The sequence below is a fragment of the Gossypium hirsutum genome, chromosome A06 (assembly GCF_007990345.1).
Source record: "Gossypium hirsutum isolate 1008001.06 chromosome A06, Gossypium_hirsutum_v2.1, whole genome shotgun sequence".
In the NCBI taxonomy this organism is placed as follows: domain Eukaryota; kingdom Viridiplantae; phylum Streptophyta; class Magnoliopsida; order Malvales; family Malvaceae; genus Gossypium; species Gossypium hirsutum.
The window spans coordinates 926168-995751 of NC_053429.1; the positions used below are offsets into that span (position 1 = coordinate 926168).

General features: G+C 31.3%; 8 protein-coding genes, 1 long non-coding RNA gene and 2 other non-coding genes across 23 annotated transcripts in view; 3 read left to right on the top strand and 8 right to left on the bottom strand.

Annotated features, from left to right (window-relative positions):
* Nucleotides 1-2666: 2666 nt before the first annotated feature.
* On the top strand, nucleotides 2667-8144 carry LOC107938913 (probable LRR receptor-like serine/threonine-protein kinase At2g16250). 2 transcript variants are annotated; one of them, XM_016872165.2, is made up of 5 exons: nucleotides 2667-3256; nucleotides 3378-5353; nucleotides 5441-5569; nucleotides 6280-6308; nucleotides 7206-8144. In XM_016872165.2, exons 2-5 carry the CDS (start codon nucleotides 3414-3416, stop codon nucleotides 7805-7807), a joined length of 2700 nt encoding a protein of 899 aa, XP_016727654.1. In that variant the 5' UTR covers nucleotides 2667-3256; nucleotides 3378-3413; the 3' UTR covers nucleotides 7808-8144. The 2 variants fall into 2 exon arrangements, with proteins under 2 accessions (XP_016727654.1, XP_016727655.1); XM_016872166.2 differs by having other exon boundaries at nucleotides 2677-3256; nucleotides 3375-5353.
* Nucleotides 8145-9036: 892 nt separating this feature from the next.
* On the bottom strand, nucleotides 9037-15221 carry LOC107938930 (5'-nucleotidase domain-containing protein 4). Of its 3 annotated transcripts, XM_016872196.2 has the most exons (19): nucleotides 14691-14730; nucleotides 14398-14484; nucleotides 14153-14235; nucleotides 13595-13914; nucleotides 13420-13497; nucleotides 13075-13295; nucleotides 12621-12713; nucleotides 12357-12440; nucleotides 11957-12073; nucleotides 11722-11827; nucleotides 11563-11625; nucleotides 11410-11463; nucleotides 11162-11219; nucleotides 10793-10869; nucleotides 10470-10540; nucleotides 10326-10386; nucleotides 10164-10223; nucleotides 9655-9717; nucleotides 9037-9397 (listed from the first exon to the last, which is right to left on the bottom strand). In XM_016872196.2, the coding sequence occupies exons 3-19, from the start codon at nucleotides 14166-14168 to the stop codon at nucleotides 9275-9277; spliced, it is 1665 nt and encodes a 554-aa protein (XP_016727685.1). In that variant the 5' UTR covers nucleotides 14169-14235; nucleotides 14398-14484; nucleotides 14691-14730; the 3' UTR covers nucleotides 9037-9274. The 3 variants fall into 3 exon arrangements, with proteins under 3 accessions (XP_016727685.1, XP_016727686.1, XP_016727684.1); XM_016872197.2 differs by lacking the exon at nucleotides 14153-14235 and having other exon boundaries at nucleotides 14691-14713; XM_016872195.2 differs by lacking the exons at nucleotides 14153-14235; nucleotides 14398-14484 and having other exon boundaries at nucleotides 14691-15221.
* A 10263-nt stretch (nucleotides 15222-25484) lies between these two features.
* Nucleotides 25485-30846, top strand: LOC107938922 (DUF21 domain-containing protein At1g47330). 2 transcript variants are annotated; one of them, XM_016872182.2, is made up of 12 exons: nucleotides 25485-25940; nucleotides 26918-26994; nucleotides 27082-27165; nucleotides 27407-27520; nucleotides 27673-27759; nucleotides 27910-28049; nucleotides 28146-28233; nucleotides 28966-29039; nucleotides 29220-29380; nucleotides 29476-29735; nucleotides 29839-29885; nucleotides 30487-30846. In XM_016872182.2, exons 1-12 carry the CDS (start codon nucleotides 25763-25765, stop codon nucleotides 30641-30643), a joined length of 1467 nt encoding a protein of 488 aa, XP_016727671.1. In that variant the 5' UTR covers nucleotides 25485-25762; the 3' UTR covers nucleotides 30644-30846. The 2 variants fall into 2 exon arrangements, with proteins under 2 accessions (XP_016727671.1, XP_016727672.1); XM_016872183.2 differs by having other exon boundaries at nucleotides 25491-25940; nucleotides 29476-29687.
* A 1429-nt stretch (nucleotides 30847-32275) lies between these two features.
* LOC107938923 (probable phosphopantothenoylcysteine decarboxylase) lies at nucleotides 32276-34699 on the bottom strand. The gene is made up of 3 exons (XM_016872184.2): nucleotides 34416-34699; nucleotides 32828-33175; nucleotides 32276-32753 (listed from the first exon to the last, which is right to left on the bottom strand). The coding sequence occupies exons 2-3, from the start codon at nucleotides 33170-33172 to the stop codon at nucleotides 32508-32510; spliced, it is 591 nt and encodes a 196-aa protein (XP_016727673.1). The 5' UTR covers nucleotides 33173-33175; nucleotides 34416-34699; the 3' UTR covers nucleotides 32276-32507.
* Nucleotides 34700-35867: 1168 nt separating this feature from the next.
* Nucleotides 35868-46884, bottom strand: LOC107938921 (phosphatidylinositol transfer protein 3). Of its 8 annotated transcripts, XM_041114757.1 has the most exons (8): nucleotides 40086-40489; nucleotides 38957-39021; nucleotides 38747-38814; nucleotides 37994-38099; nucleotides 37567-37743; nucleotides 37372-37470; nucleotides 37048-37293; nucleotides 35868-36309 (listed from the first exon to the last, which is right to left on the bottom strand). In XM_041114757.1, the coding sequence occupies exons 4-8, from the start codon at nucleotides 38057-38059 to the stop codon at nucleotides 36010-36012; spliced, it is 888 nt and encodes a 295-aa protein (XP_040970691.1). In that variant the 5' UTR covers nucleotides 38060-38099; nucleotides 38747-38814; nucleotides 38957-39021; nucleotides 40086-40489; the 3' UTR covers nucleotides 35868-36009. The 8 variants fall into 8 exon arrangements, with proteins under 8 accessions (XP_040970691.1, XP_040970690.1, XP_016727667.1 ...); XM_041114756.1 differs by lacking the exons at nucleotides 38747-38814; nucleotides 40086-40489 and adding an exon at nucleotides 46748-46858; XM_016872178.2 differs by lacking the exon at nucleotides 38747-38814 and having other exon boundaries at nucleotides 40086-40477.
* LOC107938925 (muscle M-line assembly protein unc-89) lies at nucleotides 46592-56453 on the top strand. Its single transcript, XM_016872187.2, has 5 exons — nucleotides 46592-46870; nucleotides 47474-47535; nucleotides 47627-49975; nucleotides 50051-50159; nucleotides 55642-56453. The coding sequence occupies exons 1-5, from the start codon at nucleotides 46762-46764 to the stop codon at nucleotides 56268-56270; spliced, it is 3258 nt and encodes a 1085-aa protein (XP_016727676.2). The 5' UTR covers nucleotides 46592-46761; the 3' UTR covers nucleotides 56271-56453.
* Nucleotides 56454-59678: 3225 nt separating this feature from the next.
* LOC107938918 (uncharacterized) lies at nucleotides 59679-62479 on the bottom strand. Its single transcript, XM_016872174.2, has 3 exons — nucleotides 62082-62479; nucleotides 60563-60778; nucleotides 59679-59987 (listed from the first exon to the last, which is right to left on the bottom strand). The coding sequence occupies exons 1-3, from the start codon at nucleotides 62358-62360 to the stop codon at nucleotides 59904-59906; spliced, it is 579 nt and encodes a 192-aa protein (XP_016727663.1). The 5' UTR covers nucleotides 62361-62479; the 3' UTR covers nucleotides 59679-59903.
* Nucleotides 62480-63953: 1474 nt separating this feature from the next.
* LOC107938890 (uncharacterized) lies at nucleotides 63954-66687 on the bottom strand. The gene is made up of 2 exons (XR_001695001.2): nucleotides 64526-66687; nucleotides 63954-64423 (listed from the first exon to the last, which is right to left on the bottom strand). It is a non-coding gene; the product is annotated as an uncharacterized lncRNA (long non-coding RNA).
* LOC121231296 (small nucleolar RNA R16) lies at nucleotides 65735-65823 on the bottom strand. The gene has a single exon (XR_005929358.1). It is a non-coding gene; the product is annotated as a small nucleolar RNA R16 (small nucleolar RNA).
* Nucleotides 65945-66032, bottom strand: LOC121231294 (small nucleolar RNA R16). The gene has a single exon (XR_005929356.1). It is a non-coding gene; the product is annotated as a small nucleolar RNA R16 (small nucleolar RNA).
* Nucleotides 66688-68066: 1379 nt separating the features above from the next.
* Nucleotides 68067-69584, bottom strand: part of LOC107938892 (uncharacterized) — a 5449-nt gene continuing 3931 nt past the window's right edge. For both annotated transcript variants that reach the window (XM_041114760.1, XM_041114759.1), the window contains 3 exons: nucleotides 69157-69536; nucleotides 68769-68867; nucleotides 68067-68510 (listed from right to left, as the gene is read on the bottom strand). In XM_041114760.1, coding sequence (XP_040970694.1) covers nucleotides 68328-68510; nucleotides 68769-68867; nucleotides 69157-69536 — 662 coding nt within the window. In that variant the 3' untranslated portion in view covers nucleotides 68067-68327. The remainder of the gene's footprint in view (nucleotides 68511-68768; nucleotides 68868-69156; nucleotides 69537-69584) is intronic.

Consider the following 69584-nt stretch of genomic DNA (forward strand, 5'->3'; position numbering starts at 1 on the left):
TAATTAGGTGATATATAATTATGGATTTCACATCATTATAAATAAAATTTAATAATTTTAATTTTAATTTTAATTTTTTATGATATGCAATAATTTTGTTTACTAAATAAAATATACTAATGATTGGTTTTTTTTAAAATAAATAACACACACGAAAATCTTTTAATCCCGATTGTAAAATTTAAAAAATCCACCATAAATAATAATAATAATAATAATATTATTATTATTATTATTGTATTGAAAAGTACTTTGGATTATACCTTTGACCATAAAAACTTGATCGTTGACTCCTAATAGTTGCTTCATCTTTACAAATTGTTCCATGTATAATAAAATTCCAAATTTGCTTCGTTTAAGTAATACGAATTTAAGTTTATAAAGATGGATTAATTGCATATGCATCCCAAAATTGTAAGCTAATTTTTAAATTAGTCTATAAACTTCAAAATGTTTCAATTTAATAATTAAATTAAGGCTTAAATGAAAAATAGGTACTTAAACTATCCAACTTTTCAAATTTAGATACCTAAAGTTTTGTTTCGTTACTACTTTAGGTATCAACCTTTAATTTCGGTTAAAAAAATCTCTGAATTAATCAAATTATGACATGTGATATTTTTAGTTAAATGGCTACTAGGTGATTTTTTTTTTAATTTCAAAATATCATACTAAAAAATTTAAGATGAAATTCATACTAACAAATTTAAGATAAAATTTTTAATAATGTTAACAATTGGACTTGAAATTTAAAATATGAAAAGTAGAGGGATTAAATGATTGGAATGCTTAATTCACGATTTGGTACCTAAAGTACACACAACTTTTTAATTTAGTACCTAAAGTATGTGTCCGTTATATTTTTTAGTCCATTTTCTTTCAAGTGTTAAAAAAAATTATTACAGCCAATCACAAATCACCACGTGGCATATATATGTAAAAAATAAATATTTTATTTTATTAAATGTATATACACATTAAAAAATATAAAAATAGAAATAAATATATAAAAAATTCAGAAAAATATATATAATCTAGAAAAAAATATAATTTATAAAAAATATAAAAAGAAAACTTACAAAGAAAACGATAATTGAAAAAATTTAGTTGAAATTAATAATATGATTAAAAAAATAAAAAGTTTTTAAAATATTTTTTAAAATTATAAAATATATAATTCTAAAAATTCTAAAAAGGTACTTAAATTTCAATTTTTTTTTGCAATTACTTGAAATTTAAAATTTTTAAATTTTTATAACATTTTCAATTTTTGATATATTATTTTGAATTTTTAAAATTTATAATATGATAATTTTAATATTTTAATATTATAATTTTTTAAATTTAAATTTAATATTTTTATTTTAAATAAACCTAATTGCAATGTGACATTTTTCCTTGGCCAAAACATGCCATGCGGTGCTTTTTATTGGCCAAAGTTGTTTAATTGCTTTTTTAACATCTGATAAAAAATAACCTAAAATAAAAGAAATTGATACTTTTAAGTACCAATTTGAGACAATAAATTTAAGTGCCAAAATAAAAAGTATACTTTAAGGACTAAATCATAAATTAAACCTTATTAAAAATAAAATTACAATAATTACAAAGAGTACTAATACTTATAACAAATTTTAACATATAGTTACAAATCCAAACTGACAACTTGGCATGGGAACAGAGAGAGTGGGCCAAAAGAAAGCAATTCCATTGATAGTTCTTTTTCCGAGAAAAATAAATAAGAAGATTTTAGGTCAAATTGTGATTTTAGTCCCTCTATTATATTTAAATTATAAATTTAATCTCTACACTTTAACTTGATACAATTTAATTTTATAATGTATTTACGAAGTCCAACTCCAAAATAATTAAACACTAAATAACTATTCCGCTTAAAATCCCAAAATTGATTTTTTTTCTCTTGCACGATCTAGTTCATTATGTTTACGTAAACGTTTCTGCATTGAAAGGGTTCTTTTTCCGTAAAAATTCATGTCATCATTGTAAATTATTTAAATAAACTAATGACATTATAAAAGCAAAAATCAAATTATACTAAATTAATGATAAAGTCTAAATCCCAAAATTGAGTAAAATTAAGGGACTAAAATCATTAATTTGACCAAAACTTTATCATTTCTCTTATATTCTCAAATCAAAGATTTAATTTTTATACTTTAAATTTGCATGATTATGCTTTCAAAATTTTTGGTGTATTTTTAAGAAAAGATATCCACCCTAACATTTTAATTGAAGTAGTTAACTATTAATGACATTATAAAATGGTTTAAATGTAAAATTGGTCTCAAATTTTATCACTTTTTTCATTTATGTATTTACATTTTTTTATTAAAAATAGTATTTAAACTATTATACCACAACATGATATCAGCCAATAAAAACGTGACATGTTATTAAACTTCATACACTTTTTTGAGTAAAACGAGATGAAGTTTATAATTTAGCTACCACTTTGACCAAAAAAAAAAGTAAAGTGAGAAAAAGACTAGCTTAAAGAATAGTTTTTGTTGTCTTTAGAGGACAAAATTACATTGAATTGAAGAATAAAAAAATCCAAATTTGATAATAATATAGGGACCAAAAACAGAAATTAACCAAAAACTTCACTACTCAATCTCATATCATTTCCCAAGCTTTTACTATTTGATTGATTACAAGCCGCAATGATATGAAACGAAAGCATTCATTGTTTTTTCTTTTTCATAAATCATAATCACAAATTTTGTTGTTTACCTCAGCGGCCATTCACGACTAAAATCAAAACACCTTTTTTTCCCAGTTTTTCCAAGTCAATGGAAACAAAAATCATAAAAATCCATCCACCATTGAAGCTAAAATCTGGTTCACAAACAAAAAAACCCCATTGCTTTGCTTTTCTTTGCTGAGTTTTAAGTAAATTAGGCGTATAATTAAGTGAAAAGGGTGTTAAAGAATCTTTTCTACAGTTCATTGGAAGACCATTTTTTTTTTCATTAAATAGCTTCGGTGGATGGTGAAATGAAACCCTTTTTTTTTTTAACTCATTAATGGCTTATGACCCCCATTCTCTTAAAAGCTCGTGCCATCATTCATTTATTCTTCTTTTTTAAAAAATTTTCTCGAGAAACAAACAACAACTCTTTGTTAGCCATTTTAGTTAGCTTAGCTTAATCTTGAAGATTACCCCTTTTTAGCTATTTTTCATTGGTTAAATTATTAAATTTTTTTTTTGAAGAATTCAAGCTCGTGATCGAAGGTATGAATTTTACGAAGAAACAAAAAATTTCCCATTTCTTTATTTTTATTGGATTATTTAATGGTAATGAACAAGATAAGAAACTAATCTTTTTTTGTTTTTATTTTTTTAATTGAAGAAGATGACACAGAGCTTCATGAGGATTTAATTTACATCAATGGGAGCTCAAAGAAATGTGTTACCAATCTTATTTTTAGCTCTAATCTCGTTCTTGACTCAGTCCGTGTTAACTCAGCCAGTTACAATAAACTCACAAACCGAACGGCGAGCATTACTCGACCTCCGTTCATCGTTGGGTCTCCGAGGCAAAGACTGGCCGATCAAAACCGACCCTTGCACCACCTGGACCGGCATCCGATGTCAAAACGGCACCGTTACGAACATCACCGTTTCCGGTTTAAGAAGAACCAGAATCGGACGATTGTATCCCCGGTTCAACGTCGAATCATTGCTGAATTTGACCCGTTTAATCTCTTTCAACGCTTCCGGGTTCCCTCTTCCCGGTTCAATCCCTGATTTGTTCGGAAACCGGTTGGTTCATCTCGAAGTACTTGATCTCCGATCTTGTAATATCTCTGGTTCAATCCCTAGTTCACTCGGTAACTCGTCCCGACTCAGTTCTTTATATCTTAGTAACAATAACCTTGCTGGTTCAATTCCTTCTGTATTGGGTGAATTGAAGAACTTAAAATCACTTGATCTTTCGATTAATTCACTTACTGGGTCGATTCCATTAAGCTTTGGGTCACTTATAAACATTGAAGAGCTTCAACTTAGTTCAAATTACTTATCTGGGTCAATTCCTCCTAGTTTATCTTCATTAAAAGCTCTTAAAGTCTTAAATGTCTCTGATAATAACCTCTCTGGTTCAATCCCTGTTCAATTTAGTAACCTTTCTAAGTTACTTGAACTTGATCTTAGTAAAAATTCATTGTATGGATCATTACCTGTTGAATTCACCATGTTGAAAAGCTTACAAAAGATGATAATCGAAAACAACGAGCTCGAAGGTCGTTTACCGGTTGATTTGTTTTCGAATCTTGTTGAGTTACAAGTTGTGGATTTGAGTGGGAACAAGCTTGATGGTGATGTTAATGGTAGTTTTTGGTCAATGCCTAATTTGACAGTCTTCGATGTATCGAATAACAACTTTTCGGGTCATTTACCAGCTCCTAGTTCTAACCATAGTGTTGCTCCGGGTGCCGTGTTTAATTTGTCAAACAATCTGTTTTATGGAACTTTGGATTTTTCGCTCAGGATGTTCAAATTCATTGATGTTTCGGGTAACTATTTGCAAGGCATAGTTAATGACGATGAAAGGAATGCTAGTGTTAACATGAATTGCTTCCAACGACCGAACCAGAGGAGTTTGGATGATTGTAGGACCTTTTATAACGAAAGAGGGCTACGTTTTGATAATTCCGGGGCACCACCATCAACTGCTGCAAAATCTAGTTCTGGGAGCCGAAGATGGATATTTATCTTGGCCGGAGTACTTGGTGGACTTGGCTTCATTTTAGTTTTGGTATTGGTGCTAGTGCTGCTCTTGAGACGGTATAATACGGGGCTTACAAATCAAAGACGGAGTACTGATATAGGGCCTGTTCGGGAAAGTGATAGCGCTCCTCAACTTCCTAAAGATCCTACAAATGTATCCGGTTCCGGAGATCCATTCACATACGAGCAATTGCTCCGAGCAACCGGTAATTTTAGTGACACGAATTTTATCAAGCATGGTCACTCGGGTGACTTATTCCGTGGCATCTTAGAAGGTGGTATCCCTGTGGTCATCAAAAAGGTCAATTCGAGCTCTTTCAAGAAAGAATCATATACCACGGAATTGGAATTATTCAGAAAGCTTTCTCATACGAGGTTCATCCCGCTCTTGGGGCACTGCTTGGAGCATGAAACTGATAAGCTTTTGGTCTATAAGTATATGCCGAATGGAGATTTGGCTAATTCGTTTTACAGGGCTATCAACTCGGATGATGATAGTTTAAAGTCCTTGGATTGGATTACGAGGTTGAAAGTAGCTACCGGAGCTGCCGAAGGCCTATGCTACTTACACCATGAATGTAACCCTCCCCTTGTTCACAGGTAAATTTTACAACTTTCACGAGCTTCACAATTCCCTTTTCGTTATAGTATCAATCATTAATTCCGTATTTACTTTTTTGGTTAAAGGGATATTCAAGCAAGCAGTATCCTTCTTGATGATAAATTTGAAGTGAGACTTGGAAGCTTGAGTGAAGTTCATTGCCAAGAAGGGGATACACACCAAAAGGTGCTCATGAGGTTGCTTCAGAAGCCGGGGTAAGTATCATACAAGTTACTCTATTTTACCTTTTTTTCGAGTTAGTATTAGCAGTTTTGAAACAACCGAGTATATCCGGTTTTGCATTCTATTTTTATATTCTAGTCTTCTAGTTTTAACTATACCCAATTTTGCATCTTTCGGTATGCAGTTCCGGCACCCTATTGTTTTCACCAATCTTTTTATCTTATAATGAAAGCACTTGGTACCGTATTGCTATGCTTATTGTAAGCCGGGCCTTATTCAAGCCAATACATTGGAGTCAATACTGGATTGGCTCAAGGTTCATATGTAAGGTTGAATGATATAATCGAACCGTTATTGGCTTGCAGGCCCAGTTAGTTGCCTGGCTCTTGACGAGTACCTTGTTTTTGACTGTTTGTGCTACGTTTGCATTTGCTGGGTTGTTTCCAATACATGTTTTACGGTATCGGTACTGTCAAAACTTGATATCCAAGGAAACTCAGACATGCACGAGGTTAGCCATACTCATAATCCGACTCAGTTAAGTAATGGATAAGAGTTATAAACTTTTAAATAGAGTGATGAAATAGCTCGACACGTGTGTTTCTATTATCCATTAACATCCAATCTCGATGCTCGTAAATGTAAAACAATATGCATACAATCATCAAAGTTGTCAGAATTTGATCTCCGGTATTGTATATTTTGTTCGGAGATTTAATAAATTTCTCTTTGTGATATGCAGGACCTCTGAGCCAGGCCCCTCAGGTTCAGGTACCTAAAATTCTATTTCACGGTTTCTAATATATTTAGTTATGTATACATTGCCATTTGGTTTATGCGGGTGTGCGTATACCCTTTGTTGAGTAAAAGTACCGTGAATGTCCTTTTACTAAGAGTCTAGATTGCACTTTGTCCCCTTTCCTTAAAAAATAGGTAAATTAGTCCTTGTACATTAGATGAAAAAGCCAATTGGTTATTTCTGTTAAAAAATTCATCTATTTCTATTGTTCAAAACTAGCATGGCTAACGGAATAACTAGACAATTACTTGTGGCATACCATGTGTACCCCATTCTAATATACATGGACCAGTTTTTAACATTAAAAATGGATAGAATTTTTGACAGAAGGAGCAGTTTGTTATTTCATCTAATAACATACAATGACTAATTTACTTATTTTTTTAGTAGAGGAGGCAAAGTGCAATCCGACTCCTATTACAATAGCTTACTTTTATCCTCTTTGTTGAAAATGATACGATTTGCATGGGGAACTTTGAGTTATCCCTAAAAACCATAGTTCCGGGCAGAGGCAACCCCAAGGGGGCTGGCAAGGACCTTGGCCCCCTAAAAATAAAAAATTTCAATTTAGTCCCTTTAAAAATAATAAAATTACAAATTAGTTTATAGTAATATTGCACTTTGACCCTCCAGAATTTGAAAAAATTATGTTTAGTCCCTTAAAAAATTATGGAATTATAAATTAATATATGATAAAATTACATTTTGATCACTAAAAAAATTCTATAATTCAATTCTGGCTCCTCCCCCCAATAAATTTTTTTTGTCTTCGCCCTTGGTTTTGGGGTCAGAGATTCCGAAATATAAAACAATACATCATTTCATAGGCTTTTTTCAACATATTCTTATGTTTCTTTTGGAACGGACAGGTTCTGCTTCAGCTACTTGCGCCTACGATGTGTATTGTTTCGGAAAAGTATTACTCGAGCTTATAACAGGGAAACTTGGGATCAGTAAAGTGGAAGATACATCTACGAAGGAATGGCTCGAGCAAACCTTACCATGCATCAGCATATCTGATAAAGAAATGGTGACAAAAATCATGGACCCATCATTGATAGTAGATGAAGATCTATTAGAAGAAGTATGGGCAATGGCAATTATAGCAAGATCATGCCTTAATCCAAAACCATCAAAAAGGCCTTCAATGAAACATATACTTCGAGCATTGGAAAACCCGTTGAAAGTTGTACGAGAAGAGAGTTTTAGCTCCATGAAGCTAAGAACGACTTCATCGAGACGGTCGTGGAATGCAGCATTCTTCGGTAGTTGGAGACAAAGCTCGTCTGAGAACACCAACATTTCGGGTCAACAAAACCGAGAAGGTTTTAGTGGTATAAGGCAATCAAGTAGAGTAGGTTCTCATAGTAGTGGGAATATCGATCACTCGTCTTCAAATAAAAGGTCGTCGAATGAAATTTTCCCTGAGCCAATCGACATACAGGACACAGAGAGGTTAGATGAGAACTAGCCGATTGAGTGTTTGCTATTTGTATCAAAGATTGTTAGTGCCGGTTCAACCTTCGGGTTTGATAGCTGTGTTACGAGGAAACCTTATAGGCTCCGACTAGGCCTAACCAAAGCAGCCGAAGCTGGCTATGATGACAAGACGGGGAAACTATTGCGTGAATTGAGAATTTTTGGATATTTCAAAGCTTGTTTTGTAGTCAAATTTCTCATTACAAGCAGCATTTTTTCAGTGTAATTGTCACTTTCTATATAGAGTGTAAAGTTGCATTAGTACTCTTTGTTGCATTATAAGTACTACCACAACATAATATTAAATTAGGGGAGAGTATTCGATCTAACTGGTTTGATTAAAAAAATCTGAAATTCAAACTCAATCGATCAATCTCATAATTAAATTAATTAATCAACAGACTTGAGTTTTAAGTTGAACTCAATTTTTTCCCTTTTATGTACAATAACTTGTAGCAATTTGTTTAAAGTTTGATCAATGTTGTAAAAATTGGACAAATGATCAAATCAATTAGAGCATTAATTTTGGGTACAATTGTTGTTTAAATATAAATGGGTTGAACTGCAAGTTTTGTCCTAATTTTTATTTTTGGCATAATGATAAATTCAGTTTTCAATATTTATATATTTTATAAATTTAACCCTTATTCTTTTTTAACAAAATTTGACAATTAACATTTAATAGAGTAAAAATCTTTTGACATAAGAATTTTTTTTACCAATTTGTATCTGTTTGTTTTTTATTAAACCAACCAATCCAAACTGATTATAACATTACTTGGTTTGGTTATAAAACTTTTTTTTTAATTTAAGAAAAATATATATCAAAAGTTGATAAAATTGAAAAATTAAATTATGAAGATTTATAATTGATAACCAACTATGATAACCGATTTTTGCTCACCTCCTACGTTAGACAATATCACTAAATCAAAAAGTGATAAATCTTAAAATCGTACATAAACAAAATATTAATTAAACTTTGTTCTAATATACAATTTTATATATGAAATTTTGATTTTATCCAATTCTCAAATTATTAACAAATATAACATCATTTTATATTTATATATTCCATACCACAAATATTTATATTTATCCAATATATAAATCAAAATTAAAGTTTCACATATATATCTAAACCACAATTAAATTTTATGTATCAAACTACACATTGAATCTAATTGTACCAAACCAAAAGAAAAAAACAGAGAATCAAAATTAATTGACAATTTCTCTTGCATATCTCAACATTTAATAGGGTGCAAAATCAAGGATCAAGACAAAGTACAAAAGCATATATATATCTTTTTCAATCAAGTGAGGATTTAAATGAGTAAATTAAATACAGTAAAGGAAGCCATGATTGCATGGACAAGAACATAAAATGAGGACGTTGAGGCTATGTTTTTAAGCCTCCAGATATGGGTTTTTTGAGGTTTTGCTTCTTCTTTTTTTTTCAAAGGGGAAGAATATGAAATTCATGGGGCATGAAATCTTCACTTGGTCTATAATACTTATCTGGGGAATACAAGCTTAAGTTGGAGACTTGGCTAGTGTATAGACAAGCAAATCTTTCGACCTGCATCGTGCAAAAAAAAAATGGAACAACTTCAGTAAATAACGAATAAAACGTTCTACACGGTTTACAACAAACTCCTATAGCTCTGTTACGACCCACTGTATCATGCACATAAGTAGTTATTGTCCTCTTTGGATGACCAACCGGTCTCTCAAGGCTTTGCCACCCAAAGGTGCGAAATGAGAGTATCCAGTCAGCTGATGGGTCGTGATCAAACTCTTATAAGAAGGATGATGGATGGTTCGGTTTAGTCGTACCTGATGGGCAAAGCGAGAGTTTTGATAGCCAGTCTTCATGAGTTGTCCCCAGATCTTATGGAACTATTACGTGAAAAGATAAAATAAGCATTGCAGTGCCTGGATTCAAAGGTTGATCATAGGTAAAAATATCATAGAGGCCCTGCTACTGAAAGTCGAATTGCATTTTGCCCCTTTTAAAATTAATCCTTATATGTAAGATTAAAGAGCAAACTTGTCCATCTGTTAAAAATTCCATTCATTTTTACTATTAAAAACAAACAAATCTCTATACCTCAGACATGTATCTATTTGGTTATTTCGTCAGCCACATCAGTTTTTAACATTAAAGAATGAAATTTTTAACAAAAAAGACTAGTTTGCTCTTTAATCTAATGCATAGGGACTAATTTACCCATTCTTTTTAATAAATAAGGCAAACAACAATCCAACAACTAGTTCAAGAGCCTTCTTGGTATTTTTACCATTGCTCATACTATTAAGCGAATAGAACAAGGGAGTTCCTCCACCTTTTGATGACACTCCCGTTGAGCTTGTTGATGAGCAAGTCGTGCTTGATCCCTTTGAGACTGTTTTAGGGAAAACATTGAACAAAAAAAATCTGAGAAACCTTTAAATCGATATTTCATCAGGCACTACATAAAATAGATCGATGACTTATAGAGCCTAACCTCCAGTTCACCCAAAGCAGAAGTCATTTTCTGTTTTTCATCATCACGAAAACTTTCAAATCTGAACAATAGGAATGCAACTCTTAACAACAACAAAAACCGAGTATTAATAACATTGTTTTGAATGATAGAATAGGCACTTACTTAAGAGACCATTTCAAATGATGAATTTGATCTTCGACAAGATCACGCTCGTTCCTCAACAACCTTAGTTGCTGCATGAAAGCATTAGTATTAATCGCAAGCAAAATAAAATACCAGTGGTAACAAATATGCATCAAAAGAAAAGAAGCGAGCAAAATGTTCATTACTAGAAAATCATTCAAGCTATGGAATTAATTGTTATTACAACAGATTCTTCTCGATGAAATATAAAAATTTACACTATATTATCCAAATAATATAAGATTGAAAGACCATTGCAACCATCTCAATTTAACATCATATAAAAAACATGTAAAACCCACCTTTCGCATATCTCTTAATTCCCAAAGCAATTTGACCTCCCTCTCAAGCTCTGGAACAACAAGCATTGTTCTCCATCCTAATCACAGGTAAATTACAAAATTAAAAGCACAATATTTGCTCATCTTAACAGCAATGAAAATAACGTAACAGTCAATGAAAATAATGATGACAAACATACAGAAAATTAAATGAGGAGTGCATACTACAAAATCTAATTATATTCCATAGACTAGAAGTACTAATTCTCCCATTTAGATACCAAACTTTAAAGGTCAATCTCACAAGATTAAAATAAACAATAATGAACAATTTAAATGCTACAGAAAACAAGGAAAAAGGAGGGGATGAAGAATAAATATAATTCATACCAAGAACCTTCTTGCTCCGCAAAATATCTCCATAGATATGGTCACCAACATAAAGCACCTAAAAGAAGCAAGGAACTAATAGATAATGAAAGACAAACAATGAAACAAGGACCTCCAAGGTGGACTCAGGGACCAAACTATGTTAGAGAATCTACTATGGAATTTAACAAGTGAAAGATTACATGAAAAGACACATATGAAGACCACAACTCTTTTATGATTCACCAGATCAAACAAAGAAGAATCACCTGTGAACTTGACTCTATAGAAAGCAACTTATGAAGATGAGCAACATTGCCACCCTGAAAAGTTCAAATAAATTTTAGTCGTAATCTCATAATATCTAATAATACATTTGATGTAATATGTCAATATCCAGTACTAGATAGTATTCAAAATACCTGAAAGACTCGGCAACTCTTGTTTAATGCCTTAAATAGAACTTCCGGCGATGTACTTCCCACCTTTTATCAAAAAATGTGTTCAAATCACCAAATTACCATATGACATAGACATACTACTGAGTGAATCCAGAATTACGATAGTTTATTTCAACCAACCTGGGGCATAGGAGTTCCATTGTCAGTATTGAGAAGCATTCCAGACTCAGGTTCAACCTCAAAAATGTTGGCACGGTTCTCTTCTTGAAAGAATCCAGGTTTTGCACTGTAAGGATACTTTCATCTTCAATGTCAGAAATCAAAGGATGAAAGCAGAAAACATGTGTTGTAGATATTAATAAAAAGAAAAGAGAAACTATTACTAGTATTATGATGAACTAGGAGGAAACTAAACCTGCCAGTGATGACAACATCAAAATATTGGAGCCAATCAAAATTGCAACTGAGACTACCATCCAATGTACGAGATGCACAGAGAAAGTTCATTACAATATTTGTGTAGTCCCATAAACTGCAAGAGATTTCAATTGTTAACTTATCATTCTAAACAGCCTTAGAAAATGGAAGTCGGATATGGTAATATAAAGAAGCTCTTGTACATACTTTCAATTAAAAAGCAAAAAACTCAAGAATCACCAAGTACAAAACCAAAACCATCTATAGCATGTGTGCCAAAATCTTCCAACATTAGGCAAAATCTCTTCAAAAAAAAAAGGACAAGAAATTTGCATTGAATCCCTTACTACTTTTCATGCATAAACAATGAAGATATGAAATCAGCAAGAGACATATACCTATTTGTCACCAAGAATGTAGAACGGCCAGAATCCCTTAGCATTTTGAACATTGGTACTATAGAGGTATCTTCATTGATATACCTGACAATGATATGGAAAACTAAATAAAAAAAATCTCAAAATGCATTATCAGAGAATGTCCTAACAAATAAAAATCTGCCCCATTTTGCCAGCTTCTCTTGAATTTAAATAGAGATTGACAACCAATCTTAGTCTTAGTTGTAATTTAAAATTATAAAACCAATGTCACTGTTTAATTACCTTTTAGGATCCTTTGCAACCATCTGCTTTAAGGTTCCATCCCTGTGGCACAAATCAACAGCAGCACGAACATCTTTGTACATGTGGGAGTAACTGAAAGCATCATTTATAGTAGGGATTGCTCAATATACAAAACCTGATAAAAGGAATCAGGATTTAAGTACCTAACAGTTCTCACTTTATGTTATAATTGAGTGTCAAACCATGTAGCATTTTTTTTATATTACTGTTTGGCAATTATATAGTAGAATCAAATAAAAATTACAAACGTGTACTGCTTTGTAACTTAATATATCTCGTTAAAAACTACTACTAGCATGTGGTAACTACCTGTTACACTGATGGCAACTTTTCAAACATTGTTTGGATTTTTCTAGAAGAGTAGAAAGAAGCAGTAACACAGAAATTTAAATAGTTATAAAATTCTTGAAGAAGCAGTAGTTAAATTTCTTACTCAGCACCCTCAGGAACTTTTCCAGGATTATTGTCCTTATAGTCAACAAGTTGAGCAAACAAGTAAGCTTCAGCTAGTGAAAAGAGTGTATCAATGAGGGCATAATCTGGCTCATCAAAAGAATCCCGAATGAGCGTATTCCCATAGGTTCCAACTTTATCTTCCTTTGACAACTCTCTGAACCCATGGTATGCTACTTTAACATACTTATGTCGATCCATCTGTTAAAATGACAACCATCACAAGAAACAAACATAGTCAAGCACAGTAGATGACAGAGAGCAACAGACAACTATTATTTCAAGCTGGCTAGAGATAACTGTAGCAGAAAATAAATGTGTCAACCTTCAAGATATTTCCTCTCTTTTTGTCTAGAACCAAGCCTCTAACCATGTACTTCGGATCAAAAGTCCACTCTAGTAACTGCATGAAATTTTATCCCTATCAGCATGCCTCCACATATCACTCAAAATCAACATTATTTCTCAGTTGGATGTAAAAACGCTTAAACCTAACAAACCTCTTGAGGATAGCCCAAATCATACACCAATTTTCTGATTGTGCCTTCATACGCAAGGGACTCAAAAGTCTCAGGTTTATATTGTGCTAAGGTATAATCCATATCAAAGCCAACAGCAAGAATATTCTTCATATTCAGCGACCTGTTGCAGAAAATTTGCTTTCCTATATCAATTTTACATCCTCCTTCAGGAGATGACCATACATGCAGTCCCTCAACACCGTTGCTGCTGGCCATAAGATGAGATTGTGAAGCTTTATCACCTAAAATGGTCCCAGCACTATCGTCCTTTGAGTAGTGAGAGTTCGATTGATTAAACCCTGAATATATTGGCATGGATAAAAGGGGGTTAGCACTAATGGCAAAAAATGATTCAATCAAATTCCCTAATCCATTAACATGTGTCTCATGCCAACAACAATCATCATGTCCCCAAAGAATGAATATTTCCCAAAAGCCACTAGAAGCCCGGTTAATTAAACCAGCAACATATTCACAACAATCATCTTAACATTTTCGATAGATTCATATGAGAATTCAAGTATTAGATATACAAACCAGCGAGATGACTCATACAATCAAATTAGTATGAACCTGAGTGCCTCATTATGCTGATAACACAAAGGTATTATTCGCTTCAGCTGCACCCAAAAAGGACAATACCTTTGCATTATCAACACAATACTCTAACATTAGTCAATTAAAACCGTGAAGAAATTACAAAAAAAAAATCTTTTTAAAATCTAAAAACAGTACAATTTCCTAGAGACAAACAGGCAAGAAAGAAAACCTTGACATCTTACCTCAGAAGTCAAATCAAAAGATCAAACAGCGCACCCACGTTTAAGTTCCAAGCCTAAGAATCTTCCAACATATGCGCCAAGTAACACCTAAAAATTCCAATTCCTCAATCAAAACTAATCCAATTTTCCAACTAAATTAACTTTCAAACTCTATCATTCCCTCCAATTTTACACTTAAAACACCAAAAACGAAAACAATTTCCCAACCACAACAAACCAAACAAAAAACAATCCAAAAAATGAAGATGATAAATGCCACAACGCATACTAAAAGATGAGCTAAGTAGTGTAACCTGCAGTGTGGATAGGTCTAATTTTGGCGGGAAATCCAGTGGAGAATCGAAGTATACGGGAAGAAAAAGGAGCGGGAAATTCAGGGGAGAAGAGGGATAAGCAAAAGGCAACGTTCTTCTTGGGAATTCTCATTGTGGTGGAATTAAATAGGCATTGTTGAGAAATTAAGTGCTAAACTGAAAAGACAAAAAAAAAAAAGAGAATCTGATTCTGATGACGAACAAAAAAATTTATTGGGAATGTGGGAATACAATTTGGTGATTAGATTTGTAGATAAACAACGACGCGAGGAAGAATGGAAGGTGAAAAGACGAGTTAACAATTAAATTGAATTAAATTGTACTCTGTTTGGGGGAAAGGAAAATTAATTTAAAAGGAAAGAAAAGGGGAATATTATTATTCCCATATATGAAATTGGAATCGGAATCGAAACTAGATAATGAATTAATTATCCATTTATTTGGTTAATTGGGAAAAACGTGGAAGAGAACAAAAGGGAGGGAATTCAATTCTTTCTGATCTGAATTTTCTCGCTCTATACTGGTTAAAGGAAAATGAAAATGAAAATGAAAAAGGTATAATATTAGTTTTAGTCCTTATAATATGTTAAAATTTGAGATTTATTTTGGGTAAACTACTACTCAACTATTAGTAAATTTATTTTTTGATCACCCGATTATGAGAAGTTACAAAATTATCACTCAACTTTTCAGTTTTGTCTTTTTTTGTCACCCAACTATCTTTGAAGTTTTGGGTGTCTTCATTTTTACATTAGCTCACTAGTGATACAAAATACAAAATTGAATAATTGAGTGACCAAAAAAAAAGTTTATTAATAATTAGGTGACTAGTAGTGCAGTTAACCCAATTTAATTTTCCTTTTATAATGCTAATGTAGCCGTTAGATCTACTCATAAGTTGAGTTATCTACTAAAGCTCACAGGTTTAGAAATTTAAGAGGGTTTTGATAAAAATATTAGGTTCAAAAAATAAATTTGAGCAACAAAATTAAACCCATTTAAAATATGAATTGAATTTGAGTTTGAATATTTAAAGTCCAAGCCCAGCTCAAAACGTCCTCTAAATTTATAACATATTATATTATACTTGTATATTGTTAATTTTATAACACATAAAATTTAAATTTATAGTAATATATAAAATATAAACATTAAAAAATATTGAGGTGTCTACATATAAAGTTTTAATAAATTAAAAAATATATAAAATTATTAAATACTAAATTAAAAATAATATAGTAAAAACTAAAATATCTAATGAGAATTTCTAAAAATTTAGGGTCAAAGCCCTTAGATCTCATTTACAAAAAAATTATCTTAATGACCAATTTGACGGGGAATTTAGACTTACTAATAACACTATAAAAAAATTTATATCAAATTAAAGGAAAATGACTAAATATCAAACTTCAACATAATTGGAGTACTAAATGCAAAATTAAACCTAAAATAGAAGAGCAAAAATGAAGTGACACGTGCATCAGTACTTTGTTAAGAGGCTGATGAAAACAGTTGTACAATCTTTTGTCGTCTTTTCATTCACCACGAGGATTACGGGATTCTGTGGTGTATTATTTGTGGCTGTTTTCTTGGTCAAATTTTATAGAGGTCCCTGAACTATGTGTTTTTTATTTGATTATTTATAGTCCTTTTACTTTTAAAAATGTATATTTTCAGTAATTCAACATTTTTCCCTGAAATAGTTTAGGGTAAACTATTAGTAGTAGCCCAATTATGATTTTCTTTTCTTCTTGGATACCTAATTATGAAAAGTTACAAAATAGTCACTCAACTATCAATAAATTTCTTTTTTTGTGGTCCAACTATGAAAAGTTGTAAAATGGTCACTCAACTATCTTGAATTTTAAGATGTTTCCATTTTTATGTTAGCCAGTTGGTGACCAAAAAAAGACAATTAAATAATTAGATGACCGTTTTATAACTTTTCATAATTAGGTAATCAAAAAATAAAAAAATCCATAATTGAGCAACCTCTATTGTAATTTACACTAAAAAATGCTAATGTGTATATGCCACATCCAAAATTAATAAATCATATCAAATTATTTGATAGCATTTGTGAAAAAAAGTTGACATTAGTATAAAAAATACACTTTTCGAAAAGCAAAACATTATAAATGATCAAATTAAAATAGAGGTACTAAATCCACAAAAAATGCATAATACAAGAATCTTTTATAAAATTTGAAATTTTCAAGTTAGATTTGGTAGGGTGTGAATGAGAACATCATACAAAATATTCAAGTTTGATTTGAGAATAATCAAATTCGATTCAATCATTCTCGAGTTGAGCTTAAACTCGAATTGCCCGATTATTTATATATTAATATTTTAATATTTATGTACATAATTCGAGGTAAAGTTTTAAACTTGAAGAAGAATGTATAAGTAAATTCCATAATTAGTCACCCAACTTTCATAAGTTTCATTTTGAGTACTGAAAATAAAAAACTGCATTTTAGTCTTTGCCATTATCAATCTTTTTCGTTTTAGTCACCCACGATTAATTTGGGGTTAGAAAATGTTATTTTATACTTATTTTTATTGCCCAACTTTTTATAAGTTTTCATTTTGGTCACTAATTTCCCCTTTTAAAATTAATTTTATTTAAAAAAATTATGGGGAATTGAGTTATTTAGCTGTTGAGATGAAACTTAAGTTTTCACTTTAACTCAATTCCTATTTAAACTCATGTATTTCCATTTTTTCTAAAAATATTAAAATTATTTTAAAAATAAAAAATTAAAATGATAAAATAATTTTTTTTCTTATAAAAACCTAGATAATTCCTTATAAAATCCAAGATTTTTCATTTTACAAGAAAAAACTAAAATTAATTCTAAAAAATAAAGGAAATTAATAATATAAAATGGTTTTCTTATAAAAACTCAAGTATCTATCTATAAAAGCTCATGTAATTCCGTATAAAATCCCAAGCTTTTCCCTTTTATTGGGAAGAACTAAAATTAATTCTAAAAAATAAAAAAATAAAAAATAAAATACAATGAGTGTTCAAAATAAAATTTTACTGAATTAAATAACTAAAATAAACATCGAATTATCAAGGACCAAAATCAAAATAGTTGCTAACAAAAATTGCCTAAAATCAAAAAAGATTTATTTCCGATATTTAAAATAAAAACTTATAAAAGTTGGATTACCAATTACGAAATATACCCTATAATTTATAGTGAATGTTTTTAAGCAGACGAGGCAGTGTTTGTTGGTGGATCATGAAAAAGAGTTGTGCAATCATTTGTTTTTATTTGAAAAGTTTTTATTTTTTTTTTCTGGCTTTGCTTTGCTTTTGGTGATAAGTGATAACATAAATAATTATTTTTTTCCCATTTGAGTTGCAATGTTGATCAAATCCTGTCCACTATTTTTAGATAATATACATTACACACATATATATGTATATTATGTATGTAGTTATTTTTTAAAATTGGTTAAATAGGTGGTTTTTTTCAGATTTAGAGAAAAAGTATGAAAAGTGCGTTCAATTGAGCGTATTTTCTGCATAGTTGGTAGAAAAGTTCTTCTAGCTAGACGAGCTTTTGCTGACATGTTAGAGAAAGTGCGCTTAGCTAAACACATTTTCTTTGGAATTTTCAAAAAACACTTCCAACGAGGCCCTTTTTTTGACATGTCAGCAAAAGTTCGTCCAATTGGACGCGCTTCCACATACTCTCTCTAAAATCGACCTATTTTCCTCAATCTCAAAAAAAAAAATCAATTTGACCAATTAAAATAACAACATATATACACAATTTAGCCTATAATGTATCAATTCAATGTATATATTTGTCTTCACAATAAAATTTTAAATAAATAATAATTGAAAAGAAAAAAAATCTAAATATCATAATATAAAATAAAAATAAAAATTGTATGGAATATTTACGTAAGCATGTATCAACTTGAATCAAATTATAATATACCAAAGTTTATTCTTAAAGTATGAGAATGACCTACCAATCAAAAGGTTTAGGCTGTATTTGATAATTCATTGAAAATTTTAAATTTATTAAAAATTAATATTTTCAGTGTCAATTGAGTCTTAATTCGATTGGTATGGGCATTATTGTCAATGTAAAAAAACATGGGTTCAAGTGCATTAAATGTATTATCCTTTTATTTATGAATTGAAATGGTGTCAAAGAACAGATATAATTATAATAACCTATAATAAGATTATTCAATCAACATTGCTTAAAATGGTAAAATTCAAATATCATTATGTGTAATTTTTTAGATTTTCCATAAAATACAAAATGACAAAAATACCCATATGTTTGTTATCTTATAAAAAGAATGAGTTTTCGATAATTTCTCAACTGAGTTGAAACCTAAACCTAATTAATAGATGACACTAACTTAATAAACTATTTAAATGTCGATTGAGTCTTAGCTCGATTGACATATACATTATTCTCAATACAGGAGAACGGGAGTTTAAATGTGATGAAGCTCATTATCCTCTTATTTATGGTTTGGGGAGAGACTATAAGTACTTATAATAAAATTATTAAAAAAAATTAAATAATAGTGTATATATTATAGTGGTTTTTGATCAACCATCATGAGTAATTGTATTACATTTTGGCATATATGGTCCATAATGTGATTATTATATGATGATGATTAAACAAACAATTTTGCATGTGATAATTGCATATAATTTATTATGATAATTTATTTTTATTTTAATTGTATAATATATTAATCAACATGATCCAATATTCTATAAGAGATAATGTATAAAGAGAATTTGAATAAATTCCTTTCTATATAAATTTTTAATAAATCAATCGTGATTCATGAGGTTACATAAAGGCACTTTAAGAACAAGTTAGGCACAAAAGAGAATTCCCTAATTTTAAATTGAATTTATATTTGATACATTTATAATATATAAAATGATTATATAACAACGAAAATAAAGGTAAGTAATTGATTGAGTCTCAGCTCGATTGATAGCAATATTCTTGTCAGTGCAAGAGGATATAGGTTCGAGTGCACTAATGCGCATTATTCTCCTATTTAAGATTTACGAGGGACTATGATAATAAAGAAAAAAAATCATGTCATTTTTTAAATAATAAATATTAATTTTATTATAATTTTATTTTATTGGTTTTTTAATAGTATAAAGACTAAATTAATTAATTTAACAGTAAAGAGACTAATTTGATCAAACTATATATACTGAACTTATTATGCATATAAGTTTTCAAACCAGTTTGATATCTCTATCATATTGATTTAAAATACTATATATATATCAATGTTTATTAAATTATTCACAGCATTTTATATAAAATAAATAGTTTGAATTTTTATATTTATATTAAATTTTTCATGCATGATTTATATTAATGGAATGTGAAATATGATGGTTGTATCATTAATTAATTGTCGATACACTTTTCTTTTGTCCTCGAGCTACTTGGTGTGCTTTCGATTTTAACTATTGTTTGACACAGTTTTTATTGAAACAACAAACACTAGTTTGGGTCAATTTCAAATTTTGGTAGTTTTGGGTTCGAATTGGTTTTGTTTCCAAACGTACGAGTTTGGGGTTCAATTTTTTGTGTCGAACTATTATGATTTGGATCATTTCAGGTTATTTGTTTAAGCTATTTCGGGTTAATATTATTTTTTATTTGGTTTGTTTCAAGTTTTTATCGTTTAAGTAAATATTAGTTTAGTTGAACGAATTTGAGTTGACTTTGTAAGGTTCAAGAAAGTTGGATTGAATCTAGATTCGAATTGATTCTTGGGTTTGAGTTAGAGTTGACTTAGATTCATATATATTTTTTTAAAATTCACATCCGCCAAGTAACGTAGTGGTAATAGTTTCGACTAAGGCAATAACATTAATAATAGTAGAACGTATAAAGACTAAATCTTCAAATTAAATATTGTACAAAGATGAAAATCATAATTAAACCGAAACATGCCTTATGGATTCAATTCCCACACATATCATATGGTTGATAAGCTCAAATATTATAAGGTCCATATAGGTTTGTTAATTATGATTGAAGTTTAAAATTTGATTTGGTCATAAACAATTGGTCGTTCAACTCGAATTGATTTAAATTCAATTTGATCCAGACTCAAAAATCAGTCGAATTTGAACAAATACTTGAAGTAATCATCACTCAAAATTATTTAAACCATGATGACTTAAATTACGAAACTCAAATCCGAATGATTCGAACCCAAAACAACCTAAACGTGAAATGATCCAGAATAATCCAAACATGAATTTAACCTGAAGTTGAAATGAATTGAATTCGAAGCGGATGATTATTGGAGACCTACATAATATTTTTGACATAATTGCAAAATTCACTTCTAACATGTGAAGGTTTTTTTCACATTGGCTCTTCTTTTCTTTTTCTATTTTAATGTTAAAAAATTCAAATAAGGTAAAAATTATCAGTATTTTATTTTGTGTAACGTGACAATTGACATGTCATCAATGATATGATATTTTGAGTTAAATTTAAAAATTCCAAAAAAACATTGAAAATTATAACAAATAAAAAATCTAAAAATCAAAAAGTTACTAAAACTTTATTAAATAACTATTTATTGTTTGATCTTGGTAACTATTCCAACGTTGGGGTTTGAAATTTTTTTTGTCCAAGCTAGGTTTGAACTTGATAATTATTCTCACATTGAGACCTGAGCTAGGCAACTATTCTTACATTGAAGCTTGAATTTTTTTTTAAGTTAGTCTCTTTTGGGTATTGTTTCCACGTTATGGACAATTATTGAGTTTAAAACTCAACTTAGTCCAAAAAATTTTAAACTCCTATAAAAATAGTTGCTAAATTTAAGTAGTTTATAATGATTTAATCCTATTAAAAAACTATAAATCATAAAAATTAAAATTTATATAAAAATTCAAAAATATTTTGAAAAAAAAAAAGGAGCTAGATTAGGCTAGGCTAGGCAACGCAAGGCAAGGCTAGGCTATTTCTTTATAATTGCTACTCAACTTGGCTGCCACCCTACAACTAGTGTCGAATCCTCCCATCAAAGATGTACATTTATAGGTTGCTTTTTTTAACCCATTTAAAAGCAAATACTGCTACATTTATTTGGTATTTTGATGCCTTAAGTTTTACTTTTATATTATATAAATATATCATGTTCGGATTTATTTTTATTTAAATTTGTAGTGTATTTATTAATTGAGTCTTAGTTTGATTGATATTAGTATTATTGTTAGTGTAAAAGAATGTTGGTTTTACGCTAAAACGCATTATCCTCCTATTTAATGGTTACAAAAGGGTATCGGTAATTTTAATCATTGTATCAAAAAGAATAAAATGACAATAACATATGATGAAATCAATACATGTAAAAGTTAACGTTGTCATTAACTTATTGACGTGAATGTCACATGGCAGTGTATGTAAAACAAAATAAATACATGTATATAAAAAATAATTATGTCACGTTAACAATAAATATATACGAGTTATCATGTGACATCCATGTGAACAAGTAAATGACATTGTTAAGTTTACCATTTAATTCTAACTTATTTGACAAAATATAATAAATTGAAAACTAAATTAAACATAAAAAACTAAAATATTGTTTATATTGTTTAAGAGGTGTCACCTATTTAAAGATCCCATTACAGGACATACAATGCATTACAGGCATATGATCATTATGCTTCAATCGGGTTATTCTATTCCTCCTCTTAGAACGAAAAGAACTTAAATCAAAATATTTAATAGCATCGCGATACATTTATACAAAACTTCTACCCCGGGCACACGCAATGGAGCCATAAACAGTCAAGTGAAATCCAATCCACGAAATAATTTGATCTATAGATAGTATCGTTGTGGTAAAGGTCGTAATGCCAGAGGAATCATTACTGCAAGGCATAGAGGGGGAGGTCATAAGCATCTATACCGTAAAATTAATTTTCGACGAAATATATAAGACATATATGGTAGAATCGTAACCATAGAATACGACCTTAATAGGAATGAATACATTGTCTCATACACTATGGGGATGGTGAGAAAAGATATATTTTACATCCCAGAGAGGCTATAATTGGAGATACCATTGTTTCTGATACAGAAGTTCCTATAAAAAAAGGAAATGCCCTACGTTTGAGTGTGGTTTGAACTATTGATTTATGTAATTGAAAAGAACCAATTAGGCTTACGACAAAACCTAAAAATCAATGACTGATTCAATTTGAGTACCTCTACAAGATAGACCTCAATAGAAAACTGAAGAGTAACGACAGCAAGTGATTGAGTTCAGTAATTCTTCATATAAAATTATTGACTCTAAAGATATAATAATATGGAGAAGACAAAATTGTTTCAAGCATCGACAGAATCAGAAGCGCCCATTGTTTCAAAGAGAGGGGGACGGGTTATTCACATTTCATTTGATGGTCAGAGGCGAATTGAAAGCTAAGCAGAAGAGAGGGGGACGAGTTATTCACATTTGGAGGGAGGGGTAAAGATGTCTATGAAATAAACAGTTAAGATAAAAAAAAAGGAGAAAAAGAAAGGCATAACGATAAAATTAGTCCCTAATGTTTACTCATTTTGGCATTTTGGCCATTATTCTTTTTTGGGGGGTCATTTTGGTTTTCAACATTTAAAATTTAATCAAATTGTTTCTTTTCACAAAAAAATTGATTGAATTGTTAAAATTTTAATGACATTGATATGGCAACTCATGTGGCATTTTATATATACTTCATTGCTAACATAGATAATTTTTTTTAAAATTTTTATGAATTATATGTGGACTACCATACTAGTGACCACATCAATGCTATTAAAATTTTAACATTTCGGTTAATTTTTTTTTGTAAAAAAAAAATAATTTGACTAAAAATGACCCCCTAAAAAATAAGGGCAAAAATGATAAAATCAATAAACGTTAGAAGTTAAATTTATCTTTATACCAGAAAGAAATATCAATCCACCATTGATCCTAAACATAAATTTACCTTTTAACTAATTCAACCAATTTTAACCCTAAAAAATAATAATATATTAAATAATCAATTTAACAAATTTCAAGTCATCAATATAATTTTCTAATTATTAATGTAACTTGATCAAACGATTACAGCTTCCCCCATCCAATCCAACTCACCTACGAGGCAGTAGCATAAGGCTTATCCTTTTGCCAATGGTACCTTATAAAAAATTGGGCTGCATTTAACTCAGAGGAAAGGCATGGTCGCTAAAAGTCCAAAGCTGGATGGGACCACTTCAACTTTATGCAAATTAATAAATATTAGTTACACCCCCACATAAACATGTATATTAACATTTATAAATACGAGATTACGACACTGATAATATAAGTGGAAATATATATATTTATATAAAATAATTAACGTTTTAATTAAAATGAAAAAATTATAAGCTTAAAAATTATATTGTTTTTGATTTAAATTTTATTATATGTATATTTTTTTTCTAAAATTTTTTATGTTTAACCTTTATTTTTATATTTTATAAATAAAAATAATGAATCGGTTTAATTTCTTATTTCTTAATACAAATTTTATATTTTTTTATCAATTTTAGTCCTGCAATTAATATAAATTAGAAAAACAAATTATATATATTAAAATTTAATTCAAGAACCATCTTATTAACATGAGGTGATCTTCAACTACTTTTTTTTATATTTTATAATTAAAAATAATGAATTGATTTAATTTCTTATTTCTTATTATTTTTTACTAATATTAATCCTAAAATTAATATAAAATTTAAAAAATGAGTAATAAAAGTATAAACAAATAAAAAGGACGCGTGGCTTAATTTGAAGAATGGGGCACGAATGGCGGCATGGGGAGGGGCAGAAAATTTTCGTTCAGTTAATATCACATTACAAATGTTATAATATATTTTCTACATTAAAATTTAAAAATAATATAATATAAATTAATAAAATTAATAAAATTAATAATTATTTTTTAATGAAAATTTAAAATTTAAAAATTTGGAAAAAAATATAAAAAATAAAATAACTAAAATAAAGATTAAAAAATTAAATAGTTTGAAAATGGTCAACGACATAAAAATCTCTTTATTTGATCATTTATTATATCCTATCCTTTTCTTTCGGTGGTTGTAAATTTATTAAAAACTATCTCACTTTAAATTTAATATTTAACATTTTTAATAAAAATATTAATTAAAATATTAAATTTTTAAATATTTCAACCCATGGCAATTCATATATATAAAATTTTATAAAATTGTAATAATTATTATAATTTTATGGATTTTAAAATTTTATTTTTTAAATATTTTTATAATTTTTAATTTATTTATTGATATAGTGTATAAGATAAATAATATCATACTAATAAAAAGTAGCATACGTGTGCTATTATGCTGATTAATTATCTAAAAAAAAGATTTGACTCTTTTTAAAAAATAAATGATCAAATTTAATTAAAAAAATAAATGCCAAATGTTAAAAATTAAATTTCACATTATAACATTTTACAATTATTATCTACCTATATATATATTTTTAAGATGGTTGTCTCATCCGGTTCAATTTCTGGTTCAGTTTTTCATAATAGAAAATCAAATTACATCAAATCAATATATAAAGATTAAATCCTCAAATTAAAATAGTACAGGGATTAAAACAATAATTTAACCAAAGTAAAAGACAAAGATTTCTTTTATATTTAATGTGAAAACAAAAATGGAAGTTGCAGAGATACGTATTCAAGTAGTGGCCAGGCTGTAGGTAAGCTGTATATATGTAAGTGCTGGTCGCGTACTGAATTATTTTTTCTATTTTCATCCATTTTTTCAGGTACCCCAAAGCAGTTAACTCTTAAAAAAATCACCCCCTCCCCCCCCCAAAAAAGAAAAATCCAATTCTTGAACTGATTTCATTTGTTTTCTCTGTTATCCGATCAAAATTATCTAAATCCCAAAAATCCTTTTTTTTTTGCTGCTCAATAAGCAGAGTTCGGGGGTGTGAAAATGGCTTCTGATGTGCCTTGTTGTGGTGTTGAATTCTCATTGTATTTGTTGATCATAGTGGGGTTAGTGTGTTTTGCTGGGTTAATGGCTGGTCTAACACTAGGTCTCATGTCTCTGGGTCTTGTAGACCTTGAAGTCCTCATCAAGTCTGGCCGTCCTCAAGATCGTATCCATGCTGGTATCCTTTGTTTCTAAAACCTCTTCTTTTTAGATGAATCATTGATTGGAATTTCCTTGGTTTTTCATTGAGTTAGTAGTTGGTTTCAAGTATATATCATTTATGTTTGAAGAGTTGAACTGAGTTGAATCACTGAGTCTCTTCGCCCTATTACCTAGTATGTTAGGCTGGTTGCTGAGCTCTGATTGCACGGTGTTGTGGATGTAGAAAGGGGAGAGAGGCTGGTTGCTGAACTCTGCTTTGGTTGTTTCTTTTGCTATTTGCTTTTGATTATTCATAGGAAAAAAGAGAGTAATAATTAGTTTCATGGAGAGCTTGATACTGAGTCAACTCGAGGTTTTAGTGATCATTTGAGCTGATCTTTATGTTATCTGGAACTTGGATCGGTCTGGTTTCTAGAAACTAGAACTAGAACGCAATTTGCTACTTCTATAAAATGTCTTTGATTTGTTTAGTAGGAACGAAATATGATTTATTGGAATGTAAACTGTTTTTTTGAACTTATATGTATTGTTTTTGTGTTTATATAAGTACATAGTTCTACATAGATAAATTCTTAAGTTTGTGAATTTTGTGGAACTCAGATCGGTCCGGTATAAACTAGAACTAGAATTGGAACAGAATTCTCTACTTTCATAAAAATGTAATTCATTAGGGGTAGCCTTCTCTGATTTGTTTAGTAGAAACGAAATATGGTTTATTGAGACGTAAACCAGTTTTTTGAACTTATATGTATTGTTTTTGTGTTTATATAAATACACAATTCTAAATATATAAATTCTGAAGTTTGTGAATTATTTGTTTTACTCAATAACTTTGTAATAAACTACAGGTTAGTGGGAACCTTAGTTTGGATCATTAGTGTTCCCTATTTCAAAACATGCATACCAATTTGAGAATAACTAGAGAGATAGCGATTTATGGTAACAAAGCTTTTAGCAATAAAGAGTTTTTTGTTTTGGTTTCTTTTTTGGCAGCAAAGATATTTCCTGTGGTGAAAAACCAGCACCTTCTGCTATGTACTCTATTGATTGGAAACTCTTTGGCAATGGAGGTTATTACTACATTAAACCATTGTTATTATCATTTTCTTTGTTCAATGTTATTGCTTGTTAGCTTAATCTCCTTTCCTTCCATGTAGGCTCTTCCCATTTTTTTGGACAAGCTTGTGCCTCCATGGGCTGCAATTTTGGTATCAGTCACTCTGATCCTCATGTTTGGAGAGGTTTGTTGTTAACATGTTGAACTTAGCCATCTTTTCAAGGAATTTGCAATATTGTTTTTAATACATGTTTGTTGAAAATTCTAGAAAAAAGCCCCTTAAAATGAGTTTCTTACGAGCTCAATAGTGTTTTGTAAGAGATTCAGTAATTTTGTAAGAATTTTATTAATTTACATTATTAGGAATTCAGTAACTTTAAGAACTCACACTAGAACTCTCCCCATGTTTGTTCATCTAACTGCAGATATTGCCACAAGCCGTATGCACCCGTTATGGCTTGAAAGTTGGAGCGGCAATGGCACCTTTTGTCCGTGTTCTTCTTTGTCTTTTCTTACCGATTTCTTATCCAATCAGCAAGGTACCGTGCTATATGAATCCTCTGTTATTTCATCTTGAATAATGGTCTTTTTCTGTACCATACAACCAAGTACTGCCTAAAAGCTGTTCTTAGACATAGTTGAAATTGGTTTTACATATTATGTTTAGTTTATAAATGCCGTGTACTTTCAGGTTTTGGACTGGATGTTGGGTAAGGGACATGCTGCCCTCCTACGAAGAGCAGAACTAAAGACATTCGTGGATTTTCATGGCAATGAGGTATCGGATTCAACTTGGAATGTTGAAGGTTTTAAATTTTGAAGTTTAGGACCTTGTCACATTCGTGTTCGACATTGCGGCTTACACTTAATGGTTTCATGCATTCCTTAGATTTTCTTTATCTGTCAGTACATATTATGCTTTTTTTAGGCTGGGAAAGGTGGGGATCTAACTCATGATGAGACAACTATCATTGCCGGGGCACTTGAAATGACTGAAAAGACTGCTAAAGTTGCTATGACGCCGATATCGAATGCATTTTCACTTGATCTGGATACAACTCTTGATTTGTGGGTTTGTGGATTCTAGTGTGTTGCAACCGTAGGATTTTACTACTCGTATGTTTTCTTATGTTTTTTTCTGGTCTCTTTATCGGTGTATTTCAGGGAAACGTTGAATAAAGTAATGACAATGGGTCATAGCAGAGTTCCAGTTTATTATGGAAACCCGAAAAATATAATCGGGCTTGTTCTGGTAAGGTCCTTTCTCTGCATAAGCTTATTGTTTCTTATAGTGTCAATTATGAAAAGTCTCTCAACTGTTTGATTTTATCTTTTCTGGTCATAAATGACTGACAGGAAGATGATGTGGCAGCTTTTAAAATGGGCTAATAGCAACTTTAGCCTTAACATTTATACATTGTGTTTATTTAGGCTTTCTAAAAAAATTAACTTCTAATGTTTATACATTGTGTAAATTGGTCCTTTTTTTCTTTGTGACCCTTTCAACTAAAAAGCTAAAAGAAAACAAATCTATCAACTAAATTTGATCGGAAATATACCCAAAATGGAAACACTCAAAATCCAAAATAATAATCTTGATTTTTTCTCATTCTTTTAAAATCAACTCTCAATGTCACAAATAAAAGTAAAACTGAAAAAAAATCAAATTACACAATGTGTAAATGTTGAGGGTTAATTTTTTCGGAATCAAGACTAAATTGACTCAATGTATAAATGTTAAGTGTTAAAGTTGCTATCATGTCAATTTTAAAAGCTGTCAAGTTATTTTTTGTTAGTAATTTAATGGCTGGTGACCGAAAAAAGAAAAATTCGAAAAGTTGAGTGACTAACAAAGAAAAAGTCGAATAGTTGGGTGACCATGTTGTATATTATCATCTGCGGCATGGCTTTACTTTAATTCCTTTTTCTGTTTTTCTATCTTTAATTATATATTCATCTCCTTGGTCTGGCTTGAAACATGCAGGTTAAAAATCTTTTAACAATTGATTCAGAAGGTCCGGTTCCGTTGAGAAAAATAATCATAAGAAAAATCCCCCGGTATAGAATCTTCTCATTTTTGTCATACTGTAAACTTTTTTAGTTAACAATGGATGTATGTCCTCTTTGGGGTTATCCAAAATCAGCTTAAAATTCAGTCAGTATATTTTGCTTTCATGTTTCCCCCACTGCAAGGACTGAGCTTAACACATTCTTCTTTGCTTCTTATTCACCCTACAGGGTATCAGTTGACATGCCACTATATGATATTCTTAATGAATTCCAAAAAGGTCACAGCCATATTGCCGTGGTATATAAGGATCTTAATAAGAGCAAAGAACGTCTCGAGTTTAAGGATAGCTGTAAGAAGCGAAGAGGTGAACCCGAGATGTCAAGAAAAGGTGAGCATATAAGTGTTTGTCATGATTGATTCCTTACGGAATTAAGTTGCCTAATGTGGTCCTTCTGTAGTAATATAACCTGTCTTCATTTCCAGATGATCGTAAGATTGGTGTAAGTGCCCAGAAATCGGGGCTTAATTTGGACTCGCAAGATGTTCGTACACCTGCGGCTAACAATGACGGAGGTCAGCTGACAAAGAAGAGCCCACCAGCTACTCCTGCCTTTAAGAAGCGACACAGAGGTTGTTCGTATTGCATATTGGACATAGAAAATTGTCCTATTCCAGAATTCCCATCAAATGAAGAGGTAGTCGGTGTTATCACCATGGAGGATGTTATCGAAGAACTTCTTCAAGTAAATAATACATATCGTATCCTTTCGTAGTGGCCTGAATGACTAGCGGTATGGTTTATAGTATTTACGTGCTAATTTCTTTTTCTATGCTTGCTTATGACAGGAGGAGATATTAGATGAGACGGATGAGTATGTTAATATCCACAACAGGTAAAATTTTCACCGTTTCTCCATGTTCATTTGGTATTGTATCTTGTAGGTAAAATTACCATAGAGGTCTTTATATTAAGAGTCGGATTGCTTTTTGATCTCTCTACTTAAAAAATGGATAAATTAGTCCCTATATATTATATTAAGGAGCAAATTAAGCCTTGCGTTAAAAAAATATATATTTTTTTAATGTTAAAAGCCACTAGTCCTCATACGCTAGCATGAGTTACACGTGACATATCATGTGTCACTATTTGGTAATTCTATCAGCCACGCTAGTTTCTAACTGTACAAGGGGATATAGTTTTTAACAAACAAGATTAATTTGCTCTTTCATCTAACATAAGACTGACTGATTTGTCCAGATTTTTAATTAGATGGGGGCAAAATGCAATCAGACTTTTACTATAAGTGCCTTTATGGTACTTTAATTGTTTCTTTTACTTTTATTGAAAAGTATAGTTCAACACGGATTGGTCTTTAAACAGACCAACATCGTGTTCGTGTCCCACGCAAATGCAAGTAGTGGACTATAGTTAAGTACCGTAGTGGACTATAGTAGACGTCGAAATAATGACATTAGCAATTCATGGCAATGCAGGATAAAGATCAACATGCATGCACCTTACGAAAATGCTAGCATCCCAACCTCTGCATCTCCGTCACCCTTGACCGCTCCGGGTCCTACACCAACCCTTTCGGTCTCCACCAGTACTTCAAATACAGGTTCACCTGCCACAACCCTTTTCCCTATATGATGTGATAGTCAAATACGGACAAAGAAAAATATGTTAATATTCTGTTACTTGGTAAGAATCAATGACTGACCCTACTTAGTTTTAGGTCGGAATTGCCGGTAAGATACATGCTTTTATAGAAAACCGGTACTTTGTCGAAAAACTCATATATGGACCTCATCCTATATAGAATTAAAGACTGATCATGATTGTTTTGCCTAAAATATGCTTTGAAATCGTTAGTTTCATTTATTTCATAGCAATCTTCACAACAAACTGATAGACTTTGAATAGAATGCGATGGAGATAATGAAGAAATATATATATATATGGGGGGGTAAAAGTACCAAGAAGGCTTCTATATTAAGAGTCATATTGCATTTTGTTCCTAGTAACAAATATGTTAATCTTTATTTAGACTAAAGAGCAAATTAGTTCTTTTTTGTTAAAAATTTTATCCATTTGTACTAATAAAAATTGGCATAGCTGACGAAAAAATTAGACAATCATGTTGCGTTGATATACACGGACTGGTTTTTAACGATAGAAATATATGAAATTTTTAACAGGACCAGTCTATTTTTTAATTTAACAGGAACTAACTTAACTATTTTTTAATTGAATCAATTGGGCCGATGATTTGGTGACTTAACTAATTCAACTACTAGTTCGATTCTAAAAACATTGGAGAGAATTTCCTATTAAATTTGATTCTAATCCAAATCTTATGAAATGATTTGGAGAATGTAAGATAAATGGCATAACTAAAAGACAAGGCAATAGTGAGATTTAATATGTATTTGGTACAATCAATGTCTATTTCATGTTTATTTTATAGTTCATGAAAATTAATTATTTTGAGATTCGTTGGTCTCCACGGCCAAAATCCACCAATAAACTACTCAAGTTAAGTCATTGGTGCCATTTTTCTCTCTCCCTCCACTATGATTTTGTGTATCTTTTCACGAGTTGTTTTCGTTGATCAAAGTTTAGCTGAATCTTAACAATTGAAAATTTAGATTTACAAAACCTCAACCCTTGATATAGCGGCACTAGTTGTTTACCTTAAAACTCACTTTATGAGTTTGAGTCAAGATGATTTTGTGTGTGAATTAACGATGATTAACTCCATTCAAAAGTGTGCGAGTCGCAAGTGTATAAAAAAAAAAATAGGCTTACAGTAATTTAGAAACATTGGGCTTGCATATATATATTTATATGTAATTGAAATATAATTGAAATATATTTGTATGATATATAATATTTAAAAAATATCAATAAATTCAAAGTAAACACATTTGTATCGCTACTTATCAATATCAAGCGAAAGTAATGGTGTGTATATATATTATATTTATCTTTGCTACTTAAGTTTAAGCCCAAAAAATTAATCTATGTTTAAGGTTTGATAAATGAAGGGTTTACTACACTTAAATCATTAAATTATTAGTAAATTTACGTTTTGGTCATTTTAACTTTAAAAAGTTACAAAAATGATTACTAAACCATTTGAAAGTGTCTAATTTCTAGTAATTACAATACAGAGACAACAGATAATTTTTCTAGTTTTCTCCATACTTAAATACCTTTCAATTTCATCCTCAAACTCAACACAACATTTACATCAATCACATATAAAAAAATATCATGAAATTTAGCTTTAGCAATGTGCTACTGTTTCTTTATCATCAGCTTATAAGAGCAATAATGTTTCAAGTTCCATTCTTCATGATATGCAAAACTCAAAAAATGGAGGTATAAATGTACAGTAATCTATGGTAAAAATGGCTAACAAAAGGTGCACTCAATGCACAGAATCAATGGTTTACAACACACAAAAATTGTAGTATTGTTATTCAGGTTTGAAAATCGACCTACCGGCTTATCAATTTGGTAGAGGCCGAGACTCCAAGTATAGTCTTACGGTTGAATGGATTTCAGTAGGTTCTGCCATTGCATCATCACCGGGGATGAAAGAAACTCCAAGTTCATCGACCAACATTAGATGTTTTTCCGTGAAAGGGTTTCTCCATGTGAAAGTGTTCATACCTGGAGCGATAAACATCGGTTTGCTGTAGTCCCAAGCTCGTACAATACACGTTAACAAGTTGTCACATATTCCACCAGCAATCTGCTACATAAAATGCACATGAACAAGTAATGCAGGAACGGGATTATATCAAAAAAATGGGCAAATCACGTTACCTTAGCAAGTGTGTTTGCGGATAACGGGGCAATGACCATAAGATCAGCCCATCGATAAAGTTCGATGTGAAGTACATTGTCACCTACTTTTTCCCAACAGGACCATTCATGCCCGTCGGTGTAAAGGTCTACATTGTCAGGAAGTGATTCTATATCGATGAAATGTAAAGAGGCTGGTGTCGCAACGGCTTTTACTTCTGCCCATTCAGAGAAACAATGACAAATACTTGCAAATTGTACAGCAGCTACACATCCGCAAGCACCAAGTAGAATCCGGGGCCTTCTCCGAGGAGGACCGATTGGTACCTTTCCCCTTTGCACATATTGAGGCTCAGGGTGTGCCATAACCTATACCAAAAAAGTACCATCCACATTCTTAGAAAAACTCTTTCAATTTCAATGAAAAAATGTATACCTACAAATGAATCAATCTATGTGTGTTTACAATATATGATGCTCAGATTCTTCATTCTTTTTGAAGTACCCGTCTGACATTAGTGTTTGATACATGGATATGGAGACACGATCTTCAAAGATCCCTTAATATATGGAAAAACTTGACAAAGTCTAATCATACCCATGTCGGGGATATTCAAACCTGAGTCGAGTAACATATGAACAATGCCGATGCAACGAAGAACTAAAATGAAAAACCATCTACCCCAATTGTTGGCTTCATTCTTCTTGAAGTACCCCTGTCCGACATTAGTGTTTGATACACGGATATGGAAACATGACCCCCAAAGATCCCTTAATATATGGTTTTAAAAACATCTAATCATACTCGTGTCGGGGACTCTCAAACCCGAGTCTACGTAAAACATGACAATGCCGGTGTAACCAAGAACTTACAAGAAAAACTATCTGCTCCCATTGTTGGCTTCATTCTTTTTGAAGCACCACTGACATTAGTGTCCGATACACGGATATCGAGACATGACCTCCAAAGATCCCCAATGTTGAGGTTGAGGACACTCAAACCCGAACCTAAGTAACCTACGATAAGAATTAGAAAGAAAAACTATCTACCCCCATTGTTGGCTTCATTCTTTTTGTGTCCCACATTAGTGTCCGATACACCAATATATAAACATGACCACTAAAGATCCTCAAATATACGGAAAAAAACATAAGAAAATCTAATCATACCCGTGTCGGGACAGTCACAACCAAGTACGAGTAACATATGGTGCAACTAAGAACTAAAAAAAAACACTATCCCCCCTATTGTTGAATCCATAAAAAAATCTTATTAATTGATATATGGAAACAATTAGATTGATATTTTTATTAAAATCTAAACCATTTTTCTCACTATTCAATGCCGAAAGGATCAAAATAAATATTACAAAAAATAATCAAACTTTCAAAATCTTCTTTCTTCTTTCTCTTTCAACCCAACCATTAAAATCGGAACTTAAATAATAACCCCACAAAATCCAATTCCCCCCCCCCCCACACAAGTCAAAAGCTGTAAATTCTTGACTTGAAAATCAAAACCCACATCGAAAACTTTCATGATACGCAACGATTATGATTTGAACAAGAACAAGATTAAAATAGAAAGTAATAAAGAAAATGGGGTCACCTGGAGAATCTAAAATATCAGCAAAAAGAACAGGATCTGTGGCTCTGGAGTTGAAATTCTTTGGCGATGTACCCAAATGATTAACGAACAACGAAGAAGAAAAGCAGCTATGTTTTTACGCAAGTAAAGAAGCGCGAGAGTGGACCTTTCAAAAATGGTGATCCTTTTTTTTTTATAAAGAATTGTTTTGGGTAAACTACACTAGTAGTCACCCAACTATGATTTTTTCTTTTTTAGTCACCCAACTATGAGTAGTTACAACATGGTCACCCAGCTATGGTTTTTTTTTCCTTTTTTAGTCACCAACCATAAAAAGTTATAAAATGTTTACTTAACTACTCAAAATTTTTTTGGTCACCTAACAATCTTGGATTTTTAGATTTTTCTTTTTTATATAGCTAATGGGTGACCAAAAACGACAATTGAATAGCAAAGAGACTAATTGTAACTTTTCATAGTTGGATGAGCAAAAAATAAAAAAAAAATTAGTTGAATGACCAAAAAATAAAAAAAAATTAGTTGAATGACTACTAACGTAGTTTACCCTTTTTTTTCACAATATTTTGGTGAAATTATTGTTTTTTTCCTTATACATTTAGTTTCACTTGACTTAATTTTTTTTTATTTTCACAAGTAAAAAATATTTCTATCATAAGAAGCTCATCTCAAAACCAAAACTTAATTTTAACAACTCATATAATCATCTTTAAATCGTGACATTCAATAAATCTAAAATATAACATCCTCAAAGTTGATAATAAGAAGAATAAGAACTCATGTTTTTGAAAAAATTAAAATTCAAATCTACTTTCATGAAAAAAAAATCCGAAACTACTTATAATTCTTCTAACTTATTCATAGCTCATAATAATTTCATCTTAAAATCGAAACTTGTTTCAAGTAATTCTTATAACATCCCACGTTCAATAAATCTAAAATTAGGAAACTTGGATGAAAAGAATGAGATCACAATGTCATGTTTGTTGCTACTTTCCATGTGAGCTATAAACATGCATTCTAGCAACCCCCCATTGCTTTAATCATCAGTAGTTAGGTTCTTTTGACTAAGCAAATTATTCTCTTTTACCATAAAAAGAGGAATTTACATAAAAATGAGTTAAAATATGTTATAAGTTCTATAATTTTCATAAATTTGAAATTTAATTTTTATATTTTTATTTTTAAGAATTTAGTCTCTTTATTTTATAAATTTTAAAATTCAGGTCCAGTTGTTAACATTGTTTATTTTTTTTTGTTAACTTTATTGATAAAACATTTTGAAATAAAAAAAAAACTTTACCTAGTAATAACATAACTAAAAAAATGACATTATAATAATTCTAAATTTAATAAAATAATTTTAACAATGTTAATAATTATACCTAAATCTTAAAATTTTAAAAAAAAAAGATTAATTTCATAAAAATAAAAGTACAAAAATTAAATTCTAAATTTACGAAAAGTGCAAAACTTAATAACATATTATAACCCACAAAATAATCTTTTTTAGTAAAAACCAAAGCTGAAATTTTATACCTCATGTCCCTTAAAAGGCTATATATATTTGTTACATAATAAGCCAAGGGCGGTTGGGTCAACTAGCTGCCGGTGCGAGACAGATCGGCTCGGGTGTTATCTCGGGTCCAGACTGATCCGTACCGGTAGATTGAAGTTTATTATCAAATCCCCACAATGTGGCGGATTTAATATCATCTTGGACCATTTGCTTTGAGAATTCTTCATGGTTATATTCCAATATGGCTTTTCCTCCAAAATCTGTTGGGAGATTTTCTTCATCAAAATAGGATCTCATTAGCTCCACACTTTCTTTGTTTTTAGGGTACACAAATTTCACCTTTTGGAAGGTTTTGGCATCGAGGAAATATTTAACAATCTGCAGAAAAATGAAAGCAAAATCCAATTAATCAAATCCGAAAACCTAAACTAAACTCAATCCTACCTTATTTAACATAAAAAATTAATAATTTAAACCTGTTCGACATGAATTAAAAAAATTAAAATATGCCATAAGTCTATGTGCTTTTCAAATACTTAAAATTTAGTTACTATACTTTTATGTTCAGGAATTAGTCTATTTATTTTTTAGATTTCATAATTTAGATTCAACTGTTAATACTGTTAATTTTTTTTTGTTAAATTTATTAGTATGAGATTTTAAAATAAAAAAAATAATCACTTAATGGTCATGTGGCCATTAATTAAAAATATGATTTACTAACTTAAATTTAACAAAAAAAATATTATTAACAATTGAACCCAATTTTTGAAATCTAAAATGTAAAGAGACTAAATTCCTGAAAATAAAAATACCGAAATAAAATTCTGAATTTTTGAATAGTACAAAAACTTATGACATTTTAACCAATTAAAAAATACTCCAAATATTTGAAATGAGACTTAACTTAAAATGATTTGAACTCTTAGTATCAAACCTAAACCTTAAATTATCTGAGCCCGAAAATCTAATACCTACTAAAAAAACCCGAGTTGCCCAATTGACCATAACAGGTGATAATGCTGGTGTAAATGCACTGATGTTATCTCCATTTAAGTGACATTCAACACTCAAGAATTCAGAAATGTTGTTTTACAATGCATTAGAATTTCATACCTTCCAAAATGCTTCGAAAATTCTTGGCGGATTGTATAGAACCGCCATCGCCAACCTTTCGGGATAGTGGTTTTGTAACACGTTAATGGTGTCGCAAGCGGACTTGATTGGAACACTCGTGCTCAAGCTCCAGCCGGTGAAATCTATCAACCATACCATCTGTTCTTGATCCTCTGGAAGGTTTAATATAGCATTCTCAATCATATACACCAAATGACGGAGCTGGTTGTCTAAGGATGTAGTGTTCTGCAACGTATCGGGACATGTTAGTTACGGATAACTCGAAAAAGGATTTCGGTTTTCGATTTAACTGAAGTTTATTACCTGTTTTCCCGGTCGCAATATAAGAACAGTCCTACCGTCTCGGTCGTGAAAATTTGCTCGGTATACTTTTCCAGTCTCGCCTTCTATTGCAATTTCATGCTGGCAACAAAAAAATAATAATAAAGAAATTAATCACCACCATTTATGATTTAATTCTCTTTTTACTTAACATTCAAAGGAAGGACAATATGTTACCCAACGTATTTCCTCAGGCTTATAGGTTGATCTCCATTTGAGTGTCTCTTCCAGCATTTTCTTCGATTTGTCGACATTCCAGTTTCGTGCCTCCAAGTATCTCATCAAGCAGGCATCGGTGCAATATTTCAAAAGGCGGTCGGATAGTGGTCTGACTGCTGCTCTAAGCTCCTTAACCTGCTTGTAAGTAAAAGCAAATATCAACCAAGACAACCATAAAATAGGTTTCACCCCAAAGCTGGCATTTGATACCCTAGCTAGCTAATGGAGAGACTAACAGAAGGACCTTATTAATACAATACTAATACTCCAAGAACTTAATTAGAACATTTTAAAGTTTATTTAAGGCAGCAAATGGAGATTTGTAGACAAAAACAGAGGTTCTGTCATAGTTAAACAAATTCACTTGCAGTAAAAACTTTATTACCTTGGATTCATGCTGCAATGAATCATTCTCTTGGCTATGATGAGAATGGCTCCATCTACTAAACATTGTGACTGATGCTAGAAATCTAGCAAAAACCTAGTGCAACCTGCAAAACATTGCATAACACTAAATTGGGACTAATTATCAAGAATTAAACAATCTCAAAGAAAACCAGACAAGTTGAGAGGAGGTGACTCTTTCCAGAGATATTTGTAAAGTGTTGTCTATCCAGAGTAACAGACCCCTCAAGGGATGGGTATAGTACTCGAATCAAGCCGAGGTTCACAGAATGGAAGTGCTTTAGGCAGACCACACTTTTGGAGACTTCTTCATATGGAGTTGACCTCCCCTCAACCAGACAATAAACAAGTAGACACAAAATCACATCCAATAAAGCAACAAAGTAGAGGAACAAACATGATTTAGATCAGGAAATTTAGGGGTAGGTAAAAATATCATCAACGTCCTTATATTATGTGTTAGATTGTATTTTACTTTTCTATTAAAAAAAATTGACAAATTAGTCCATACAAATTAGATCAAAGAGTAAATGAGTTCTTTCTGTTAAAAATTTCATCCATTTATATTGTTAAAAATTGACATGATTGATAGAATAACCAAACAGTAACACACGATATGCCACATGTACATTGTGTTGACATACAAAGACTAATTTTTAACAATAGAAATAAATGTAAATTTTAAAAGAATGGCCAATTTACTCTTTGATTTAAAGTATAAATACTAATTTACCCATTTTTTGAGTAGAGAGAGCAAAATGCAATCCGACTCCGACTCCTAGTACAAGGGCTTCCACGATACTTTTATGATCAATATACAATCAAAACAACAAAAAAGCAAACTTCAATAATGGAAAAGATTCTTCAAAGTCAAGCAGCTAATGAAAGCCTATGGAACTTAACATGATACATGGGGAAAAATTCAGGGAGAAAAAAGATATACCCATGGAACACAGACGAAATCTTAGGACATTAAACCTTGTATAAAAGACCAGAAAAAGAGCCAACCTGGTTTCATTTCATTGCATCATATTCAGCATTAGATTTACAAGCAGTTATTTTCATAGTAACAGTAAAACTAGATCACACAATTTTACAAGTTAAATCAATGGAAAAGGCATGATTCAACAACTGCTAAAACCTTCTAACTACTTAAAAAAAGGAATAAGATTCTTTATTCAGCGATGCCATTATTAAGGGAGAAAAATAATGCCTGCTACCCTTGAACATGGGAAAGTAATAATAAAATACTTAGGGCGGTCCTGAATCAGTGAACCTTACTCTATAGATCGTGGCACCACTAGTTTGACCAAAGTATAGTTTGGATTCAACTAACATATTTAACATAATGAAGGAGCATTTTTCTTTTTGATGAAAAAGACAGAATTAAAACTACAGTAAACAATAAATACCAGGAAAAAGCTTCTGCATTCATAAAAAATCTCTACAACTAGGCTTTGAAAATTCAGTAAAAGTCATTCAACATGTAAATATGATAAAAAAAACAAAAAAAAGGGTATTCTAAGAATTAAGCTTTATTTTTTACGAAAATACATAGAATTAAGCTGGGTAAACCATAAAATACCAGGAAAAAGCTTCTGCATTCATATAAAAAAAAAGATCTATAGAACATAGGCTGTAAAAATTCAGTAAAAAGTCATTCGACATGTAAAAATGATAAAACAAACTACAAAAAAAGGGTATTCAAAGAATTAAGCTTTAATTTTTATGAAAATACAGAGAATTAAGCTTGGGTAAACCATAAAATACCAGGAAAAGCTTCTGCATTCATGAAAAAATCTCTAGAACTAGGCTGTAAAAGATTCAGGAAAAATCATCCAACATGTAAATATGATCAAAAAACAAAAAGGGTATTTAAAGAATTAAGCTCGGGTAAACCATGAAATACCAGGAAAAGCTTCTGCATTCATAAAAAAGATCTCTAGAATTAGGCTGTAAATAATTCAGTAAAAACCACTCAACATGTAAATATGATAAAGAAATAAAAAGGGTAGAGTGAAGATGAAAAAAAGAATCTAAAGCTGCAGCCATGAAGTAAAACAAGAACAGACCTTCCTTGAGTCTTGCCTGAGAAAAGAAACAGAGCAAAGACACTACTAAGCTTAAAAGACAAGAAAAAGGGTTTGATCACTTGATGTTGATTTTTTTATCACGAAAGTAGCATGGAATTCTTCAACATGACCAAAGCCAGTAAGTGAGTAGGTATGGCTTTTTATGGTTTTTCGGTCCAGAGATATTTCTTAAAAAAGAGTAGCAAAAGGTGCACGGTATTCGTGGTAAAGGAGACTTGGTTGATGTTTTATGGGTTTAGATTTTTCGGACAGGTGTTAAGGCCACATGTTATTGCTGTACTTTTATGACAGATTTGCAGGAAGCAGAACCTATAATTAATTTTATGGTGAAGAAAAACTCTTCATTTTCAGATTTCAGACAGAAAGTAGACAATAGAATTTAACATGGGCAGACTGGGTAAGTAAATCTCTTTCTCACATATATTGGAGTAGTGTATTGGTTCTTTCCCATTTTGTCGCAAGTGCATTAAATAGTGAAATCTTACCTTCCATTTAAATATTTTTTTTGAAGGGGTAACATTTAATTTTAACCTCTACAACTTTCCTATTTTAAATCTCTTGATTTCTTTTTTCATATTTATTCTGAAATTTGAATTTCATTAAAAATATGATAACATCATACTTTGTTATTCTACTTGATTTTTCTAATTTTTTTATTTTATATAATTTTTGTAAAATTTTCTGAAAAAAATCTCCTAATGCTAAATATAAAAATCATCTAATCTATAACTAATATTATTATAAAAGCAGGACCAAATTATATTAAATTAAGATATAAAAATCAAATCTCAGCACAGCAAAAGTATTAAAATAAGAATTTAACCATTATTTTTTATATTATTTAAGTATAACTCACTTTTTTTTTATTACTACACGGTTTAAACATCATGTTCAAAATTTTTGTTTTAAAGTCTAAACTATATCAAAGCTTCTATTCCAAAAAAAAAAGTGTTAGCATTTAGATGGAAACAAAGTCAACCACTGTATTTTATAGTGGACAAAAGGGGAAGAAAATAAAAAAGGAAAGAACAAATAGGAAATGAGACCCGGCGCCAGCCATAGGACACTACAGTTTAAAACAAGGTGGACACGTCGAAAATAGAATCGAAAGGAGAATTTAAAAATCGTGGGGGAAAAAAGGGCCAGAAAGGAGTTGCAATTTGTGTGAGGATAAGAATGGGTTGATGCTGCTGAGGTAAAAGGCATCAGATTCCATTCTTATATTTAATATAAATATACAGTTTATGTAACACCAGAAGCCGTCCGTGGCACATGATATTAGCAATGGAATCTGCTGCAAATTTCATAATTATTGATGTACAAAACATTACCACGATTATTTGACCGAGTTTAAACAAACAAAATATTAAAAATTTATAAAATTTTAAAAAATAAAAATAATTTAATTAAAATTTTATTTTGACTCAACATATTTTAAATAATTTTTTAATTTATAAATTTAACTATTTCTATTCTAGTCGATTCTTGATTGATTTCGACGTAATCTAATTTAAAAATATTGAATATTATTAATATAATGACCTGACTTTTCAAGCCATAATATACAATTTTGTATGACTTAATACATAATTTTGCCCTTGTATAATAAACAATTGCTTAATACTTCGAGAATTTTTTGATTGGTTCATTTCACCACCACATTAGTAACTCATCAATTTTTCGTTAAAATAGAGAAAGCTAACTTGACAATAAGCAGTCTATGCCAAGTTATAGTAAATCAAATTTGTGTGAGAAAATGAAATTTTCATAATTCATTTTCTGAAATCATATTTTTTGAAATTATAATTATACAAAAAAATAAAAAATTTATGAAATCTGGTGAGGTACGTGTGACGGATGAAATGAAAGTAAGATCAAAAATTTCTCAAAGTACCAATTTTTTATCTATTGTATAATGACCAAAATTAGGCATTACACTAATTTGGGATTGTTCTCTTAAATCCATATGTAGAAATGAGTTGGTTTGGTTCAATTAAATTTTTTAAACCATTCATGATAATTTAGTTCGATTAGGTTTAATTCTCAAATTTTTTATACTAATTTTAGATTTAAATTTATTTTGATAAAATAAGCTCTTTTTTATAATTTTTGAACATTATTTTATTAAGTTTTAAAGTCTTTTTCATAATACTTCTAAAAAAATAAATTTCAAGTAAATAAAAAAACTCTTCAATGGTATTTTTTGGAAAATGTTTAAAAAACATTTATTGTTGTATTATAAAAATTAAATTAATTGTAAATTAAATAAAAAATAGAATTCAACTTAATTTGAGTGACAACAAATTTTCAACTTGTATTCAACAAATTATCTATACACCTTGATTCAGGTCGATTTTTTATTTTTCTTACTCAACCTTACCTATAGGTTTCTAAAAGATCTATTATCTATTTTAATAAATGCACTCCTACCTAAGAAGTTTCGAGTTCGGTTTTTTATAATCTGATAATTGGGAATAAGTATAGGATTATTAGAGATTGAACTCAAACTCTCATGCTGTTTCTAAACATTAAAAAATTGTTGGCAAATTTGAATCTATCGAAGTATACTTGCAAGAGGTGGACAGTAATAAAGGTCCAGAGAGCCTTACCCCTATGCCTTTCTATTTTTTTAAAAAAAATTAATTTTTTTTATTTTTTATTCCAAATTCTCATAATCTTATAACATTTATAAAAATTTTAATTATATATTTTTAAACATTAAACTTCTAAAGATTTTGAAAATTTTAGTTATTTCTTCCAAAGTTTAATCCCAAAATCCCCTATTGCTTGCAAATAGCTATGACTACCTAAAGAAAATAACTCGCAAATGAATTGAGCCCGATGGGTTTGGTTCGGATCCCTAAAAACAGTTTAACTATTAAGAGAGTTAAAGGGATCCATCAGTCCACAAACCTCAATTTTTGAGCTTATGGATCCACATCAGGTTAACAGGTATGGGTTCTAATTCCTTCAGTAAGTATATCCCCAAAGCTCTTTGAGTAATAAATAGGGCCCAGAGTATTGGAGTTACCAGGCTATAGTCTACACCAAAAAGTGCTAGAGCTAAGAAGAAAAAATCAACTGAAAATCCATTCGAATTTGTGATGTCTGGATCTAAAATATAAGCTGAAAACTATGGTTACGTAAACTGAATACTATTTTTATTTAATTTTAATTTTTCATAATGTAAATATAAATATTTATATTTGAAATGATGAAAACAATTTTAAAGCACTATATAAAAATATTTGTCAAAAATATTATATAAAGTTTACTGATTATTTTTTATTTATTTAAAAATTATTTTTAAATAAATATTTATGAAAGACTTTAAAATTTTATTAAATAATATTTAAAAACTACGTATAAAAATTAAACCTTAATAATAATAATAAAATTGAACTGAAGTAAATTATCATAAAAAAGTTTAAAAATTCCGATTTCAACCAAACCGAAATCATCCCTAAACATTGCATACTTATTTCCTCCTCCAAATACCAATTAGCTGGACTCAACATTCCACTAGGATGTCTTCCTAGTCACTCTATTCTTCACCCTAATCACTACTTTATCATAACCAATGAAAATTGCAATGGGCACAAGGGAAATGCTTTTGGGAGTAAAAGAAAGGTGAAGTTATGTTTAAATCCCTCTAAAATTTATAAAATTATAAATTAATATAAATAAAATTATGTTTTTCACCTTTCAAATTTAAGAATTAAATTCTACCTCTAAATTTTCTTTCTACCCTCGCCTCCAATGCATATTGCTAACAAAGTTTCAAAAATTATGATTTGAAGCTAAACACTAAAAAGGTAGTTGTAAAATTTTAAAGAAGAAATTTAATGACAAGGTATTCAATTTCGCACTAATTTCAATCACATTAGTTAGTGTACACCAACCCAATAATAAACTACATAAGGTACGTTTTGCCCAAATCCAATCGTAACAATAAAAAAATGTTTATTAAATAAAACATAAGTAAAGTGGGAAAAAATTGTAAATTAACATATATGGAATAATCATGTTATTTAATGTATTAAATAATCGTGTTGATTAATGCATGAGTTATTTTGAATTTTTAGATTTTTATCTAATTGATGAATATTTTATATTTATTTAATATTTAAATATATTATTAAATATTTTTAAAATATCAATAAATTTAAAATGATAATCAAAACATAGTATAGCAAAAGGGTAGGTAGAACTTTGACCCTTGGCTAAATAGGTTAATTAATATTATAGTACTTTTTAAAATGTAAATAGTTTAATTTAATCTTTTTTAACTTGTTTTAAATAAAAAAATTATAATTTAAAAGGTATAATTTAAGTCATTTCAATACAAAATTTTTAGCTTGAGCCTCTTAAATTTTTTTAAATTATATTTCAATCCCATTACATAATTTCTAGCTTTTATCTTGCGAAAAGAGATTAATACGTATAGCTACCTTTCAATTTGATTTGGAGGTAAAGTCTATCCTAATTTATGCCCTTATGTGCTAATAGTTCTCCTAAATTCCATAAGAAGTCATTTCTTGTTGTAGACAACATAAAACAGAAATTCCTTCTGGTGTCTTTTTTTTTTTTTGTTATTTTATTTGTTTACCAAAATCAAATGGTGCCACATTCCTATCCAGTAGTTAGCTCAAGATAAAGACCAAAAAGTTGAAAAAAGGTATAAGGTACTTCCATCCACACATCATTAATTTGATGTTTTGTTGAGAAATATTTAATTTTAGCTCGATTTTTAGTTCGATTTTCATTAATCACATTCAAATACTAGTAAAATACAAAGATATGAATTTTATTAAATATATATATATTCGTGTTAAATACTCACATGATATTCAATTTAAAATTTGAATAACATAAAGAAGGTTTAATTATACTCCTAATTTCTTAACTCTTCAATTCTTTTTAGAATTTTCAATTTTTGAGTTAATCTTTTTCGTTTTTTTTTTTGAATTTTTTGTATATTATTTTGATTTTTTAGAAATATTTATATACTTTTGGGTGTTGTACTAAAAAATTATTTTTTAAAATTATCAAAATTTTTCTAGAATATATATATTTGAAATTTTGAGGCTTTTTTTGTAATTTTCTAAATTTTAACTATTTTTTTATTTTATCATTTTTTAACTTTTTTACATATAATTTTGATTTTCTAGAATTTAAATTTATATATTTTATAATTTTCTAAAATTTTATTTTTTAAAAAACTTCAATTTTTTTTGAAAAATTGAATTATTTATATGTTTTATATATTTTTAATTTTGTAATTAATATTATTTACATAGTATTAAAAAATTAAGAAAGATAACACGGCATGTTCTAATAGCACCACATGCCAATGCTTTTGCTTTAAATGTCATGGGCTAAATTTTGCAATAGAATGATAGTTAAATTTTAAAGTAGGACAAAAAAATTTAACTATTAAAGTGAAAAAACGAGTATAATTCAAAGGCTAAATTAAGCATTAAGCCTAAAAAATATAATAATTATTTTTACTTTTAGTAATTTTTTAAATTATTCATTAATTGATATCGTGTCTTAATATGGTTTACTACTAGTATATGAATACAATTAGTACATCAAATACAACTCTTAATAAGAGAGTTATCAATTAGACTTTAAAATTTTAAATTAAATTAGTAGAAGAATTAAATTTCTAGAATTAAAAATAGGCAAAATTTCAAAGTCTTTGTATAGTAACTAAAGCCATAATTAGATCCATAAAGGAACACAACAAAATATTTCAATTCACAACTATGGAATCATCCTTATTTAAGTAATTAAAAAGAAAAATGAAAAGAAAAAGATGGAGTTCTTTCATTTCATCACCAAAGATTAATTACTTGACACCCCTTCTCCAACCAATTTTGGTTTCTTTTGTAATGGTGGGGTCAGTTTAAAGCTCTCATCTCTCTCCCAAAAGGGTCTCACTTAATGCTTCTCAGATCACCTTTCAAAAGCCTGCCATTGCTAACTATCTTTAATTTTATTCTGTTACTTTCAACTATAAGAATATCACACAAACCAAATGGATGGCTTGAATGTTGAGTTCACAATTTTGTATTTTGGTGACCCAAAAAAACCTTAAAGACGGTGAAAGAATAAGAGGGATAGAAACCTCGTTTCCATTTTTTCTTTAGAATTCTAAGTTACTCCACCAAATGGTCCAAAACCAGTTTTTAGGGATATGCCCCTAAGGGCAAATGCTGCCTATTGACCATTAGTTTTTGATGCAAAGGTTTTCAGGTGACTAATGAAAAAAGGGAGAAGATGCTGGTAATTGGTAAAGAAGGCTTGGGATGGAAGCCCTTTGAAAGGGAACTTTTTTTTTCTTCCATTGCTTGGATTAGAATCAAAGTCAGGAAACGCTTACAGAGACCCCTCTAGAGAGAGAAAGAGAGCTAACTTTCACGTCAACCTATCTAAGATAAATTTTCAAACTCCATTTTCATTGCTAAGAGACTGGACTTCCCAACTTACCCAACTTTGAAAGAACTCTCCCAACTAAAAGAGAGAAAAAAACACAAAAACAAAAACATTCATGTTCCTACCTCTTATCTGTAAAAAGGTAATAAGCAAAACACAAATGTAAAGAGATTCCATCTCAGACAGTGTTGAAGGGTTACCTTGTTTACCAAACATGGCTAAGAGATCAGATTTTGCTCAGAAGCTGTTAGATGACCTTCGGTTGCGAAAGGAGCGGATGGCTGCCTCTCAAAACACAAAGGGTTCAAATGCAATGGTTGCAGGTGAGTATTTTCCTGAAATATCCGCTGAAAACAAGCATGGTTTGGTCATGTACCAAAGAATTCCAACATCCTTCCAAAACATAAGTCAAAAAACCCTATATTCAACGTCTTCTAGATGTTAGAAAAAACAGGAGGCATGACTTACTGTCTGAACACTCACAGAAGTCATGCACATGCATTCAGTTATTGAAATGTATATCCTAGTTTGAAAGCAGTTATTGATTCTAACTCCAATATAATTACTCTGATATAGCTGGCCCTTTTACCTGAAAAAAAAAAACAATTCTTAGCTGTTGGGGACTTTGACCAAAGAAGTTTAGAGGGTGTAGAATCGTTTGATCTTTTCTTTTTTAAGGGAATCTAGCTGTGCCTGGTATACGTTGTGCAGCATAATTGCTCCACTTAGCTACCTCTTCCAGACTAATTGTCTCCAATTATGATTTGGAACCTTTGCACCTAAAGTAAAACTTAAAAATGAGAGAACTTTTTATTGCATAGTATGACATAAAGGAGAGTTTACCAGTTTGGTGGTGTGTTTGAACCCTGTCTTAGGTAACTCAAATGCATAATTTACTCTGTTCCTTTTGTTGCGTGTTTGAGCAGATGCATATGCTTACTCCAGGTCAACCTATAAATCATCAAGGGAACCAAAGGCAGTCAAAGCTGTAAGTTTCCATTGATAAAGCATAGTTAGTTCATACAAGAAGATTAATTAGATAGTAAAATTTCATTTACTTAAATGTTTGGCTCCTCCAGAGTGGTTTTAGAGCTGGAAGCACACAAAACAGGCCTAGCGGAGGCAAGAAATCATTCACCACTGGGCAGACATCAAATCAGATTGTTCCTTTTGGTGGAGGCCATAAGGCTGAACAAATGGGAGATCTGTCAATGGCCCTGACTTTTGCACTCGAAAATGGAGGAAAGATAAGAACGGAGTCTTCCAGAAACAGTTCAATATTCAGTTTTCTACAAAACATTGGTAGGAGACAGATGGACTATGGGAAGATGGAAAGAGGAAACAGAGTAGTAAGTAGGCATCAGCCTTCAAGTAGCCAACTCCCTACTCTGTCTCATATACACATTGAAGAAATATCAAGGGGTGCACAAAAGTTAAATCAGATCCTCCGGGCCTGCTCTAATGGTCTCAACTTTGACAGATACTCGATAGAAATTGGACAGGAGCTGTTGAAAGGAGCAATGGATTTGCAAGAGTCTCTAAAGTTGCTTGTCGGCATGCAGGAAGCTTCGGATTACTTGATAACACCACAGAGAAAAAGTCGGTTAACATTGCTAGAGGAGGATGAAGATGATGATGAGAATACCATCACAATAGCTGACCAGAAGCAACTGAGTAGACCAAGATTTTCTTTTGATAGACCCTCAAGAAAGTATAATGACATTCAAGAAGTTGCAAAGACAGAACTTAAGCTGAGGCTGGCAGCTCTTACCTACTCTACAGATGTTCCTAATTCCAAGCATGAGAAGAAAGGTTTAGGTGCCTCAAATTTACGTTCTCACAAGCGATCAGTTAGCTGTGGTACTGATGTTAAAACTCTTAGTGTATTCTCAGAACAAAATCACTCAAGTTCACCGCAGTCCAAACAAGAAAAGTCAAGAATTCCAAATGTAATCGCAAGACTAATGGGGATTGAAGAACTTCCAGGAAATGTAGATTCAAAGGTCAGCACAAAAAAGGAGTCTGGAAATCAAAAATTAGAAGGGACAACTACAAAGAAACCTGCAAAGGGGAGTACCAAGAAGGCTGAACAAAGGGAAAAAGATTCCACAACCTCAGTTCTCCCACCAGCAAAACAGAAGGCAACACTACCCAGCAAGATTCCACTGGTTCAGGATACAGTTACATCACAAGCAGGAAAGACGTTGGCAACTAGAAATGGCAGCACAAGGGTTGATGTTCATGACAAGTTACCACCTCGAAAGGACTTGGAAGATGTAAAACCAGTGATAAGCCTGAGAAAAGGCATGATTAAGGTAGACAAACGACAAAGTGACTCTGCCCAACTAAATCATAATTCTGGAAGTAGAAAAGAAATTCAGGAGAGAAACCATGATAGCATAAAGCACAGGGAGCAGAAGTACACTGAAAGAAGTGAAATCAAGGGACCAGTTTTCAAGGATGAGATGCAACAGATGATACCATATATGCATAAAAGATCAGAATCTACACTTACATTGCTAGAAAAGCCAGAGTACGGTGAAAGCATGCTTCATGGGGAAAATAGTTCTGCTAACAAGCTTCGTCTAGGCAATCAACAAAAGCTGCAAAATAATCATGGATTTCAACAGGTGCACATGCTCCAGAAATCTGAGCCTCAAGAGAAAAAGCGTCAACCAGAAGAAAGAGAACAAGAAAAACAGAAATTGCAGGAGAAGAAACAAAAGAGACCTGAATCAGTATCTAGCAATATCTCCAAACTAATGTCTGGTGCAACCGATTTGCAAAAGAAGCAGCTGCAACTGAACCAAGCAGCAACTAGTAGGAAAGGCTCCACCGAACATACTGATGCAACACAACTCAATGGATTGGTGAATGGTAGGCACCAAGAAAATCCAGCCGGTGAGAGGAGTTCAAGAAACTTAAATTTCAAAATTAAAGATTCATTAAGCAGAAACTCCAGTCAGCATTCAACTCGAGGAGATGTAGAATCTGAATCAGCAAAAGCTCGCATCCCGTTTGCTGTGGATGAGAAACCTGTTCAAGTTCAAACAACAATAAATGGGAGAAGAGCAAAAGGGCATAAACTCGAGGCCCCTCGAAATATTGATGAAGCAAAGACCAAAAAGAGTGCAAATGTTTATAACATGCCGAGGACAATGAAGAATCAAAGTTCCAATTTGCAAGAGAGGAAACAGACAAGGCAGGAGAAACCTGCTATCTCAAGGGAAGCAGATCATGAAGCCAGCAGGTTCGAAGAAGCAGAAACACAGATCATTAGACCCAACGTGTCAGTAGCAAGCCCAAAATCATCACTCGTAGCACAAGAACTGCAGACAGAAGCACAAAAAGATTCAATTTTGCAGAGTCGTTTAGAAGATGAATGCCAAGGTCAAAATGAAGAACAAGTTTTAGCTACAAAACATAGCGTAAGATCGCCATAACTGTACTCATTAACCAACTCTATTAGTCAAAGCCCAAATAACTGTTTCGATCTTATGCAGTGTCAGAATACAGTGCCAACATTTACAAAAGAGCAGAAAAAGCAAGAACCTGGTTTTGGCAGAGACGATGAACATGAGGTTAAAGATAGTGTATCTGATCCACTTCAAGGTAAGTACAATTTTGCAGATCTTTTCTCAAATTTTCAAATTACAATTCATGAATGATTTTTTTTTCTCATTTTTTTCATTTATCTGAAGTGTCTAAAAAGATGAGCTTACACCAACTTCTAACATATACTACTTCAGAAAAAATGCATGCGCATAAAAACAAACATGCATAATTTCCCACTTCACTATATGGAAACTGTTAAGAAATGGCTTAAAATTGGTAGTGGATTGTTGTTGTTGGTAGTGGGTTGTTGGTGGTAGTGGATTAGTGGATGGTTGTTGGTGTCCATTTTCAACCACAAATCTTTGCCAAAGTTTTGGACAATTATGTCCTTGAACTCTCTTATAAATAGAGAGGTTCATTAGCCATATTCATCATCCCAAACCAAGAGAGAGCAAAGCTTGTTCTTTGAAAGCTAGGATTTTAGCTTTCGGGTTTTCTATAGGGGTTGAGAGTTGTGAGGTTCTCGGGTTGTGTCTTGAGTGTAAAACACTTGTAATTTTCATCTTGTTATAGTGAAATTTCTTTTCGCCTCTGCCCGTGGACGTAGGCATTAAAGCCGAACCACGTAAATCCTTGTGTTCACTTTATTTTTCGTTCCGGTCAATTTACTTGTAGTCATATCGGAGTTCTCGAAACGATCCTTTCCGCAACAAATTGGTATCAGAGCGTAGTTGAAGGAGTGATAATATTTTCTGAATTGCCCTGTGACTGCAGCTTTGTCTGATCTTTCACATCAGGAAGAAAATATTATCATTCATTCAAAGGTTCCAAATTATGGCTACAAGTGTTTCATCGACTAAGTATGATGTCGAGAAATTTACCGGGAAAAATAGTTTCAGTTTATGGCGCATCAAGATGCGGGCAGTGCTGGTTCAACAAGGATTGCTAAAAGCATTGTCTGGTAAAGATAAATTACCAAGCACGCTTTCGGAAGAGCAAAAGGATGACATGCTAGAAAGAGCACATAGTGCTATTCTGCTATGTCTAGGAGATGAAGTGCTACGAGAAGTAGCGGATGAGAAAACCGCGTCCGGTTTGTGGCTCCGGTTAGAGAGCAAGTACATGACGAAGTCATTGACGAACCGGCTCTACCTCAAGCAAAGACTCTATGCCCTGAAGATGGAGGAAGGTACACCTGTTTCCCAGCACCTGGATAAATTCAATTCCATTATCATGGATTTGAATAATATCGATAACAAAATCGATGATGAGGACCAAGCAATAATTGTTTTGTGTTCTTTGCCTCCCTCGTATGAGAATTTTGTTGATACAATGATGTACGGTCGTGATGACCTGACTCTAGAGGAGGTGAAAAATGCCTTAAGTTCCAGTGAGTTGAGGAAGAAAATCACTGGTAAGGTGGTCGAAAACAATGAAGGCGAAGGCTTGGTTGCTCGAGGAAGATCCAAGGCAAAGGGTGGAAGTTCAAGTAAAAGCCATCCTAGATCGCAGTCCAAGAAGAGAATACAGTGCTACTACTGTAAGAAGTACGGGCACATGAAGGTAGATTGTCCGAAAAGGAAGGAGAAATCAGAATCACAGGAGCAACAAAATGATCGTGCGAATGTAGCTGATGCAGATTCTTCAAGTGATGCCGAGATCGTTCTTGCAGTATCCGACTCTTACGCTGGTGGGAGATGGATTCTTGATACGGGAGCTACATTTCATATAAGTACTTCGAAAGATGCATTCTCAACATACGAGAAGCATTCTGGTTCAGTACTAATGGGAAATGACCACGCATGTCAAGTCATGGGGATTGGCACAGTTCGTATAAAGATGTTTGACGGTATTGTTAGAACTCTAACTGATGTTCGGCACATTCCAGAAATGAAGAAAAATTTGATCTCTTTGAGTACGTTGGACAAGAAAGGCTTTCGGTACTCTGCTGAAGGTGGAGTTCTCAAGGTATTCTCGGGTGCTTTGACTGTGATACGTGGTAATTTGGAGCGGGGCCTTTACTTCCTCGATGGTTCCTCGGTTACAGGTGTTGCGGGAGTGTCATCATCAGATGATCTAGATTCTGACACCACGAAGTTATGGCATATGCGGCTCGGGCATATGAGCGAGAGAGGCTTATCGGTGCTAAGCAAACGAGGATTATTGTCTGGGCAGTGTACAGGAAAGTTGAATTTCTGTGAGCACTGCGTCTTCGGTAAGCAGACTCGGGTAAAGTTCAGCACTGGGATTCACAAGACAAAAGGCACAGTGGATTACTTCCATTCTGACCTTTGGGGGCCTTCTCCGACAATTTCTAAAGGTGGTTACAGATATCTGCTTACCTTTATCGATGATTACTCGAGAAAGGTTTGGGTGTATTTTCTGAAGAGCAAGTATGAGGTTCTCATCAACTTCAAGCAATTTAAAGCTTTGATCGAAAATCAAACAGGAAAGAAGATCAAGCGATTCCGGACGGATAATGGCTTGGAGTTTTGCTCAGGTGAATTCAATGAGTTCTGCAAAAATGAAGGAATAGTGAGACACCGCACTGTTCGTCGAACACCACAACAAAATGGAGTTGCAGAACGCATGAATAGAACTCTCTTGGAGCGAGCTCGTTGCATGCGATCAAATGCTGGGCTCGGTGAAGAATTTTGGGCTGAAGCTGTTAATACTGCTTGTTATTTGGTTAACAGATCTCCGTCAACAGCTATTGAGCTGAAGACTCCTGAGGAAGTATGGTCTGGTTCTCCTGCTGATTACTCTGGTTTAAGAGTGTTTGGCTGCCCTGCGTATGCTCATGTAAATGAGGGAAAACTCAAACCGAGGGCGAAGAAATGCATATTTCTTGGATACGGCCAAGGGGTGAAAGGATACAGGTTGTGGTGTCCTGATCCGGTTTCGTCCAAGTTCATCATCAGCAGAGATGTGACTTTTGATGAGTCATCCATGCTTCGATCCACCACAAATTCCCGGGAAAAGGAGGAGTCAGATAGAATGGGAGATCACGGTGTTGAGAAGCAGGTGGAGTGTCAGGTGGACGCTCCAATTCCTACGGAAGGTACTTCAGTCCAGGATGATCAAGTTGAGGTGCAAGATTCCGATGAAGATGAGTCACCTCAAGAAAAACCATATAGCATTGCCACTGGAAGAACGAAGAGACAAATCAAACCAAATCCGCGTTACGCTAATCTGGTGTCTTTCGCGCTCAGTGTGGCGGAGTCCATTGGTATAGAACCTTCCAGTTATAATGAGGCTGTCACGTGTGATGAGTCGGCACAGTGGGCAATTGCTATGAGTGAGGAGATAGAATCTCTTCACAAGAACCATACTTGGGAGTTGGTTAAGCCGCCAAGTAACCAGAAGATAGTTGGTTGCAAATGGGTCTTCAAGAAAAAGGAAGGCATCCTAGGGGTTGAAGCAACTAGATTCAAGGCACGATTGGTTGCTAAAGGCTTCACTCAGAAAGAGGGGATTGACTACAATGAAGTTTTCTCCCCAGTCGTAAAGCATTCTTCCATTCGTGTATTACTTGCCATGGTGGCCAAGTCTGATCTAGAACTTGAGCAGCTTGACGTAAAAACGGCGTTCTTGCATGGTGAGCTCGAGGAAACAATCTACATGCGTCAACCAGAGGGTTTTACAGTTCCTGGTAATGAAGACCATGTCTGTCTATTAAAGAAGTCTTTATATGGATTGAAACAATCCCCAAGGCAGTGGTACAAGCGGTTTGATAGCTTCATGATTCAGCATGGTTACACAAGATGTGACTATGATGCTTGTGTCTATCATCGGAAGCTCTCAGATGGTTCGCACATTTATTTGTTGCTGTATGTTGATGACATGTTAATTGCTTCCAAAAACATGTCGGAAATCAACAAGTTAAAGTCGCAGTTGAGTGGTGAGTTCGAGATGAAGGATCTGGGTGCTGCCAAGAAAATTTTGGGCATGGATATTCACAGAGATCGCAAGGCGGGCAAGCTTCGTGTGTCGCAGAAGAACTACATTGAAAAGGTTCTTCAACGCTTCGGCATGGATAAAGCGAAAACTGTGAGTACTCCGTTGGCACCACATTTCAAACTCTCTGCAGAGTTGTCACCACAATCTGATGAAGAAAAGCAGCAAATGTCTCACATTCCATACTCGAGTGCAGTTGGAAGCGTGATGTATGCAATGGTTTGCACTCGTCCAGACATTTCACATGCAGTTAGTGTGGTCAGCAGATACATGAGTTGTCCTGGCAAGGAACACTGGCAGGCCGTGAAATGGATTCTCAGGTACTTGAGAGGTTCTGCAGATTTATGCTTGGTATATGATCAGAGTGACTGCACTAGCAGTGTCACGGGCTATGTGGACTCTGATTATGCTGGAGATCTGGACAAAAGAAGATCTCTGACGGGTTATGTTTTCACTTATTCTGGAGGAGCCATTAGTTGGAAAGCTGTGTTACAGTCTACCGTAGCCTTATCTACGACTGAGGCGGAATATATGGCGTTAGCAGAAGCAGTGAAAGAAGCATTGTGGATGAAAGGTCTAGTAAGCAGTTTGGGTTTACAACAGGATTTCACTGTTGTATTTTGCGATAGCCAGAGTGCCATACATCTGACTAAAAATCAGATGTTTCATGAACGGACCAAACACATTGATGTCAGATATCATTTTGTTCGGGAACATGTTACGCAAGGTGACATTGTTATCAGCAAGGTTGCTACCGAGAAGAATCCTGCAGATATGTTAACTAAGGTGATCCCTGCATATAAGTTCAAGCATTGCTTGGACTTGATAGGTATTCGGGATTGATTAGCGCCAGAGAGGCGTTTGGAAGAGGTGATCCAGTTCGAGGAATTCACTATGATGTTCAGCTTGGTAAATTTCAAGCCAAGGTGGAGATTTGTTAAGAAATGGCTTAAAATTGGTAGTGGATTGTTGTTGTTGGTAGTGGGTTGTTGGTGGTAGTGGATTAGTGGATGGTTGTTGGTGTCCATTTTCAACCACAAATCTTTGCCAAAGTTTTGGACAATTATGTCCTTGAACTCTCTTATAAATAGAGAGGTTCATTAGCCATATTCATCATCCCAAACCAAGAGAGAGCAAAGCTTGTTCTTTGAAAGCTAGGATTTTAGCTTTCGGGTTTTCTATAGGGGTTGAGAGTTGTGAGGTTCTCGGGTTGTGTCTTGAGTGTAAAACACTTGTAATCTTCATCTTGTTATAGTGAAATTTCTTTTCGCCTCTGCCCGTGGACGTAGGCATTAAAGCCGAACCACGTAAATCCTTGTGTTCACTTTATTTTTCGTTCCGGTCAATTTACTTGTAGTCATATCGGAGTTCTCGAAACGATCCTTTCCGCAACAGAAACTAACCGAAAATAGTCGACTACATGCATAAGATACCACCCTCGTAAGGAAACCTCAATTCTTCTAATCATTCTATCAATTAAGGCATGGTAATAGCAGTATCAGATGTTTTCTTTTTTATTGTTTCTGGAGGGGTGATTTTGGAAGAGGAAGAAACTTATCTGCTAAAGTTCATTGCTTTTTAGGAACTCGTGAAGAGAGCACAGAAAATTTTTACATCCCACAGCCACAGAATCAAAGAACTTCTATAGCAAAGAAGCCAGAGCCACTAACAGAAAGTGAAAATCACCTCAAGCGGATACTTCTGAAAAGCCAACTATTTATGAACACAGCAGAGGCGCTTTTCAAACTCAACATTCCTATCAGCATTCTTCATTCAAACAGCTACGACCATCACATCGACCAAGACAGCAAGCTCGTTTTAGACTGTGGCTACGAAGTAATGAAAAGGAAAGGAAGAAGGCAGGAACTAAGTGTTCACCCATTTCTAAAGGTACCCATCACTTCAAACAAAGCAAAATCCTTGGATGAGTTGATCAAACAAATGTGCAAGGACTTTGATAAGTTGAAGTTATATGGAAAGGACGGGAGAGAAGATTCTCCCTTTGAAGACTACCAACCCAAAATGCTTGAGGCTGATGTCAACAACAAGGAACCCGATCTGAATTGTATGTGGGACTTGGGTTGGAATAACACCATGTTTGGGTTTCTTGAGAAAGATGATGTTATAAAAGATGTGGAGAAGTATGTGCTTAATGGACTCCTAGATGAGATTACCAGAGAACTTTTCACAAGCATAACTGTCACAGTTTAATTGTAAAACCAAAAAAAAAAAAAAAATTAAGCATAATTGCCTGGTTTTGATGTTTCTGTTTGTATCACTAAGAAAAAATTTTCGATAGCTATTTCTTTCCCTGTAAAGTACCTAAAACTGTGATTCTTATTTGCATATTTCCAGTTTCCAATTGTTTTGCATATAAATAACGATTACTCCGTCTCTCCCTCCCTTGAAAATACTGTTTTATCTATTTCTATATAAATTTAAAGGCAAATTTTATCACAAAACTGAATGCGTAACCTTAATAACCTAACAAAATTTCAGATCATTACCAATATATATATATAAACATAATTGCCTGGTTTTGATGTTTCTATTTGTATCACTGAGAAAAAAAAATTGATAGCTATTTCTTTCCCTGAAAACTACCTAAAAATGTGATCTTTATTTGCATATTTCCAGTTTTCAATTGTTCTGCATATAATTAACGATTACTTCATCTCTCCCTCCCTTGAAAGCACTATTTTATTTATTTATATATGCAAATTTCATCACAAAGCTAAATGCATAACCTTAAAAACCGAACAAAATTTCAGATCATTTCCAAAACAAAAGGATCGTAATAGAATAATGGTGAAGCTTACCAGATCTTGATCTAGACGAAAATGAAATGGAAAATCGATTATCCGCACCCGTAATCTGCTCTGAATTTCAAAGATTTAACGTAAAATTTCGAAGAAACAGCGAATATTGCACTTGAAGTGCGAGAACTACGGTTTATTTTTTAATTTGTTATCCGAAATCCCTCGTAAATTCAAACTTCTCTTCTCTTATTCTTTTTTGAATTTTCGTTGCATTTTCGCGCGGCAAAAAACCAGATTTGTTACTCTTTTGTGCTAGGCCCAAAAATATTTTTTGGACCTGAATATAAAAACCCAGAGGGGGGGTCCTCATTAAGACTTAGGGGCCTTGGACCCCAAAGTTTTTGAAATTTTTAGTTATATCCTTAAATTTTTCTGAAATTTTTAATTAGGTCTCCCTAAAATTTTTGAAAATTTTTAAACATTTCAATTAGACTCTTCAATTTTATTTTTATTTTTTTGTAAATTTTCATAAAACCTCTAAATTTTTGAAAGTTTTAATTAAACCTACCAAAAATTTTTAAAATTTTCACTAAAACCCTTGAAGTTTTTAAAAATTTTAATTAAGCCATTCAAAACTTAATCGCAAGATCACCCACTAAAAATCCCTAGACAATATTGTCGTTTAGCCTATTATTTGTGACATATTTATTATGTAATAATAAATATAATCATCAAAAGTACATGTAAAATATAAATTAATGTTTGGTTTAAATAGTAAAAATAGATATTTAACATTTAAATATATTATGTGTGATTTTTTTTTAATTATAGAAATATAAAAAAGTCAAAATAAAATAATACCATGATAATGTAACGTTCAAAGAATTATAGTGGCTTATTTATTAAGAGTTGAATTACATTTTGCTCTTTTCTACTTTTAAAAAAATGAGAAATTAGTTTCTATACATTCGATTAAAAAGCAATTTGCTTTTTTTTTGTTAAAACTTTCATCTATTTCTACTGTTAATAACTAGATAATTACATATGGCATGCTACGTGTACCTTATGCTGACGTGTAAGGACTAGTTTCTAATAATAAAAATGGATGGAATTGTTGATTGAATGACCAAATTACTCTTTGATCTAAGCTATAGGGGCTAATTTGGTTATTTTTTTAGTTGAGGAATTCTAATTCAAAAGGTTGAATTCTGCTATTAGTCACTGTAATTTGTGAATGTTATGAATTTAGTCTGTGTACTTTAATTTAATCGAATTTAGTCCCTATACATTGGCGTAATGGTCATTTTTAGTTATTGTACTTTTTGAAATTTGAAATTTTAGTATTGACCCAAACAAAAGTAATTAATTTCATTTGGTTAAATTCAATTATTAGTCTTATACTATGCATTCAATTGTATATTTCGTCCATATTCTCCAACTAGGTCATTCTAAGTCCCTATACTTTCAAATTTTAAAATTTTAGTCTTAATGCAAATGACAGTCGTTAATCCATTAACTAGATTTCTAGTGAATAATATGTGAAAACAATAAGCTAACATGACATTACACATATGATAACGTGTTTGCAACACTAGATTCTGAAAATAGCAGAACTTAAACTTAATAAAATTTAACAATCATTGTTTGGTGAGGACTGAAATTTTAAAATTCAAAAAAATACAACGACTAAAATTAATTAAATTAAAGTATAAATATTAAATTTACAATTTCCGTAAAATATAAAGACAAATAGAAAATTTTAACCAATTCAAAAACTACTTATTTCTTTTCTCACAAATTTGTATTTTACTATTTTTTTCTATTTTAATAAATATTTTTCTTTTGAAATATGACTTGATATCATTATTTCTAATAAAATGAAATATGTAGGCGATAAAACAAAGAACTACAACTTTGGTTAATCATTTTTAATGCCTTGATTTTTATCATGCCTTTTACGCATTAAATTAATTACATTTTAATTATTATTATTATATATTTTACATAATTGTTCCACTTATAAAATTCTTCAATAATATTTTTAAGGAATAAAGTAAAAATCAACATTTTAAAATAACCTCTTTAATATTTTTTATCTAATTTAAAGAAATTTTTTACTCAATTATCAATTAGATTTTAATAGTTAAATAAAAAAAATTAAAATATTGATAAATGAAACACATCGACCAAATTTCAAATGTACGAAGAGTATATTATCCATAAAATTAAATTACTTAAAAATTTCAAGATATCATAAAATATTATATATAAATATATAATTCGGGGTGTTCAAATGGTTGGTTCGGTTAATATCCGAACCGAATTACTCAAAATGTAAAAATTTTTAACCGTTAATCGAATTGAATTTTTTTTCAAATACATTAACTGGAGTGAAATATTTTGGTTAATTCGATTTGTTAACCGAATTAATAAAAAATTATATGACTTTGTCTTTTCGTTAAAATAAGTATAAAACATATAAAAAACACATTACTAATTTTCATTTTTTTAATAGTTCAAAAAACTTTAAATGGAGGTGAAAAAAACAATTGGAAGTTAACAACCAAATACTATATTATATATAATATATATTATTTATTTCGGTTAGTTGGTTAATTTAGTTAATTACCCGATTTCAAACCGGATTACCCAATAACCAAAATTTCAAAAAAATCATTAACCAACTTCTGACTAAACTAAATTCGACCACCAACTGATTAATTAAATTAAATAAATTAATTCAGTTTTAACCGAACTGTGAACACAGCTATATATAATATACACATGCAAAAACAAAATAAAAAATATCAACAAATATTTGATCCGACAATAAAATGCATCGGATTCTTAAAATAAGTGATTCAAATCCAAATCCTAAATATAACATTAATCAAAAAGTCAATTACGAATCTCAAAATAATTAATCTTCGTAAAATTATAAAACATACATAAAAAAAATACATTGCAACTTACAACAAAAGCTTCCATTTTTATTTTTTTTACAGTTAAACTTCATTTAAAAGCCTCAAAGCTTCCACCATTACACTTTTTTTTTTCCTGGTAATTGCAAGGCCAAAATTTAGGACTACAAATTCCCATTGGAAATATCCTTCTCTTTCTTTTTATAAGCTTCTTTATTAGTCTTTTTTCTCCCTTGACTGCTGCTAATCTGTAAATTATAACATCACCAACAAATATATGAGAAACTTTAATTCATTTAATTATAATTAATTTTATTTATATTATTTGATAAAAATTATATTTTTTAATTTGGATTTAAAAAAATACACACTAAAACTCGAAAATATTCATTTAAAAAAATTAAACACAATTAAACAAATTTATACCTTTTACCAAATATAGCTATCACATTGAACTAAAAACTAGAAGTAATTAAAATGTGTCATAAGTTTATGTGCCTTTTCGAAAATTTAAAATTCAATCCCTATACTTTTTAAATTTTAAAATTTAAGTCCAATTGTTAATAGTGTTAAATTTAGGTTCATTGCAAAATCTTTTTTTTTTCCTTTCAAAATGTCACACCTAACAAATTTAACGGTTAAACTTGAATTTTAACATATTAAAAATAAAGAGATTAAATTCTAAGAAATAAAAGTATAGGGACTAAATTTCAAATTTGTGAAAGATATTGAGACTTATGACAAATTTTAACCTCGAAAAAAAAATGTTAAAACTTAAATATCAAATGATATATTAAACCGAAAAAAAAAAAACGAGACTGACCTTTGATTGAACCGAGGGGGGAACAAGATTTAGGGACTGCATAGATAATTTAGCAATTTCAGATATGGCTTTATCGCGAACTCCATTAACTTCACTTGATAAATTCTCATAAGCAGCTTCAAAAGCATCAAGCCAAAATCTAGGCAAACGAATGCTTGTGCTATGTGTATAGACATCCCACATCTTCCTCACTACCTTCTCTCTTTCCTCCAATTCCTATTAAACCAAAATAGAAGGAGGGTCGGATTAATTTTGACCCGACATCGAAAATATAATTAATCTTATTGAGGATCGGCCGGAGTTAATGGACGGAAATATAAGCTCTCAACATGTCGAAAATTGTATCCAGTGGTATACTTAAAAGAGACGGTGAATCTACAAAACATGAGTGTACGACACTCAAAGCCAAAAGGAGGGAGAGAGCAAGCAATGTTCTTGACCTCAAAAAATAAAAAATATTTATATAATCGTTTTAGTTTTTAGAAATTTGTAAATCAATAAAACAATGAAATTACACATTGAGCTTTAATTAATTTTTACTCATTTCTAACATAATTTTTTATTTCACTTGTAGGTGGAGATGTCCATAAACCAGGTTGAGTTCAAAATAAACCGATTAAAAAAATATAGACTAATTTCTTAGACTCAATTAAAAAAATGAACCTAAAATTTTGTCAAAATCAATTCAGATAAAAATATTAAAATTTTCTATATTTTTTATATAAAAAATAAAAAAATATAATATATCAAATCCACTAAAAAATTTATTTTTTCAATAAATGTATTTTTTTTTAAAAATAATTAAATAATATTAAAATTATGACAAAATTAATAATAAATAGAATTCATTAAAATATCCAAATAATAATAATAAAATAATAACATCAACCGTTCTTATTTTTTATAAATTTGGATTGTGCTGAGGATGGGTGGATTGAGCTGAGGATGGGTCAAAAAAGCTTATCCAAAGTTTTAAAAAACCAGCTTTATTTTTTATATCCAAACCATTATTGGAGACTATATTTTTAGTTATATCCTTTTACTTTCCAGACCAACTTTTGGATCGAAACGAAACGGTGCCCCGGCCATGGGCAATTCTACTTTAAGCATTAATGCTGCTATAGGGCATGATTCGTCTTTTCTACTCTATCAACTCATCGTCTCAAGCTACTTCTTCAAGTACTCGAATTCGAAGAGAAAACTACTCTCGAAAAACAATACTGAACGTGTTGAGGGTCGGAACAAAGCAAGATTTCAGAGAATTTTTACTCCCTTAACAATATTCCATCTTCGTCCACATAGAGTAACTAGAATCATAAGAGAAATTACTGAGATTTCCATAGCACCATTTCGGTGAAACAGACCCGGTAAAACTCGATCCGAACTCGTAATGACCCGAAATTAACTCAAAAGCTTAAATGACTCAGCCGGCCTCAAATTCACAATTCTACCCACAAATCCAAACAAAACCGAAACGAAAATCCAAAGAAAAAATTTGAGAAAAGATTCGATTACTTACAAGAACATCAAGATCTTCACGAATGGAGAAATCAGAGTCGTAGGAGAAACTAGTGAGATTCCCCGAAGACCATTTAAGAGAAACAGAACCAGTAAACATGGACCAAAAAGCAAGTAAGATGATTGCAGTCAAAACCCAGAATTTGTACCCATTTTTACCAAAGAAACCAGCTACAGAAGAAGACGAAGAGCTATCTTTTTTTAAAGGAGCTAACGCCGCTGCTTGTTGTTGGGAATGATGGATTGATATTGAGAACGATGTGGGTGAATTCTGATTCATTTTATTTAGCTCTCAAAAAACCCACAAAACACTATGAATTATGAAATTGAAAGCTCTTTGGTTTTTTTATAGTGAATGTTAAGTGTTATTAGAGAGAGAGAGAGAGAGAGAGAGAGAGAGGCAGGGAGGAGAAAGTCGGTGAAGGGTCATAATAATGGGTGGATAGCTGGTTTTAGCTTAAAAAGGTTAATTTATGTATTTGGTCCCTATATTGTATTTAATTTTTTAAATTTAGTCGTTTTATTTTAATTTGATGTAATTTGGTAGTATTACTATTATTTATAAGTTTTGTTTAGCGATTAGAGTTTAGGGTTTAAAACAAATGAAAAATGATAGACAAAAAATAAAGGGAAAAAGTAAACTATGATCCTTAGAACAATGTTGTCTCTCATACTATCTCGAACCACTTCGAAAAACCCATTAATTGAGGAGAGCAACGGGCCATTGTGCTGTCACGGAGCCTTTTTCACCTAAGCGGCTTGGTTGAGCTCCTTGCAAGGGAGATAGGCGCATGAACCTAACAACAAGTTTTTCAAAACTGAATTGGTGGTTGAATTGATCAAACCACTAGTAGTTTAGATAATTTAATTTATGGTTGAATTGAAGATACTCTCTTTGATTTCTAATCCAATTCAGTTTAGATAACATCTCCGAACAAAGACTCCCACCATCAAAACTACCCATAGAGAATATATATATTTTTTAAAGAAACCCAAATCATAAGTTTGAGCTCAATTTTTTTAAACGATAATAAATCAATAAAGGAATATTTTAATTACCATTATATCACCTAAAGTGAAAAAAAAATTAAGGATTAGAGTTTTTTTTAGAACTTTAAACAAAAGCATACATTAATAATTATTAAAAAAATAAAATTATATCAAATTAAACTGTATGGACTAAATACATAAATTAAATATAATACAAGGACTAAAATCAAAATTTGACTCTTTAGAATCTACCGACACAATGCTTGTTTTTGGGTGTGGGTCCTATAAGTACAACGCTTTGACTACCGTGTTGCTTGCAGTTGACTTTTGTGTTTGTGACGGTGCTAACTACGAGATTAATTACAATAAATTTTTTTGTTAAAATATGCTTTTAGCCACTGTAGCTTAACAGAATTACAGATTTAAGTCTTTTTATTTAAAGGGTTAAAAATTAATTCCTTTAATTTTTCTATTTAAAAATCCCAAATAAATCATTATAATTATAAATATTTTGTCACAATTTATCAAATATTGATAAATATTAATTAAGTTACTTTTATGTGATGTAAGATATGATCTGACATAAGCTATCAATGTAATTAATGATTAAATTAAGATTTTTTTTAATATTTATATCATTATAAATTTTTATTATATCTACTTTTTTTATATAATACATAAAATTTATTCATAATCTCTCTTCTACTATTAAATAAGATTCAAACTTAAATCTTTTTCCACAGACAACAATATCGATACTAATCAAACCCAAATCCTTCCTAATTAATAAAAATATCAATACTACATTAAGACTCAACTAACTAAATGAGGACATAAAAATTAAAAAGATAAAACAATTAAAATTTGAACTTTCTCAGTAAAATAATTAAATCTCAAATACTATAAAAATACAAAAACTAATATCATATTTTAACCTAAAACTTTGGTCTATTGTATATGTTTAAGATTTTTAAAGATTATACTTTCAAATATAGAAGTCTATTCTTCTAGGAGAAATATATTTTTGTTTGATTTCAAGATTTTTAAGCCAATGAAGCGCATTAGCCATAACAATGTCAATATTGCCCAGTCCTTGAATTTCATCTTTGGAAAGTGGCTTCTATCTGAGATGAAAAGTGCCCTGTATACAGCTTTGATCAAGGCATAGGCTGAAACTGGATCAGATTCTTCTACTGGGAATCCATATTCATTGAGCCATAGTATGTCGTAAACTCCATTAGTCTCCGATATTTCGAGATGTTCCGAGATGTTCGCATATCTTCATCCTGCCATCACTCCTCTCCTCAGTCGATAACAAATCACCATGTGTTAAGATCAATAAAGGGTTCTCATCTGCAGCCACACATAATTTGGAATGGAGACTTAGTCAAGACATGCATGCATGAATGTATGTATGTACGTATGTTAAAGACAGTACCGAGAGAGAGAGCTTACTGCATTTTCCTAAAGCAGGGAAGCTGAAAAGCTGTCAGGTGGCCTCTAATGGCTTTAAGTCTCCTGCTTTTAAAGCTTTGTAAATCTGTGTTATGTTAGCTACAACCATCACACAATTCACTTCTCTCTGCAAAAAGTTGGAAGACAATCTCAACGTAACGTTTTCCATGGCAGCATCGTCTGCCGTCGTTGCACGGTCATTGTATCTGAAGCATGGTTGACTATGATGAATCCCCTCACTCATCCAACTCGACATTTCCTCCAATGCTTCTTATATAATTAATATTTTAATCATTTAATTTTAATACAACTGTACTCACTAGACATTTATATCATAACAATCTAAAATATTACTGTTAAAGGGAAGGTTGATCTCGAATCCTTAATCGAAGATGTTATCACACTTGAAAGCATTTCAATTGATAGTTGATATGGATATGACAAACAAGCTCACGAGAGAGATGCCAATATTCATGTTGGGGTTGAGGAAGGAAAATACTCTCTAAAAAAAAATCATAAAATTCCAAAACTCATCTGAAAAACAAAATCTAAAATGTAAATAAATCAATTAATTATATATTTCAAAATAAGTTATAAAAACACTCAATTATTTAATAATTTTAGATTAAAATAAGACTAAATTATCAAAATGTGTCGAAAATAAAAGTTAATTAACCAAATTGACCATTTTTTTAGAATTAGTGAAATGAACAGTTTCGAAGAAAGAGCTTGAAAAGGCATCCTGCTAGGCGAGTTTTCCAGACATATCAGCAAAAAAACTTGTCCAACCGGATGCACTTCCAAGCTCTTCCAAACTTTTTTTTCGACATAATCAGTTAAGTTAGTCTTAAAAGCATACTAAATTTTGAAGAGAATAAAATCAGAAATCTCGTGTGGAAAGTGCCACTCATTGCACCAATGATGGGTGCTGCGTTTGCACGAACATACGATTTTCATCCTTTTTTACTTCTTAAGATAAATACGTAATATTGAAATTATGATGTTACTAGTAAAATAAAGTAAAAAAAGGTTAAAAATTTAATTAAAAATCAAAGAAAATTCGCATATAGTGAAAATTGCAGACATCAATGGCATCAAATTCAAACCACACGTCTGCTTCTTCTCTTCATTGAAAACAAGTGCCCTTAAAATCATAATCAGTTCAAAAAATTAGGGTTTCAATTTTTTTTAGAAAAACCAAAACAAAAAAATGACATCAGAATATCAATAAGCGAAAAATTTAAATCTACACGGTTTAATCAGAGTGTAGGATAAGATAATATTCATCCCTTGCCACCCAATAAACTCCAAAAATAAAAACCCTAAAAAAATTTAGAAAAATTTGAAACAAAAAAGGGGGAATTACACAATTAATTCAAAAAACAAGCCAAAAATTGGAAAAAAAAACTGATTAAAAGCAAAGGCACCAGATAATAAGCGGAGTTTATTAATCTACATTTAATGTTTCAGTATATATAAGCAATAAATTTTAACATCATTTGCCTTCACTTTCAAATCCCTACAATCAATTCAAAAAGAAGAAAACTAAACAAAAAATGGCATCGGAATATATATAAGCGCAATTTTGAATATACTGTTTAATCAGAGTGTAGAATAAGTTAAGTATCCATCCCTTTCCATCCGATAAACCCCACAAAAAACCCTAACAATTTATAAAAAAAAGAGGAAAATTTGTAGGGAAGTCCATTTGACACCAAGGCAAAGAAATAGAATGCAATGGGCTGGTAAGCTTACCCCTTTTTTTCATTATCTGCATCTGTTGTTTATCTTCCTTTAGCAAAATCATTTGATATTTTTGCTGAGAAGAGAAGAGGATAAACAGATGCAACGCCATAAAGGGAAAAAACTATATTTGGCTGACGAAAATTCTATTGAATCAGGAATTGACAGAAGGGAAAGTTAAGAGCAGAGAAGAGGGAAAATCCTCTGGAGGCGGCAATTTGAAGAATAGGAGAGGAGGTAGTGGGTTTTTATAAACGAAATTATACGAATTAGGGTTTTATTGGGCTTTTTTAACGTAATAACTATGTTTTATGAAAAATTATAAATTAGTCACTTGACTATTAATAATTTTCTTTTTTGATCATTTAATTATGAAAAATTATAAAATGATCATTCAACCATTCAATTTTGTCTTTTTTTATCACCCAACTATCTTGGATTTTTTAGGTATTCCATTTTTATCAGAAAAGACGAACTTGAATAATTGGATAATCATTTTATAATTTTTTGTAATTAAGTAACAAAAAAAAACCATAATTGGGTGACTAATAATTTAATTTGCCTTATCTTAAATGAATTCTAAAAACATCTGTAATTTTTATTTGTTCGAGCTTTGTACTAGCTTTTTTGGTGAATGTATTAAAATTGAAGTAATATTCATGCAATAAGTACACATATTAAAAAATATGTTCCACATGTTAATGGCTAAGTGGACAAAAATACTATAATACAATATTAATGCTTTGATAACTCAATTAAGTCTCTGAAACTTAGGGACCAATTTAAACCATTGCTTGAGGACATTAGATGTAATTAACCCTTAACTTTTTGTATTTTTAAATTTAATGACAAATTCGTATACGAGTGCAAATGTATTAAAACTTATATAAACACTTAATTTCTTTTGTTATAATTCGAGACACAATAACTAGTTGATTATCATTTGAATTAGGAGAAAAGATATAATCAAAATATTCAAATATTGTTTGATATCTGATAGAGCATATCATGTTTGATAACATAAATGAGTTGTTCTTTTTAAGTGCCATTACATTGGAAAGTAACACAATTTCAAGATTTTAAGAAAAAAAAATCAATTTAGATCAAAAAATTTGAATGACAATTTTAATTTTTTATGATATAAAAGTAAATATTTTATATTTAAAATAATGAAAGTAATTTAATTTTTTTTAAAATTTAAGAAAAATATCTTAAAATTCTGTTAAATAAATATTAAAAAATTATAAAATAAATTTCATTTTACCAAAATAAACTTCATTATGAAAATAATTTTTTTAAATAATATTTGTGTTATTTTAAAATGTGATAGTTCAAACAATCAATTGTAATTAAAAAGACATAGTAAACAGGACACGAATATGAAAAATAAAAGAATTTTGTGCCCGAGCATGGATGATTCGTATCGAGCATATTTACAGAGTATCTAATGGAGCGGCTAATCCCTTGGTATGATGTTTGACTACCAATTAGGCCTCTATGAGTTTGCTTCTCCTCCCCAACAAATTGATACTTCCAATCTAAATAATTTATAAGATGATATTGATGTAATTACTGTTATGTAATTTGCTACTCTCTTTTTTCTTACAAATAAAATTTAAAATAATAAATTAATATGAAAAAAATAAAAAATCAAACTAAATTGAACCAAATTATAATAATGATTAAAAAATCCAAAATATCTTTCCAAACCAATATCACCTTAGTACATTAATAACCTACAATGCATGTATAAATAATATATTTTTCCCAATAGAATAAAGAATTAAACATTCTTACATTCATTTCACTAATGATTCCATTCAACGTAATTAAACATTCTTACATTCATCCAACTATGAACAAAACAAACAAATAGCAGCAGAACATCTCATAATTTAAGTACCCCTCAACTCATGCATATATATATGCAATAAAAACTAACCTCAATGGTGTCAACGGCTTGGTGTCTTTATTTGCCGCATATCCAGGTTGAATCAACTTGGTATGTAACAACATGAGGAGTCACTGTGAAAACGTAAGAGATGCCCTAAAATCAAATTCAACCAGATATCTCTGTTTTTACAATGCTACACTGTAGTAAAGCTGTGTTGCTGCTGTCCATATCATCCTTAAAAACCTTGATATGGCAAAGCTTTCCACCGGCCTCATCAGCAAAAGTGATCTTCCTTTCTTTTTGGATTACACGTTCGGAAGCAGCGCTGTCGGAATCCTCGGTTAGTTTCTGCAAAATTCAAGTATTCACCCATTGAAGGAATCAGCAAAACTAGTAAGCTATACCTCAATCAGTATTGCTTAAGGTTTTAAAAACCGAACCAGTGATTGAACTGTTTAAACATCGATTCCCGATTTCTAATTTTCTATTAGTTTTGTTTTCAAAAAAAAATTAAAATTAAAATTTTATACATGTTCGAACCGGAAATCCAACTAGTTCAATCAACGATTCGGGTTTCTTTCTATCACGAAGAAAAGAGAAATATACCATAATTTTACAGAAACGGTTGCAATCTCTTGCCATCATTGAAAGCCATTTTCTTGCAGTTTCTTCAGCTTTTGTTGCACTTTCAACAGCTATCCTGACCTGTCATAGAGTAAAACGAAGTAAGATATGTAAACATCATGCATCTAACCAAATATATGAATACCAATTAAGCTTTAACTTAATTAACATCGTTGTTGTTGCAACATGCAAGAGAATGTAAGTTCATGCGTGCTTAAATACATATTATCTTCCAATTTAAAAGCTCAAGGACCTTATAGGTAGTAGTTGGAATTGTATAAAGAATATCAGACTTAAACTTTTAAAGGTAATATATGTATAGGTCATTATGTGTTCATTAAATAACCAAGAAGGTTGTGCATCAACACACCTCATCAGCATTTTCAGTGGCTGCAGTGGTATCCAACTCAGGCTGCAATTGCCCCAGCACTATATCTTTCATGGACTTCAACTCAGTTGTGAGTTTAGTTGCTAAAGATTCAATATCACGCATTTGTCTCTGCGTGAATGCAATGGCACTTTGCGAACAACGTTGGAGAGTGGTGCATGGACTGCTAACATGTGGTGCCGTACGAGATGGATGAACCTTGAGAATGCCCTTAGGGGGGGATCCTTTCTTATCTTGTTTTGCTCTTCTCATGAATGGTTTTGGCTTGACAGTGGCTCCATCTCTCCCAAACTGGTCAAGGCCTTGAGCTTTTAACATCCTATGATTGATCTGCTTCCCAAAGTATAATTTCCCTCTACATTCTGATATTATCATAAAAACCAATCAATATCAAGCAGATATGGAATGCA

Excerpts from the sequence above, each read along its gene's own strand:
- LOC107938913 (XM_016872165.2), top strand. The coding sequence starts at position 3,414 with ATGGGAGCTCAAAGAAATGTGTTACCAATCTTATTTTTAGCTCTAATC. Across the intron at positions 5,354-5,440 it reads AACCCTCCCCTTGTTCACAG|GGATATTCAAGCAAGCAGTA; the intron begins GTAAATTTTACA and ends TTTTGGTTAAAG. Across the intron at positions 6,309-7,205 it reads GCCAGGCCCCTCAGGTTCAG|GTTCTGCTTCAGCTACTTGC; the intron begins GTACCTAAAATT and ends TGGAACGGACAG.
- LOC107938930 (XM_016872195.2), bottom strand. The coding sequence starts at position 14,823 with ATGAGAATTCCCAAGAAGAACGTTGCCTTTTGCTTATCCCTCTTCTCC. Across the intron at positions 13,915-14,690 it reads TAGACCTATCCACACTGCAG|GGTTTAATCAATCGAACTCT; the intron begins GTTACACTACTT and ends CAATATATTCAG. Across the intron at positions 13,296-13,419 it reads AGAGAGGAAATATCTTGAAG|ATGGATCGACATAAGTATGT; the intron begins GTTGACACATTT and ends TCATTTTAACAG.
- LOC107938922 (XM_016872182.2), top strand. The coding sequence starts at position 25,763 with ATGGCTTCTGATGTGCCTTGTTGTGGTGTTGAATTCTCATTGTATTTG. Across the intron at positions 26,995-27,081 it reads GAAACTCTTTGGCAATGGAG|GCTCTTCCCATTTTTTTGGA; the intron begins GTTATTACTACA and ends CCTTCCATGTAG. Across the intron at positions 29,381-29,475 it reads ACCCGAGATGTCAAGAAAAG|ATGATCGTAAGATTGGTGTA; the intron begins GTGAGCATATAA and ends CTTCATTTCCAG.
- LOC107938923 (XM_016872184.2), bottom strand. The coding sequence starts at position 33,172 with ATGGCACACCCTGAGCCTCAATATGTGCAAAGGGGAAAGGTACCAATC. Across the intron at positions 32,754-32,827 it reads CCGCAAACACACTTGCTAAG|ATTGCTGGTGGAATATGTGA; the intron begins GTAACGTGATTT and ends TTTATGTAGCAG.
- LOC107938921 (XM_016872177.2), bottom strand. The coding sequence starts at position 38,059 with ATGTTTAGTAGATGGAGCCATTCTCATCATAGCCAAGAGAATGATTCA. Across the intron at positions 37,744-37,993 it reads CATTGCAGCATGAATCCAAG|GTTAAGGAGCTTAGAGCAGC; the intron begins GTAATAAAGTTT and ends ACTTACAAGCAG. Across the intron at positions 37,471-37,566 it reads AGCCTGAGGAAATACGTTGG|CATGAAATTGCAATAGAAGG; the intron begins GTAACATATTGT and ends TTTTGTTGCCAG.
- LOC107938925 (XM_016872187.2), top strand. The coding sequence starts at position 46,762 with ATGGCTAAGAGATCAGATTTTGCTCAGAAGCTGTTAGATGACCTTCGG. Across the intron at positions 47,536-47,626 it reads AACCAAAGGCAGTCAAAGCT|AGTGGTTTTAGAGCTGGAAG; the intron begins GTAAGTTTCCAT and ends TGGCTCCTCCAG. Across the intron at positions 49,976-50,050 it reads TTTTAGCTACAAAACATAGC|TGTCAGAATACAGTGCCAAC; the intron begins GTAAGATCGCCA and ends GATCTTATGCAG.
- LOC107938918 (XM_016872174.2), bottom strand. The coding sequence starts at position 62,360 with ATGAATCAGAATTCACCCACATCGTTCTCAATATCAATCCATCATTCC. Across the intron at positions 60,779-62,081 it reads GTGAAGATCTTGATGTTCTT|GAATTGGAGGAAAGAGAGAA; the intron begins GTAAGTAATCGA and ends TTGGTTTAATAG. Across the intron at positions 59,988-60,562 it reads CCCCCTCGGTTCAATCAAAG|ATTAGCAGCAGTCAAGGGAG; the intron begins GTCAGTCTCGTT and ends TATAATTTACAG.